The sequence below is a fragment of the Buteo buteo genome, chromosome 15 (genome assembly GCF_964188355.1).
Source record: "Buteo buteo chromosome 15, bButBut1.hap1.1, whole genome shotgun sequence".
NCBI classification, from domain to species: domain Eukaryota; kingdom Metazoa; phylum Chordata; class Aves; order Accipitriformes; family Accipitridae; genus Buteo; species Buteo buteo.
Genome location: NC_134185.1, coordinates 8,224,073 through 8,296,161, shown reverse-complemented (window position 1 = coordinate 8,296,161; position 72,089 = coordinate 8,224,073). Strand labels below are relative to the sequence as shown.

The following is a 72,089-nucleotide window of genomic DNA, read 5'->3' as shown; positions in this document are numbered from 1 at the left end:
ACCTTGAAAGTTCTCACTGTTCTTGCTGATAATAATGAGAAAACAACTCAAATGTTAACAACACACAGCGTTTGACATTTGTCTCACACTTAGCATTAGTGGAAGACTCCAGCGACACGAAGCATTCATCTGCTCATTTCAACAGGAGGTTTTCATGTGATAGATGAGCTGTGAGCATGAACAAACCTCAACTATACAACAAATTAATGATCTGCTAACAAAGAAGCCTGTCATTTCAGCCAGGATGGCAGGGACATGAATTCAGAAACCTTTGCTGCCAGGATTAGCAGAGAGATCAGATTCAGACTTTCATATCTTCTTTTTCTTAACAGCCCTGGACAGACTGCATGAAAAGCATCACTGCAGCTTCCAATTACCATATTATCACAAAGTTATTACATTATCACAAAGTTATGTACAAATTGGAAGGAGTTTGGAAAAACACTAAAAAATTCAGGCAGTTGGTAAAAAATGACATGGGGACAAAATTGAATGAATTTTATTTGTGAAGCCAGATAAGAAGTAACAATGTATCGTACTATAATATTCAGTTGTACTGATAATTAAAATTGCACGCAGAAGCAACAGATTCTAGTACCATGCAGATAGGTCAGCTTTGTGTTGTGTCATCTTGATGTTAATGTCTTGAGCACTTTTTGAAGGTACATTGTAATTACTATTCATCAGTATTGTTGAGAAAGTGGGCCCTGTTATTTCTATTCATATAGGAAATAGGGATTAATCAGACCTTGCCAGAGAGAAAGATAGAACCTGAGGTACAAACTGTTTGTTGCAGTCTCAGAAGAATACCTGCTTGTGGATACTGCTTAATCTGAAGTTACGCAAGTCGTTTTTTAATTACCAATACAGCCAAATAATCCCATCAACACTCTCCACAAAATGCACAGAGTGTAGAAACTGTTTTCTTTCATTTTCTCTGCGAAAACTTTGGTCAACTGAAGAATAAGCACTTAAGGGAACTGAATGTTTCTTTGGCTATTTTTTGGATACCTCCCAGTAAATGGAAATAAAGAGCTTTTTTCATTTTCATAATATGAGACCATGTAAACAGTGAAGAATGGTAAGTTTTGAAATATCAGGGATAGTTACCATTGGTGGAATTAAAAAACAGATTTTAAAATTCATCAAAAGAGAAGCAAACTGAAATTTTAGAATGGACATAAAATTGATTGAAATGCTGTTTCTGTAAAGCACTGAGGAAATTAAAATTTAAACTGAAGGAAAAAGTCTGGTCCCCAATATTAAGTTATTAAAAAGGGCTAAAATAATGATACTGGATGATGTTTTCCCACAAAAAGAACTGACTTTTCCAGGTGAAAATGCAATTCAAGATGACACAATGAAGCAAAGAAAGTGGAAGCTGTTACTAGGCAGATTGCCCAGAATGGAGCCTCAGGAGATATTTAGAAGAAAAAATGGATCTAAGCCTGCCAAACATGAGGTGCATTTTAAGATGTTATTACTAGGAATAAATATGTAACTGATTTTTATCACAGCTGTAAATAGTAGCATGAAAGCCAAAAGATCCACCTCAGGACATCCTCGTTAGAGCTCTTAATTTTAGCTCATCTTAAATGAGCTAACCTGGTTATTGAAAGCAGTCCAAGGGCAGCAACAGAGAGCAATGTGGGCTCCCATATGCTGCTGAGAGCTGTTGAGCTGAGAAGCCGTGCACTATTCTGCATGGTTCTCCATGCTGTCACTGTTGCTTCTGGTACCCAAATTGCATTTTTTAAAGAAACCTATAATGTATAGCATGGTACAGACTACTGCCTGATAGAAAGTATTGGCTGTTCCACAAGAATCTGACTGTAACTTGAGAGACGATCATGATTTTGTACTGAGCCAGTTCCTCTGTTGTGTCCTGACTGGTTTGCAAGAAGGTTGATAAGGAAAAATCAGGTTACTTCTTTGGGAATCAGATCTGGCATGCTGAGCTGCACATTTCTCTAATTGATGGGGTATGAAAGCAGCAGAAAATTAGGAAAGGAACCATGGCTTTGGTAGCAATCTCTACTCATGTTAACTCAATGCAGCAACACCTCCTCCCAAGGTTTCCCAAGGAAGGAGGTTACTCAAAGAGGAACTCATAGATTAATGGCACAAAAGGAACCAACGACCAAGAGTCATTTAATCAAAGGTATGAGAGTTGAAATTAGCAATTAGCAAATGTCCAGACACACAATACTGATAAAAAGAGATTAGAAGGCTTTGTCCACCCTGTTTTCCATTGGGTGTGTGAGCAGCATGAATAGACATGCACGAGTTAGCTTTCAGAGGTAACATAGCAGTCAAGACATGGCAGCGCAGTGTGGGCCAGTAACCAATGTATTCTATTTTCATTGTATAGCCCCAGCCACTGCTGATGTTATGATTGTCAATGCTGCAGTTAACTGAGCTAGCCAGATTACAGCCCACACAGTGGTACTTACCCATGCTGCTGCTGTGCATCCCATTTGTAGGTGAACATGTGGAGAGGCCAGTGGAGACGGGGGTTATACTACAAGGAGGGCTAAGCTCGCCAAGGCAATTCCAGGTTCATTGGAAGGGCTGATCTACTTGCTGTAGTCTTGCAGTAACACTTGTTTTCACAGGCAGGTAAAGTTGTTGACATCTTGGCCCTACCTATGCTGGCCGTTTCATACATACTAGGAAAACTTGATTATTGGCTACAGTAATTACTTGGTAGGACATTGGCACTTACCTTCATTGTCAGTGAAGAGGTTTGTTATGCTGATGTAATCAAAGGGTGCTCTAGTGTATGCTTACATAGATTCTGCATGAAAAGTAGTTTGAAAAGCTTGTGCCTGTTTCCAGTAGCAAGAAGGGAATTTAATTATGACCAAATGATATATCTTCATTGTCAAAAAGGAAGATCCTGTATAACCAAGCAAGCATTGCAAGGACTGCCTTCCAAATAGAGAAACCTGTCAGGAACCCTTCAAGCTTAACACTGTTTGAAGAATTTTGTTGGAAACTTTAAGCCATTAGTAACTGAAATCCTGGTGGATGTTTAGAAAGTACTGAATGCTTTGAAGATGGCCTGAGTCTTGAACAAGGTAGCAGCAAAGATCAAGGACTGAGCTAGCGTAAAGGAAAAGTGTGGAGAGGAGATGACTGGGATATGTTTGTATGAGCAATTAATCTGACCTATCAATGAGTGATGTAAAGGAAGACTACCCTACAGGTGTTGAAAGTGTTTCAGCAGATGATCTCTATCATTTCCGTAAAAAGCACAGAGGTAAAGCCTACATCCTAAGTGTTTACAGGTAGTCCTACTTACCCAGCCACTAACCAATACAGGCATGTCTCATGCCTCAGTACCAACTCTTTCATACAAAAATGTAGACTAATACTTTCAAGATGCCTTAGAAAAACAGATTACAAATAAAAGTTGTCTTATTCGCCAGTGTTATTCCTTCCAAAAATAAATGATAACTTAAGATAATAGAAGTTAAATTTAAAAAACTTAACAGAGCAGGAATAGTGAATTATTCACTGTGATGTGCAAATCCAACATTATCTAAGTGGATAAGGAGGAAGATTTTTGTTCTCCATGTTAAACTGAAAGAATCAAGCATTCATGGTTGAACAAATCCAATGCCTTATAGTATTCTGTGAGTGCTCTAAAAAATATTGGGTCCCATTTTGTCTAAGAAAAAGTGCCTGCTGTCCTTCTGAAGTGCATGGCAGCTGAGTGCCTGATTTATTGTGTTTCTTCACAAAAAACAAAAAGCACCTTAGAAAAATCTGCTGAGTTCTCACCCAACATTAGACAGGTGCAGCAAAATTTTCTCACATACCAAACCATTACACTCCACATTGACTGTTTCACTGGAATCTGAATTCCCATCTCTAAAAATCCCACAATGTTTTATGCTACCTGGCCAGAAGACTGGCAGAGCAACCAATAACATCACATCTGGTTTTGCCCTAGTCTTTATATTACATGTCTTCTGAGAAGAAACCACGTGTGGTCTCATATTAATACCGGGAAGGTAAATTGAAGAGATGAATGTATCAGCCAGTTACTGCGGGCTAAGGTAGGGTATGAATTTACAATGCATCAGCTCTCCCATAATTGCCCATGTTACCATGCATTACTGTCTGGTTTAATCTCCAAAGAATGTGGCAAATAGATAACCCCCTGGCGAACTCACTTTTACTAGAAGGTGAGAGCAGGCATATAGGCAGATACCAACGAGTAGCTGACATGTGGGGAGTTCAGATCCCTAGATTACCACCTGGCAGTCTGTCCACTTGCTGTTCTCCTAAGTTTGATTGCTTTTGGGTCAGGGACAGTAATTGCATTGCAGAAGAGTAATTATTTCCATTCAGGAAACCTGCAGTACCTAGCTTGAAACAGGAAGGTGTATTTCAAGAGTCCTCCATGAAGCAAAATCCTTTCCTATTTATTTACAGAGATAGCATATTAACCTGTGATTTTGTGAATGCTGCTACATATTAAAGATTGCAGGATCAGATGACTTTAAATTAAATACTTTCTAATACTATCTATGGAAAGATTTTCAGGTTGATTTTTTATATAAAGTACACCTTTTCTGAGAAAATGTGTTACAGAATACCCTGGAAAAGCCAGCAAAGACATTTTCTTGGAGTGCTTGGATGTTTGAAGAGGTAACGATTCCATTTTCTCTTTTTTTGGCAACGCAAAACTTCTTTAACCCATCAAATCTACCAGACAGCCTATTCTGTAAGTAGTTTTGCAACTTAGAAGCAGGATCAAAATTTTGCCAATTTTTTTCACTGCCAAGCTAGGGACAGAAATGTAAAAAGCAAGAGAATACAGAGTCTTTCTTAAGATTTTTGCCCTGACATGGCCAAGCTATTGGTTTGATCTGGATAAAAATGGAAAACCAAGCCAAGAAATTTAATGACAGTATATGGAGAAAATCCAAAAGGAAGTATTTAAAGCTACTGAAGGTAGTGCTGTACTTAAGAACAGAGAAAATAATTATATTCATGAGGTATTTGCTTCACTAGACCCCAGGGAGCACTGCTTTGCTGCACTGTAGAGAGGCAGCCATGCTAACAGCAGAAGCACTTCGCCCTGGCACCGTTCGTATTCCCCTTTACAATCCAGTTAGAGTGCATCACTTTATTCATTTGCCCACAGCTTCCCACTGGCAAGTCAGGCAAGTCTGAAATAGGTAGGATCTTTCATATTTTTATTTTAAAATTTGGTTGTCTGTGAATTTTAAATATAACCGAGGTATGCAGTTTATAAATAATGTATCATCTGATGCCTCACAGCATTATTGTGAAGCTGCAGTGTCTTACTGAAATGTCAGCAATAATCTGCTGTCCTGAATAAGGCAAAGGACAAGAAGAATGGCTGAAACATCTATACTGGATATGTTTTGTTTCCTACATGATTCAAATTTCTTCAGTTTGTTCAATAAAAAATAAGATTAAATGTACAGTTTCAAAGGCTCCACCTGTAAATGGACCTACAGGATTGTCATCCATTTTTAAATGAGTTTCCCACAATCTCATCACCATAAAGCCATAAAATCTGAATGGAAGGCCTATTAATATTAAACAAAGAAATGGCAACAAGAAAAAGAAATTTACACAGTAACATCAGAATCTTCTCTGCATCATGCATGAAAAGCGCAGTTGCAGGGCTGGGATGTCACTGGGATCACAGAGACATGGTGGGTAGCCCACAGGACTGGGGTGCTGCTGTGGATGGAGACAGGCGCTTGAGGAGGGACAGGGCAGGATGGCAAGAGTGGGACTTCTCCTTTATGTGAGAGCAGCAGGAATGCGTGGAGCTCTGTCTGGGGACAGCTGAGAGCTCGTGGGTGGGTTAAAGGGCAGACCACTGTGGGTGACATTGGAGTGAGTGTCTGATACAGGCTGCCTGATCAGAAAGAATCCCCATCAGCCTTTTCTGAAATATTAATGGTAACCAATCTGTCATTTGAGGGAAGTTTTAAATACCTTTCACAGAACCACAGCATTGCTGAGGTTAGAAGGGACCTCTGGAGATCACCTAGTCCAACCTCCATCCTCAAAGCAAGGTCATCTACAGCAGGTTGCTCAGCGCCATGTCCAGTCAGGTTTTGAGTATCTCCAAAGACAGAGACACTACAACCTCTCTGGGAAACATCATCTAGTTTTCAACCACCCTTACAGTTAAAAAAGGCCTTTTCTTATGTTTAAGTGGAATGGCCTGTATTTCAAAGTGCATCCATTGCCTCCTGTCCTGTCACTGGGCATCACTGAGAAGGCTCTGCCTCCTTTATCTTCATTCCCTGCCATCAGGTGTTTATACCTGTTGATCAGGTCCCCCTGAGCCTTCTCGTCTCAAGGCTAAGCAATTCCAGCTCTCTCAGCCTCTCCTTGTGTCAGGGATGCTCCAATCCATTAATCATCTTTGTGGCCCTTCTCTGGACTTGCTCCAGTATGTCCATATCTCTCCTGTACTGGGAGCCCAGAACTGGACCCAGCACTCCAGATGTGTCACCGTAGGACTGAGTAGAGGATAAGAATCAGCTTCCTTGACGTACAGGCAACGCTTCTGCTCATGCAGGCCAGGATGCTGTTGGCCTTTGTGGCAAGGGCACAGTGCTGGCTCATGGTCAGCTTGTCCACCAGGCCCCCCAGGTCCTTTTCTGCAAAGGTGCTTTCCAGCTGGTTGGTCCTCAGTATGTACTAGTACATGGGGTTATTCCTTCCCAGGGCAGGACTCTGCATTTCCCTGTGTTGAATTTCAAGAGATTCCTGCTGGCCCATTTCTCTAGCCTGTCAAGGTCCCTCTGAATGGCAGCAAAACCATCTGGTGTGTCAACCACTCCTCCCAGTTTTGCACTGTCTGCAGACTTGCTGAGAGTACACCCTGTCCCATCATCCAGATCACTCATGAAGATGTTAAACAGTATTGACCGCAGTATCGACCCCTGGGGTACCACCGGGGACTGGCCTCAGCTGGATTTCATGTCGCTGATCCCAACCCTCTGAGCCCAGTAGTTCAGATCACTTTCAGTCCACCTCACTTCATCGGCTGGTCAATAAGGATATTATGCAAGATGGTGTTGAAAGCCTTACTAAAGTCAAGATAAACAACATCCACTGCTCCCCCTTCATCCACCAAGCCACTCATCTTATTGTAGAAGGCTATCAGGTTGGTCAGGCCTGATTTCACCTTTGTAAAGACATGCTAACTGCTCCCAACACCTTCTTGTCCTTCCTGTGCTTCAAAATAGTATCAAGGAGGATTTTCCCCACCACATTCCCAGGAATCAAGATGAGGCTGACCACCCTGTATTTCCCTGAATCCTCCTTCTTGTCCTTTTTGAAGATTGGACTGACATTTGCTTTCTTCCAGTCCTCAGTTACCTGACCCAGTTGCCATGACCTTCCAAAGATAATTGAGTGTCCTTGCAATGACATTGGCCAGTACCCTCAGCACTTGTGGGTGCATCCCATCAGGTCCAGTGTGTATGTCCAGTTTGTTTAAATAGTCCCTAACATGATCGTCCTCCACCAAGGGAAAGTCTTCCTTGCTCCAGAACCTTGATGTATCTTGGAAAACTCTGAGATATATATGGGTTTTAAGGACAGCAAACTTCAAACTATGATGGTATTGCAAAAGCATATTATTCAATCCTTGTGTATACATATCAGGTGATTAGTGAGTAGGAGCTGAGAGGCGATTTTATTTTCATATATAGTGCTGGTGAGTCTCATACTAGTCAACAGCAAAAAAATCCTCATTTCAAAAAATGAGTCATTAAAATGCCCAAAAGAGCCACAAAAATACCTCAGACCTGAACAAAATGCCTTCTTAGTTATTTAAAGAGGGAAAAAAAAAAAAAAGGTTTGACAAAAAACTTGATTCTGTTTATCTTTGCTGGGAGAAAAAAGTAGATATTACAGTGGTCTCTAGAGGAGAAAAAGTTCAAGGGAACTAACGTCTGGAAGATGAAACTGGACACGTCTGAAATGGAGACAAAGCACAGCACTGAGCATAACCACTGAAAGAAAGCTTCAAGGGGATTTGTGAATAATCATCTTTGAATAAAATTTACTCTTTCTGAAAGAATGTTTTTGTCAAAAATTTATTTGGCTCAGTACAAAGGTAATACAGTGAGTTGTGATGTATCAGCACAGATGTTCATTTCACGGTCTTGTCTGACTTAAAACACTATGAAGTAATTCATTTCCGAGGTCCTGACCGTGACTTTGAAGACCAAAACCAATGTGGGGCTTCAAAAAGTACTGCCTGTGCTGATTGGTACAGTTGATACTGTACCCCTGGAGAATACCAGTCAGGCTGAGGTATCTCTGGTCACTGTCGAGGCATGGACACCAAAATTAGGTGGGAATTAGAAATGTGTAGTGCATGAATGATAGATCAGAAAAAACAATCTAGTAAAACATGAGTTCATTTTATCAAAAGGAGAAGAGATCTCACTAATCACTGAACATTTTGAAACTCCTACTCAACAGCATTTCAATCTAATTTTTGTACTAATGAAGTTACCATGGAATTATGTCCAATTTTTGTCATCATTGGCTAGTTATTTGTGTATGTACGTTACTCTGCATTCTTAACAATGCAGCATTGACTATGGGGTCGATTTTGTTCTAAATAGATTTTCCAGAACTATGAAATGCATTGTCATGTTTATTTTATTAGTTACTTTTTGCTTCCTAAATGATTTGGCATATGCTGAGTGGCTGGGTTGCAGAGCTGTATAGGAGGTGTAATTCATATGACATAAATATTTTGGGGAACTCTTTTTTGCATCACAGTCCTGTTTCTACCACTATGCACCTTAGTCCCATCTCTTCTCTAGTCCATCTGTTAAAATGGTGAATTTGCTAAAAATAACTTTAAAATGAGACTTCTGAGAGGTAGTTTTCTCAGAAGTGTCCATTCTGTTGAACAGTGAATACATAACTGTTGCAAGACTTACACAGCTTTTTGTGGAGTAATGTATTTATCAAAATTTTGTATCATAAGGAGTGAAAAGAAAGAAGAAAGTAAGCTACATTGCAGAATTTCTCAAACAGCTTGAAAAACTCTAGAACAGTTCCAAAGGAATAAACTGAATATTCAGTTACAGTCCCTTTTTAACATACTTCTAAGAAAGGTGGTTGTATTGCACTCGTAAGAGAAGCTACAGTTAGATTTACCTGTGCCCGACCTCTTTGATGACAGCTCAAAAGGGCACAGCACTGGTGACAGGTGAATAATGCTGAAGAGACTCAACGTCAGTGAGACCCTCATATGCAAATGTGTTTGGTTGTTTAATGAGATTCTGAAAGTCATTGTAATGGAAGTGTAATAGCGTACCTTTTTCTTTCCTTCAAGAAAACAAAATGTACATGTCTATAATAATGCTTGTAATCCTGGAGCCTGGTCCAATAACTTCACCCCTAGTGCACCTTTTCTCTTTTTTCCACACTGAATTCACATCAGCTTTCCATGCACAATCCTATCTGATACCTCTATCACTTGGCACTATTTTTGCAATACTATATCCATATGTCTTCTCAAAAATCCCATCCTCTTTGGGAGAATTCCTTCCCAATTCCACATCATAAATTTATGCTCTTATTCTCTCTGTCTTCACATCATTTTTCCCAAACAGAAAGGTCCATACATTTCCTCATCTGCGTCTGTCTTATTTGCATCAAGATGCAGCTCTATTGCCACCTGCTTCACTCCTCTTCCCTTTTCTAATGAATTTGTTAGAGTAGCACCATCCAAAGTCAGGCATTGAACTGACACCTCTGGGTTACAGGACAATTCTTCAAATATCCCTGAGATAGCAGCTGTCTGTAATTGGACTTACCAAGTGTCAGTAAGGTGATCAGTGGTACTCAAATACACATTATTTGCCCATCAAATGAACACGTGGCAAGTGAATTGCCAAAGCTGCTATTCCATCATTGTCAAGTGGCACTCAACATGTGTATGTGTATATATAAGAAATACAGTCAAAGGTATATATTGTCACATTGTTGAAGAGATCCGATGTTTGCCTTTTGGGACAACAGAGACTTTACTCCTTTACTCTCTTCCTGACAAGGTAATCAATAAAGCGTGTGATTTCACTGTTGCTGCAAGGAATCCCAGTGACCTGCTCCTACCACGATGCCTAGCGATTGCAGGACGATGGAAGAATGTGCAGGCTGCAGTGAAAATGTCTCTGTGTAGGGAAACACCTGGATGCGGTCCTGGCCATGTCTTTGCAGTATGCTGCAGCTTACATAGCGAACACTTCCATACTTTCTATGTTATCTTCTCATTATCTGAGAAGGTAATGGCAGGCTCTGGTTACGTAGGTTATCCCAATACACACTCAGCTTGTAAATCTGGCACACACAGACAGAAATCCTACCTCCTCCCTCTGGGGCTAAGGGGAGGCAACCAGGGAAAATAAGGGATGCCTCCTGCTCCCACATCCCTTATTGCAGGGTGACGTGGCTTAGGAATGAAGGAATTCCAGGCGACCGTGGGTCATGTTGTGTGTTGTGCACTGCTGTGGTATGCATATCCACTCTCCTGTTATGGACTGATTTGATGTGCATCAGAGACTTTTGGATTTACAGAATTTTAAAAGACTCTACCTACAATAAAAGTTTTGGGTGCAACATGTTTCTCCATTTTCCAAGCACATAACCCCATTTTTAGGGTACTCAGCCAATATATCAACAAAATCAAATGTACGTGCAAAACCAAAAGTATATGCAGAACAACTGAAAATATTTTTAATAGAAGAGGGAAGAAATGTCCTCCTCTTATCTAGGCAAAAACTAAAGCCCAGTTAGGATTTGTTATCAACATGGCATGCATTTATTCCCATTTGAAATTGTGTGCATTTGGAAATCTTTAAAGCTGAAGCAGTCTGGGCCAAAATAAACAAACAGAAACTATGATGTTAAGGATTTCTTTTTATTTATTAACTAGTAAGAACTTTTAATAACTGGGAAAATTAAAGGAGGATTTGCTAGGGAAAATAATAATATAACATAGTATGGCATCATGATCTTGTTACCAGAAACGGTTTCACTATTGCTTCATACTCAGTAGGTCCTGGAATACATTAGTGTCGGAGACTGAAAATAGGCAAACTATGGAAAAATAAGTGTAATTCCACCTGTTAATGCAAAGGACATTTCTTCATTACCTGGTAACTCAACAGTGTATTATGGACTGTAACATGATAGTTATGGCGGTTGCCATTGAAAATATGCATTCACTAGCATCTTTACACAAAGCCAAATACCATCCACAGCTGTAAACTAGCAATAAATCCAGTGTCTAAAGCTGGATACTGCAGTGAAATTCAGGAGTCTCGTCCTATTCTATTACAACTCACCCATGACAACAGTAAGAAGGATTGTTGAACCTTTTTCTGGCCATAGACCATTCTCTAAGACATGTCCACAGCTTTTACTTAGTCTGGTGCTTGTAGCATTCAGCAGAACACCTTCCAGTGCATCCAATTCCAGAGGCTGACCCTGAGGTCCGTGGTTGTTGTGGTCTCTTCTTCTTCCTCTTTGCCATTAACATGCAACCTCCCAGTTACTTTTACCTGTATTCTCCAGGAAAACGATGAGAGACTCTCTGTTCAAAGTTATGTCATCGCAGGTGATGGTGGCTGAAGGAGTTCACTGTTGGTTGCTCACAGAAGCAGTTAACCCAAACCATACCATAACCCAGACAGCAGCAGGAAAGGTGACTTGGCATTTTGTTGGCTGGCATAACTGAGATGAACGTGTAGCAAATGGAGAGGGCCATCTGGAAATGGAGAGTGAACCATTGTACAAATGTCAACACATCAGGAGGTTATCCAGTACATGGAAGAGTGACAAGGAAAAAGGTAGGGAGAATAAAAACGTGAAGGGAATTGTGTGAATAATGCTTTGAGACTACTTTAGCAGCATTTGAAGTACCCGTGTGTTTGCTGCTTCCATATGGCAAAGCAGGGAGGTAACCTGACCACGCAATTGGTCCTGCAGCTCCGGCGATGCCCACGCTGATGATGGTAGGTTTAGACATGCACATAAGAGGCGTTGGGCAAAAACGGCAGTAGGGGGATGAAGCCAGGAGGGGAGAGGAGTGGTGTGGGGTAAAACATGCAGCAAATCTGTATTGAAGATAACCTCGGAAGCAGTGACATGAAGCCTATTGAAGGTGTGAACAAAACCTGGCATCAGTAGATGCCTACGTCCCTGCTAATAAAATGGTGTCAGGGAATGTTCCACGATCCTGAACTGAAATCATCTACACTAGCAAGCTCCTAAAACACTTCCTGTCCTGCTTTCAGCCTGAACCAACTAGCCTTCTCCCTAGCTATTCCTAAGCCTTGTCCAGGGGGTAGGACCCCAACTCTCTCAGCCTGTCTTCATAGGAGAGCTCTTCCAGCCCTCTGACCATTTTTGTGGCCTCCTCTGGACTCACTCCAACAGGTCCATGTCTTCCCTGTGCCGAGGAGCCCAGAGCTGGATGCAGTACTGCAGGTGGGGTCTCACTGGAGTGGAGTAGAGGGGGAGAATCCCCTCCCTCGACCTGCTGGCCACGCTTCTTTTGATGCAGCCCAGGATATGGTTGGCTTTCTGGGCTGCGAGAGCACATTGCTGGCTCATGTCTAGTTTTTCATCCACCAGTACCCCCGAGTCCTTCTCAGCAGGGCTGCTCTCAAATTGTGTTTCTTTCCTGAAAGGTTGGATTCTGCAGAATCAAAATACGTGAATTGTACAGACACACAAATGTCTCAAGTATGTGGAACAGGTATTTAACCCTTGCCCTGTCATTCTGTCCTTAGTCAGTTTGGCTACATCTGTGCCAAGTTTGATGTTTGACTGATGTGAACACATCAGGAATTACCCTGTGCACACCACACCTCAACCTATTTACTTTGAATAGGGTGGAAGCAAGCACCATATTACACTTTTTGTATTACAGATTTGAGAGCCACACCTTATTATTACCTTATCTTTGGGCTATGATTGTGAGGCATCCTCTGGTATTTACATTTCTGCCACTGGTTTTCTGTGCAACCTGGGACAACTTCTTTAAGCACACTACAGCTGCATTTCTTCATCTCTAAGCTGGGGGCAATTCTTTCCTTATGAGATTGTTATGAAGCCACATTAATTAATGTTTATAAACAGAGGATATCTTGGGGCGAATGAGATAGATACGTGAAATGTATTCTTATTATTCATAATAGGACAGCACATTCTGCTTGTATGTACACAGAGAATACACACACTGTCTCACAAAGGGTGAAGTTTACCTAAATTATATGTAAGGGTGGGATTCATTTTCTTTAGTCATCTAAAGTTAGGTATCTCACCTAGTCACTGTTCTAGGCTGTTTATATTATTGATAGACAGAAAATCTCAGGCAATGGCTTGTTTTATCTAAGGGTGGTAGAATGCATCTTCCTCTGCAAATATTTGTTTCTTCCCACTGGCTATGAAACCTAGAGTAGTTCGTAGAAGATATGCAGGCACACAAAGTAAAGTGAGATTAATCACAGACTTACCATTTTGCTCAATCAACTGCTGCTATGTATTATTTATTCATAAAAATGATATGGCTAAAATATCACCTATATAAGATGATAATATGCATTGTACCCACCGTATCCTTTAATTCAAGTTGGACAGTGTCGTGGTTTAAGCCCAGCCAGTAACAAAGCACCACGAAGCCGCTCGCTCTCTCCTCCCCCACCCCGACCCCAGTGGGATGAGGAGAAAATATAAAGAAAAGCTCATGGGTCAAGACAAGGACAGGGAGGGATCACCAGTTATGGTCACGGGCAAAAACCAGGCTCAACTTGGGGAAGAAAAGAAAATCAATTTAATTTACTACAAACCAAATGAAAACAAGGATATTAGGAAGTAAACCCAAATCTTAGATCACCTTCCCCCCACCCCTCCCTCCTTCCTGGGCTCAACTCCACTCCCAGTTTTCTCCACCTCCTCCCCTCCAGCGGCGCAGGGGGACGGGGAATGGGGGTTGGGGTCAGTTCATCACATGTTGTCTCAGCTGCTCCTTCCTCCTCAGGGGCAGGACTCCTCACACTCTTCCCCTGCTCCAGCGTGGGGTCCTTCCCACGGGAGATAGTCCTCCATGAACTTCTCCAACATGGGTCCTTGCCATGGGCTGCAGTCCTTCAGGCACAGGCTGCTCCAGCGCGGGCTTTCCCACAGAGCCACGGCCATCTTCGGGGGCATTCCCCTGCTCCGGCGTGGGGTCCTCTCTCCCCAGGCTGCAGGTGGAGATCTGCTCCACCGTGGACCTCCCTGGGCTGCAGGGGAGCAGCCTGCCTCATCATGGTCTTCCCCACAGGCTGCAGGGGCATCCCCTCCTCCAGCGCATCTCCTCCCCATCCTTCTTCACTGACATCGGTATCTACAGAGGGGTTCCTCTCACATTCCAATCTCCTGCCCCACTGCAGGTTCCCTTTCTTAAATCTGTTCTCCCAGAGACACTACTACCGTCACTGATGGGCTTGGGCTTGGCCAGAGGTGGGTCCGTCTTGGAGCCGGGGAAGCTTCCAGCAGCTTCTCACAGGAGCCAACCCTGCAGTCCCCCCCCCCACTACCAAAACCCCGCCACGCAAACCCAAAATAGCCACATAACAAAAATTATACAAGCGTGTACCCAGCTCTATTATTGCACATATGGGTTGTTATTACGCTGTGCTGTTAGTGTACAGACACGACACAGGAGCATCACCTGGAAACTCCAAGACCTGCAGGCATGAGCTTAGGTTTCTTCATTGAACGCATGGCAAGCCCTAACCACCGAAACTAAATATGCGGCAAGAATCTATTTAAACTTAACATCAAAGCTGAGCTTATGTTTGGAAAAAGGCAAGGAGGAGTAGGAAGAGGTGAAGGAGGTGGAATCACCTCAGGTACCTATTTAAACAGTGGTAAGATCAGTGAATCATTATTAAAGGTCACTATACCTATATAAGAATATTTTCTTGGTAGTCTCTACCCATAACATGGACAAGATGCCATTTTCCCTAGCCTCCTTTCCCACGGCCCAAGCATTTTTCAGGCAAGCATTTCAGAGTGTTCTTAAACTGCCAATATCTGACCTGCCTATAAGATATTTTTATCCAAGCCTATGTTGCAAAGACTTTATGATAAGGGCTGTGTCCTTACTGTAGATGTGATTTCTAGCATACAGGTTCCAGAGTTTCTCATTGCTATGGCATTACAGATAACTATTATTAATTGAAATTAATAGAATATTTCTTAAACCTCCTATAATCCATAGTTGTTATAGAGTGGATGTATTCCACTCATGGCTGAAATTCCATTCATACATGTACTAAACATACAGAATATTCACATTTTAGGATATACTGAAAGCTATTCTGACATGTTTAATATTATCATGCAAGAAAAAAACCTATACGTTCATAGGGAATCTGAACCCAAGTGGCAATAAATGTTGCTGTATATGCGATATATGGTTTAGCATTTGACTCTCTAAGTAAAGCAGTCTTACAAACTGTCGTGGTTTAACCCCAGCCAGCAACTAAGCACCACGCAGCCGCTCACTCACTTTCTCCCCACCTAGTGGGATGGGGGAGAGAATCAGAAAAAAAAAGGTAAAACTTGTGGGTTAAAATAAAGACAGTTTAATAGGATAGAAAGGAAGAAAATAATAATGATAATAATAACAATAACATGACAATAATAATAAAAGAATTGGGATATACGAAACAAGTGATGCACAATGCAATTGCTCACCACTTGCTGACCGATGCCCAGTTAGTTCCTGAGCAGCGATCCAACCCCCCCAGGCCAACTCCCCCCAGTTTATATACTGGGTGTGACGTCACATGGTATGGAATACCCTTTTGGCCAGTTTGGGTCAGCTGCCCTGGCTGTGTCCCCTCCCAACTCCTTGTGCCCCTCCAGCCTTCTTGCTGGCTGGGCATGAGAAGCTGAAAAATTCTTGACTTGGTATAAACACTACTTGGCAACAACCGAAAACATCCGTGTGTAATCACCATTCTTCTCATGCTGAACCCAAAACATAACACTATACCAGCTAGTAGGAAGAACATTAACTCTAGCCCAGACAAAACTAAGACACAAACACTCCTGTGATGACCATGAGGGATATTCTGGCTATACTGTTACTACTGTTATTATTATACCACAGTATTGCAATTCCTATACAGTAGTATATTTGTGATTATCAGACCTGTACATTCACAAATATTCTCCTGTTGTTACTTTCTATTCTGCTGTTGGTTTCTACCAGACACAGCCTATCTTTGCTTAGATATTTTTGCATTCTTACAATAAGTACAATGTTTAGTCTTGTTCCAGAAGCCACAGATTCCAGTCCCTTTCATTAGTTGTCAACTTAAATGGGACGTTCAGACAGCTTATTCTGAATAGAATAGAATAGAATAGAATAGAATAGAATAGAATAGAATAGAATAGAATATCTTAGTTGGAAGGGACCTACAATGATCATCTAGTCTAGCTACCAAATTTCTGTCCAGCATGAACAGCCCTGTGGTTGCGATCGTTTCAGCTGCTGTCACGTGGAGTGTGGAAACTCAGAAATTTAAAGTGAAATCAATGAGGCATGGACAAAAAGAATAGCATGAAACTGGTACATGCTGGCAAGGGTGTACTTGCATTTACTTCATAGTAATATCAGCACGCATTACCTAGCACTTCCTTAGGCTACGTTCTTAAGAACAAGTTTAAAAGTGTTAACAATATGTACAGAAAATTGTACAAGTTATGCAAGGGAAGATGTGAGAAGTAGTACCAACCTCAGGTCACCATGCCTCTGCTCAGACTGGAATGTTGAAGTTTACTAAAAGTGACAAAAATTAACATCTGAAGTTAAGGGAGGAAAGATTTAACTTCTGGAGTTGAAGGCGAATCACAGAAGAATTTAGGTTGGAAGGGATCTCAAGATCCTCTTCCAGGGTCAGGTTTTGGTTTTAAGCATCCTGCTCCATTAATAGATAAGACCTAAAATTTTGAGACAAGACCTGAGGCAAAATAAAGATTTTGTGCTAGATGCAGGGTTGATAAAATATGCATGGCAGATAAAACATGCATATTTTGTACACCTACTCATATGCAATAGCTGTCTTTTAAAAGCACAACAGTTTAGGGTGTCACCTTCCCTTCTGGGTGTCCATTTAGCTGCCATGTAGAGTTGTGACTCTTACCTTGGGGACAGGTGACTTCACTCCCACCAGAGCATTGTAATCCTGGTAAAATATTCCTGAGTATTAACTGGCTGTTGTGCTAAGAATGGATGGTGCCCAGGCTAACACCAACACCCTGCAACAGGCAGTGCAAACCCCAGCAGACTTTGTGCCTATCCCCAGGCTGGAGAGAGGGACATATGGCAACTTGGGCTGAGTGCAGACAGGAGCTTGTAGAAGACAGTTCCAAGGTCCTTTACCAAGTAATGGCTGTTCTTCTGATTTCAACAACTTAATATTCTTACGTGCTATTATCTTTTTCTGCTGTTGTTTTGTTGTCTTAAAACACCATCATGTTATACACACACACGCAACTACTACAAAATTGTCAGAGAACCCTGCCAACTAAAAAACTTTAGAGCAGCTACTGCATGAAAACATACAAGAAAACTGGTATGTTTTGTGAGAAATTTGGAATTTCACTATTTAGCATAAGAAAATTTATGGTTTATATGTGTCTGTCTTGCCTACAACTACCTAGTGGATCTTCAGGTTCTTTACAAGTAGGGTCCTGAGGCTCATGCCCTAACTGATCATGCCTGGATATGGCGCTGGAAGGACCAGTGAACCACGGGTTTATACCAGTGAGTGGACAAGACTTAGCTAACTCAAGGGAGATCCCAACATTTTTGCTCTATTCCATTCCAAAGAGCTGGAACTGGCATTGCTTTTCTCTAGGCTTGATTTCACCATACAGAAAATGAACTTAATAATATCCGCTTATCTTAGTAGGGTGTTATATGGCTAACCTCCTGTTTATAAAATGTATAACCCTGTGGCTAATACTTCCACGTGATCTTCTGAGGATAAGACAAGGTGAGCCTCTAACGAGGACTGGCATTCAGGCTGTCCATCAAGAGCGTACGGATCTACAGAATATCCCCCTGGCAGAGTGAAAGGCGGAGCGCGCACCAGGTCACACCGGTTCAGAGGCTGGCAGAGCCTTTGTGTAACTCCTTTACCACGATTTTGTCCTCCACACATCACACAGATAAAGGATGTGCCCAGCGCTATCGTGACCACCCGTACTCACAGTTACAGCCGGGACAGCGTAATAGCACACAGCTTGCATCATCATCACGCTTCCACCTAACTATATTGCTATAAGCAGCTTGTGCAGGGGACTATGCCCTACATTTCAGGCCATTACTAGCACAGAAGCAAAGGTGCAAAATCATCCCTACAAACAGCTACACGCCTCCGGGAGGCCGACACACCCAGCGAAGTGGGTGCAGTAGCAGTGACACACACCTATGGAAAAGGCTGGATTTGGTAGTTAGCGACGTGCTGCAGATGTGACTATACATGTTGCTGTCGTTTCAACACAGTGCCCTCAAAACATCAGCTGATAGTTTGGCCCAGCTGTTCTCCAGCATGTACACATATGAAGCCCTCATTGCAAAAGCGTGCTTGCCACACCTCACAAATGATAGATGTTGTGACAGATATCACTGCAGATAAAAATCTTAGCTGTGTAAAAGTATGAGAAACCATGTAAGAAAAGTATCAGTAAGGCAGAATGAGATAGTATGCGTACAGGTTTTTATCATCCTTGTGTCCGTGAAACACTCATTTTTAAAGGGAAGCCGAAACACAGGTTAAGCTATGAATGTGTACCTGCTGGGTATACAACACACCTCATATACTGCGTATACACATTCGCTTCTTGGTTAGGGTGAAATCTCCCACAGAGGAATTAATTATAAATGAATCTCTCAGAATGAGGCTAGGAAGCACTGGATTAATGATTCCTCTTCTGGACCAGCAGCAGTTTAAGTTGGATGCAGCCCAGCACTGCAGGCCAACACTTCCAGTCACTGTCCAGATTTGCAGTAAACAGGGTTAGTTCTACAGTTTAAAACCTGTAAACATAACAATCTGGAGTCAAACCATAGTTATATTTACTTGGGAATAAAACCTGATGCAGCCTGGGAGAAAGCTGTCCACTACTTCCCTGGTCTTCGTCTCGGGACCAGATTTTTGGGTAGAAAGATGGAGAAGAAATGTCCATATGTATATAGAGTCCTGTGGAAACAAAAGTTGTATTTGCTTCACTAGGAATTCTCTCGGTTGGATCTGGCCCTTGAGCATTTAAGCCAGGATATTAAACATATTTTAATTCTGATATTTCAGACAGAGCCACAACAAAAATGGCTGATGTTCAAAACATGAAGTTGGCACAGACCAGAAATCAAATTCAGTGCTGATGCTGGGAGATGCAAGTGAGGTGGAACCTAGTGGGAACTTAAATCAAAGGGAAGTTTTGGCCAAAGCCTGCACTGAGCATTAACATCTCTGGATACTTTCTGATGCATCATGCCAACATATTTGGTTTGGAAAAAAACTGTTTTGATGCAGTTGAATGTATGAAAGGACAGATGGCATCTAGCAGGCAGTTTGGAAGACAAAAGAGCTGGATCTGTTTCAGATCCTGCGGAAGACTCCCTGTGCAAAAGCTGTGTAATCCCTGTGTGCCTGAGTTACCCCACCTCAAATTATGGAGTGAACAACATGTTACGTAATAAACAAAAAAAATTAATTAGTGCTGAAAGACACATTGTTGGTTTTAATGTTATTATTTTAAAAAAATTATGGTTGCTTGAAAACAGCTTCTTTTAAGAATGTATACTATAAAGCTGCCATAAACCAGCCTCTGTATTGAAGCAGATAGCAGTTGTACTATTGCACATGCATACACTTAAGCCTGCACTTGTTGATTCAAAGGACAGACAAGCTTTGTTGGCACTGCTAGCAGTCTTTACAAGGCATATCAGCTATAAAGCTTCAATGCAAGGAGCATATAAATTTGACAGGCTGTGCAAGAAAATCCCGTGCACCTCAAATTGATGCACTAATTTATTTCATCATTTTCCCTCTTACAACATTGATGGAGTCAAATGAAAAAATCTGATTGTTCAATAGTTAATCAAGACACATTTCTAAATTTAATGTGTTCTGAACAATTTAAATTTGGTCATGGTTAATGCATATAATACTTTGTGTGCCTTCTTTACTGGTAAGTGAATTGATTGTCCCTTACTGCATGCTGTAACATTTAGAACTTCTGAAAAATGCATTGCTTCAAGCACTTTTATGGTTTCCCACCAAGTAAGTTCCTGGCTATGGTGATTCTCTTTGTAGCAAGGCAAAGTTCCTTTACTGCTGTTTTTGTCTTTTGGTGAGCTGCCTGGAGGGATCACTGGTGGCAACATACAAAGCTCTGACGGCTTTCTTCCTACTACGCTTCATAAATATTATCCAACATACCAGTGTTTCACCTTCCCCTTACAACAATCTCATTGCTAACCTGAAGCAAAAGCTGAGTGAGTTCAATTAGTGAAGAAGCAACTGCTCATTCATCAAACATTACAGTAGAATATGCTTCACTGAAATTCATGAATAAATGCTTTTTCACGTGCATTACTATATGCACTGATCATCTGGACTTTGTAACATTTCTATTGCCATTAATTTGTGTCATGAACAAGCAGCAAATGGCTTGAAATAGTTCTGAAATGAGGTATCTCGGGTCTTTTACCAAAAAGTTCTGGAAGGAATACAAAAAGTTTGTATCTCGAATGGGAACTGGGAGGAGACCTTCCTTGAGGCAGCCTGTCCCACACCTTCTTGTTACCTTCTGCGCCTTTCCTGAAGAACGCAGACTTGTCTGCTGCCAGCACAAGCACCCTGGAGCACTGGACAAATGGCTGGAGCGCAGCTGGGAATTCATGTGTTCCTCTGGGATCAGCTGCCCCAGGCCTGCCTTTTCTGAACGGAAATTTGCCCACCTGAGATGTCCAGGTTTTCGGAACATGTAGATTACCAAGTAGAAGATGACAACACTGGCTAATTAACGATATTTTAAAAAAATACTCTTTTTCTGACTACCATGCTGCAGATTTCCTTGGAGGCTGCTTTGATGCTACGCCTTTGGTAGCCTTCCTCCTTCTGCTCTCTTTAACTAAAGACATAGGTCTCAGCTTTCTTAGAACCAGCATATCCTGCTGGGTGCACAAACGTAGGAAACTAGTTGGGATGTGTTTGGAAGCCCTCAGACACTGACCTGATTTTAAAAGCATGTCCGTGTGCTTGCAGGCTGAAAGTTAAACTAATGAGAATAGTTTGTCATAAACTTCATCACATTTTTTAAAGCCAATATCAAAGCACAAAAGAAGTTACTCTGGTTAGATTGTTCATCTGCTCCCTGTTCACCAAGCTCTGCAGCTCTGTTGTGGCTCTTCTCAAGGCTTAATTGCTCTGTAAAATTATCTATGTACAATCATATTGCCAATATAAAGGAATTAATTGCAATCCAGAGAAGTTATCTAATCTGAAATAGATGAAACAGTAAACTGGATCATATAAATATTTTATAAACAATAATTATTGGTGTCAATTGTGCAAAAAAGACTTCCATAGAATAAATAAATAAACTTTTTAATAAAGAAGTAAGCATATCTAGGCTATAATATAAATAATGATGATGATTATTACTAATATGTATTAATATTCCTAATAAGTCTTGTTCCTTTTTGTTCTTTGGTAGACTGCGGATCTTTATGCAGTGTTGGTGGCACTCTGCTTAGTCCACATCTTGCCTGACATCAGGGACGGCCAGGGAGTGCAATCCTTTGTCATGTTGATTCATTCAGTAGTCCATTCTGTTCTAAACATGTGGCCAAGGCAAATGGCCGTATACCAATCTGAGGATTATGACTCATTCTTTTGGTTTCCTTTTGATTTAAATGATAATGTTAAAGAAAGTTCTGAAGCCATGCTTTAGACAATACCAACCACGCGTCAGGTTTCTAACTGCCCAACAATACGCCGCAGTGGTTTCACCTGAAGGAGGCACAGGAACCACAGCTAACGCTACAGCTGTCTGTCTGCAACTTGGGAAGAAGGTTGGTGTTCCCCTGGCCCTACCCAGTGACAGATCCATTTCAGAGCTCTCCCTGGACCTCCTGCCATGATCAGTGCCATCAAAATGAAATGAAATTCAAGTCAGTGTAATTCATGCAGAGTTTTGATTGACTCTTCTCGTGCGAGAGAAGTAGCAGCTGTCCGTACATCAGCGTGCGGTAACCTTGCTTCGGCTCCGACTTTCAGGCAGCGTTGGGATAAGCTGGATTTCCCTGTCCATCCAGGCCTCCAGGGGTTGACATAGCTCCTCTTCCTTGTCCCAGTGCAGGTGATCCCTACTCCCAAACACCTGCTAGTTTCCAAGCTCCAGGCGCAGCGGCTCTACAGCGGAGTTAACTAGCGATGGCCGGCGGGCCTCTCCTGTCCATGGGGCTGGGATCGCAGCAGCCAGGGTGGTCCAGGAGCTGAGCGGAGGGTGACTCACCCCGGAGGAGGAATGCGAGCTGTGCTCACCAAGACCAAGTGACAACAAGCGACACAGGTGCTGGTGCCCTGTGGGAGGGAGAGGTAGATACCATCTGATCTGCTGTCTGCCAGGAGGAAAGCTCGCAATTCGGGTGGAGTAGCTCCCCTCCTGTCCCTCGGTGGGGAAACTGACCCCGAGGGTGTCATGCAGCCATCCACACTACGTGGATCGTGGGAGAGGGAGGGCAAGAGACAAGCTGGCAGGAGGAGGTAAGAGGCAAAGGGTGTGAGGAGCAGCTGGTGCATCCACACCAGGCAGAGGGTTCGTTGGGGCTGAAACGCAGGGTGCAGAACGGATGAACCGCGACTGCACCCGCAGCCCCGCCGGCCTTTGTCATGGAGGATCCCTCTCCTGCAGCCCCCAGCAACGGCCTGGGTCTGGGTCTGGGCGAACCTCTCTGTGCCATGAAGCCACCGTCAAGGCTTTTGGTCCAGGAGATGGAGGGGAGAGCGTACGAAAGGCCCCTCGGTGGCGCCTGGAGGAGGCTGGGCAAGCTGCTGGTCAGGGAAACGCCACCAACCACCGGCGGCGGGGCAGGGAGATGGCGAGATCCCGTTGCGATCGCTGGTTTTACCAGTGCTGGGAGGGGAAGGGATTTTAGCGGAGGCTTCTCGGGGCAGTCAGCTGAAAAGCCGACACCTCCGTACCAACAGCCTGAGGTAAAGCGAGCGCCGCTCACGCCAATGCCTTGGCCTGCCCGTCAAATGGGGAGTGAGAGGGGAAGGAGAAAAGAATCAAAACCCAAACTGCGAAGAAGAGAAAAGGAAGAAAGGCAATAAAAGCTGACTGAAACATTTATTCCCCCGTCTGGTAAAACCCTACCTATTTGAAAATAAAAGGCAAATTAAGCTAATAAGCACCTCTTTCCCCCCCCCCCGGACGCCCACTGAGGGAGAAGCGGGGTCCCCGAAGCGGCGGTTCCCGCCTCGCTCTCCCCTCAGCCGGCGGCCGCCCGCACTGCGCCTGCGCGGCCGGCCCGGTCCGCCGCGCACCCCGCGGCCAGCCGCCGGCGGGCAGCGAGCCGGCGGTCACGTGACGCGAGCGCAGCGCAGCGCGGAGGGTGCTGCGGAGCCGCGGCCGCCTCGCCGCTCCCCCCCTCACACACCCACACACACACACACCCCCCTCTCACACACACACACACGCTTCGCCCGCCTCCGCCTCCTCGCCCTCCTCCCTGCCCGCGGGGCACGGGAGCCGGTGACGGGAGCGAGGCGGAGTCTGGAGGGAAGATACCGAGAGATAGAGATTTAAATCACATCCCCGGCTGTAGAAGGGCAGCAGCAGCAGCAGCCCGGGCGCAGAGGCACGGACGCACGCGCCGAGACAGGTCTGCCGGCTCCGCCGTCGCTGCTGCTGCTGCTGCTCACCATGGGTGCCGCCGCCGCCGAGCCCCCCCGCGCCATGGGCCTGGTGTCCAGCGTGGTGAACGACACCCTCGAGTTCTACCGCTGGACCTGGAGCATCCGAGGTAACGCGCCCAGCGGCGGCCCCGCCGGCAAGCCCGGTGCCGCCATCGCCGTCCCCGGCGCCCCCCCCCCCCCCCCTTCCCCGCTGTCACTGAGGCGCAGCGCTTCAAAATGGCTCCGTCTCCCGGGAGACGCGGCGCGCGCGCCCGGCGGGCTGAGGCGGCGGGCGGGCCCGGGGCCCCGGCGGGGTCCGCACCCCCCCCCCCCTTCCTCCTCATCCTCCTCATCCTCCTCCTCGCCCTTCGGGGTGTGCTCGGGTGCTCCGCTTGTTTATCTGTCTCAATCCCGTCTAACGGCCCCGGGGCGCGCGGGGCATCTCTGCGTGGCAAGGTGAGGGTGTCCCCGCCACGGGCGCCCGCGGGCCGGAGGGAGCGAACTTCGCCTCGCAGAGGCCTCTCTGGTTCCCTCCGACGGCAGCGTGCCGTGGGGTGGGCGTTCGGGAACCTGGCGTCGGAGGTCAGCCAGGGCCTCCGGTAATTCGTGGCGGAGCGGAGCTCGGGCGGCCTTCGGCTTCTGCGGCAGGTGGGAGTCCTGTGACAGCGTCGCGTTGGAGTTCAGCAAACTGACTGAGGACATGGTTGCGACCGGCAGTGCGGAAGCTTTTCGGTTTACGTTGAGCGCGTTTGGGTCGGTCCTGCTGTTGGCCGTTTCCAGTGCGCTCCATTTTTGTATCGGCGCCCCATGACTGCAACGTGGAAGATGCTGGAGGAAGAGAAAATGTCTCGGAATACGGAGAAATGTGGAAAAAAGCAGCTCTCGGTGCCGGGACGGCAAACGCGATGGTAACTTGCGACAGCGACCGGTAGCTCTGGAAGTATTGGTCAGCATGAATGGCTCTTTCTCGCTGGTCAAATGAAATGAGTCGGGTAGAGTGGCAGCTTTCGTAGTTGCTCTTGTCAGTAGCCTTGGGCAGTTAACAGAAGAATCACTTCTCTGGATGTTTTCTTCGTTTTTCAGTTGTCCACACAGTGATGAGGTCTAGGCTATTTTGATCTAAACCTAGAAATACATGGAGCAAAACTCTGGACTGAATGCAACTATGGACGTATTTTGTGGTGGTGTGATAAGTGAGAATGTGAGGCCTTCATTACAGACAGGAAGCTCACTGCATCAGCAGTCTTTTCTTTTCCGCCCCCCTCCTATCTGCCATCTGTCAGATAATAAATTAATTTTATGATATAGATGGAGGGAGCTCACTTTTTTTTTTTCATAATTTGCCTTCCCAGCCTGTCTTCTGGTTTTTGCCATATTTTAAAAATTAAGCCTGCATGCATTTTTTTTCTTCTGTATTTAAAACCTGCCAGAATATGAGATCAAATAAAAATGCTTGCAGCAGCACTGCATTGTAATCTATCAGTGTTTGCTCTATTTCTCTGCCTTTTGCAACATACAATTGTTCGTAGACTGCCAGGTAATGCATGAAAGAGATGCTATTCTAGCCAATCAGTAGCATTTTCAGATGGATATAAAAATAGATGTGGGTACAAAGTTGATGTCCTTATGGATTACTTGATTTGTTTTGAAAAAGACCTCAAGTTTTGATATATTTCCAGAACTTCAAACATGTTATTTAAGTCTGTATATTGACCGTGTTTGTTGTAAGCAAAAACGATTGGAGGAAAAAACAAAAGAAGGTCGAAAAGGCAAGTTTATGTAAGGAGTGTAAAGATAAGTAACTTACATTAATACTACATACAGAGCAAACTTTTATCTCTTCCTCCTGCTTCTTTGGAGAATGTTAAGCAGTAGGAGGATGACATTGTGATGGCATCTAAAATATGCTTAAGTCTTTAATTTACTAATGCAAAATTTTAAATTTTTGCTCTAAGTTCGGTAATGTTGCTGTTAACACAGGATTCCACTGTAATCAAGTCATCAGTTGCACTTTGTGTAAGAGGTGGAGAGTTTCTTGTTCAGGTTGTGGATTTCAGCGTGTCCTTGCAAGAATAGCTTTGGATAGAGCCTCAGTCGCATCGAAAGCATGTTACTGTTCTTGTTTATACCCGGTAGTATGTAAAGCAAGGTCCTCATGTAGTTTTTACAGTCAGGTATGGATACGCAAACCATGTAGTATCACACAATGTAGTCACAAGGTAGCTCCGGATAAGAAAGTGTCATTTATGAGGCAATGCTGCGTTGCTATTTAATGAAATCATATCTTAATGCCCTAAGTTCTGCTTAAATACCTGTTACCTGTTCAGTTTGCTGCTTTTCTGCATGTGTCTTCATTCAGAAAAAAAAAAAAATTGTCTCCATTTGCCATCTCTGAGTGAATATATGTTAAAATAATGAATTCAGCACTGTTATGTGAATTCATGCAATTCACCTTTGTGTCAAGAACTATGGAGGTGACATTGCTCAACAGAAAACACAAATTATGGCATGCAAGACCATTGCCTAACGTTCAATATCATTAAATAAAAAACTATACCACGCAGCAAAGTTGCTCAACAAATGATGCCATGCAATAGCATTACACAATAAATCATACTGAAACACTACTACACAGCAAAATTACACAATAAAAATGTGAAGAAATTTTATTCCCACTACTACTCCTACACAAAAACTTCTCATTCATATAAAACCAAATTTACTTATTCTCTTCAGTTCTCACTTCTATTTTTTATTGGACACCCAAGTCTGTCTTTAGCCCTGTTCTCAGTATTCAGCAGGATTGTCCTGCTAGCAGGTGTTTTCTAATGCTGACCCGGACTCCTGTGATGAGACTTGTGTAGAACTGTGCCAGAACATCCCACTGAGTCTCGTGCTGCTTTATTTTTGTGCTGTAAAGATTTGGTCTTTTTCTTCCCCTGCTTTGTGCTATTTAAAAAGCAACCAACCTTTTCTAAGACCAAAAAGAACCCCGAAAGACTGAGTATATGATGAGCCTAACTGGCTCATCAACTGGATTTTTTTTAAATGGTGTCACAATTTTTTTAGCATTAAGTGCGCTATCTAAAGCTGGTTTGTTTGTGGTTTTGTTTTTTTAAATCTTGCCTTTAGGAATAATAACAGTATTCTGTGACTTTTTCCTCATATATATTATCAAATACATTTTCAGCCTTAGCTTAATGTTTTTGCTGTTAATTTGTTGAAAAAACTACTTTTTTTCTCTCCTTCCTTGACTATCTTTTCAGACCCCTGTCATGAAAGCCTAAAATCCATTGTAACCGTATATTCACCTGAAAAGGCTGAAGGAGATCATTTAGGAAACCATAAACTTCAAGGAGAGGTAGAAAGGACAAAAAATGGTCTTAACGGTCATTAGGAGAAAAAAAGGTGGTCGGTGGAACAGTTACTATCAGGAAAGATGATCTAGGAATTCCATGCCATTATTTCTGTAAGGACATGGGACTAGTTACATGTAATAGGTAGGGCAGGGCTTCCTTCTTTCTCTCGGCTCAGGTAGCTGGTTGAGGTTAGATCTGCCAGGGAGGATTAAGGGTATGATTAGATGACTGAGCAAGTGACTTAAAGGGAGGTTCCAGGCTGAGTCCAGGGGAGCTATGAAGATGAATAACTTGGGACACGATCCAGGAAAAGAAGAATGTGGAAATCTCAAAACATGGGTGAAGAGACCATTGGCAGTTGGGGAGGGGGAGTAGGAGACTGCAGCTCGAAAAGGAGATTTGTGAAACCCTGTATCAGAAAGATTTCTTTTAGAGGGACTAGTTAGTTTGAATGTATTGAGCTAAAGAACAGAAGGCTTTATCAACTTTGGGTGAGAATGATTGTTCTTGGAGCTCAAAGTTAAAAGGCGGCAGGGCCATCCCAGGCCACGTGGGACTGCTTTGGAACAGCAACTATTTACAGCTGTTGCAGTTAATAAGATTACAGACTTTTTCCATCAGGAGGAAAGGAGAGAGGAGAAAGATGCAAACTTTCACTTCAGTGGTAGGATCGTCTTCTAAGTAGCATCTTGTTCAGGAGCAATATGAATTGTAGCTTTTATCAGTTGGGTCAGAAGTGTAAGGCAATGAGGATGGGAAACATGGGAAACTTACAGCTGCTTGCCTTAAAAGTGAACCAGTGGAGTAGCTTCCATGGGAACTCAAATGGCCATAAAAACTTTTGCCAGAAAGATCTTGGGACTAAGTTAAGAATGCTCAGGAAGTTCACGTTCTGTTTCTTTTTCAGGCCAGGGAACAGAACTGGAAGAAAATGCATTTCTTCTTCCTCTTCCCTTGTTCTTTTCCCCATGTCGAAATCAAGTGTGGCCAAAGGATCCTGAATGTTTATGCTTGAGGAAGGTTCATTGGGGTTAGCAGAACAGTCTGAGTGCAAGTAGTACCTTGTTGCATTTGAGGAGTTGTGCCAAAGGTGGAGGCAAGTAGAATTGCAATGAAAGGTCTTCAGAGGGTGATGATGGGGAGGGAGAGCGAAGGGTGAGATGAAGGTTCATGAAGCCTGTTTCACAGAAACAAAGCAGAATGCGTTCCTAAGCTCTCAGAGGGCTGGCTGAGCATCAGACTTGGTGATTTGGCATGATACTTGTCTTGCAGATACAATTTTCTTCTCAAGGGAACAGTTTTTTTCGATCTGTGACCGTGACTGGGTAAAACACGAGGATTAGACAGGAAGAAACACACCAGAAACTGGAGAAGCTAGTGTAATTGGGTTTGGCTGTCTTGTGGCAGAAGCAGCACTTGGAGAAATTGATTACAGAAGTAAAGAATGTTAAAGGCTAGGTTATGTGAGTCTACTGTCAACCAAACTGAGCAATAGGAGTATCCCAGTTTACATGATTCGTTTCATTAAGCATCACATTTCACTGCCTGTCAGTGGAGGGAGGGACTTTATTAGTGAAGAAAAAACAGCTGTCGGTATTGAAGACAATTTGCTGGGTGTTTGAAGGAAATTCCACCCTCATTTCATCACCAGGAGATTTTTATCAGATTATGGAACTCAAAAGATGGATAATAAGAACAAAAGAGATACCAAGCACCTTTGGAAATGGAAACATCATTCAGAAAAGTACATTACTGAAGTGGAAATATCTGCTTAGAGACTTTGGATCACCAAGCTTCAAGAATTCGAGCCTGAGGGAGTAGCCTGAAGCAAAGGTAACACTATGGACGAGGAGCTGAGTTGTGAGTGGAAGACTCCTCTTTCCTAAAATGAAGGAGGAGTTGTACGTGATGACCTGCAACTCTCAGGTCCAGCAAAGAGACGAAACAGAAAAAAAGCCTTCAAAGAGCACCAGCAAGAATGTGATATGAACTTCTGTTTGAATACTCATCAGCATATTCCAGAAGCAGAAGCAAATGTTTGGAGAAAATGGCAAGAACATAACTGAACTTCTGAAAATTCCTTTTAAGGCTGTGTAGATAGCATGTCTTGAAATCTTTGGAGGAAATAAGATATTGTGAATACTCTTAAAGCAGATTCAGTGGAAAAAGGCTGGGAAACTGCTTTATACAGAACTTAACCAAGCTGGTTGCATGACCTTAGTACCTACTGCAGAAGGCCAAATGAATAGATTTGCAGCACACCATAAATTACTGTTGTGGAGTTCTTGCAGATCATGTGTCTCGGCTAAGGCTGTATGCCATTAGTGAGGTGCAAATTGGCACATGGTCCTGGAGCCGCATACTACAACGAGAGGTGAAGAATTCTTGAACAATTGAAATACCTGTGGCATGAAGCAGATGCAGTCATCCTGGGGACTGCGCTGGTTCCATAAATTGATTGAGCATAGTGGTTGGACTGTTGTTCATAGGTAGCTGTCTCTAGTTGGAGAAGCTTGACTAGAAGTTGATCATGGTAGTCATTCTGTATTTATATGCTGTGCTCTGAGTGAAGAGGGATGTAGCAGGGCTATGGTTATAGCTATGAAAGACCAGAAGCGGTTGTATTCAAGGCAGCTATGCTATACTATCCTGTGCAACCAGGAAAGATTGTCAAAGGCTGTGTAAGGACAATTAGTAGAGGAAGGTGTAGGAAGCGTAGGATGTAGTTCCTTTTAAGGTCTTGTAGATCAGGAGCCATGAGGAGTGGGTGAGGCAAGATTCCACTTTTTCCTCTGCCAGTTCAGACAGGTTTTTGGAGTTACTCGATTCACATGGAAAGGATTAAGGGAGCGCTTAGATGAAAGGTGAGTGAATGAAAGGCTTCAAGTGGACATGGAGAGAACTTTGGGAGGAAGAATTTGCTAGGATGCAGGACTGGGCGGGGAAGAGGCTGTGGTGTGTACTGAAGAGTCTTTTGAGGTAAGGAAAATGGGGCTAAACATTAATGGCCTGAAAAACTGGATCTAAATGAGAGTTCATTTAGCTGAAAAGAATTGGCCATAAAAAGAATGAGAGCTTTGTTTTTTAAAGAGTGTTGGTATGAGTGGAGTGTGCCTGGAGCCCAGAAGCTGGGACAGTGTGCTTTTAAGGGCAGATCTGATCTGTGAGGTAAGACTTCTCTGACTAGTAAACTGTTATATGACTGGGCTTTGCTTTCTCAGGCTGTGTTTGAAAACAAAGTTGAAACTACCATTGCATTTCATAAGGAACTCTTGTGTGTGGGACTATCTGACTGACATCTCCTTTAGGAAGGTGTAGATGCAGGATACATAGTTTCTGGATCTTGTTTAGGTGGCAGGTGGCTACAACGGTGCTCAGTTTTGTCAAGACTCAAGTGCTTCTGAGCATATGGACTTCAAGGTCTTGTGGCATTTTAAGGACATAAATGAAGGCAGCTCTGAAATTCCGGCCTGCTGAGACTAAGTGTCAGCTCTGTGGGGATTTTCAGGACTGCACCTTAGACTGTAGGTAAAGCAGTAAGTAGCTCCAAGGCAAGCCTAGGGGTGAATTGAGTGCAACGTGTTTTGTATTAACTCCCATTGTGTGTGCTTGGATCTCAAGATAAACATGAGCTAGTTTACCTTTCTCTCCTGGAAGGTGAGGGGGGAATAAGCTACCTCAATGTGGCTTGCATTTGATGCAAGATAATCGCGTGCCTGCGGGCATTAACTGCTCTTGGTTATGTCAGGTTAACTCACTTAACGCGCCTGCAACTCAACTCCTTTCTTTATGTACTTGAATAATTTCAGTGGTTTGATCCTTCACTTCTGCCCCGGAGTGTTCTCTCTCTCCAGGGTATTGTGTCTGCTTGTACCTTGAGACTCTTGCCTAGTTTCACTCCATCCATTCACCTCCCACATGTACTCCTCTGTTTCAGCATAGTCATGGACTCTTGACTATTTGGTTTGTTTCCATCATGTTTTCCTATTCCTCTTTTCTCTTTCTGCAGTATCTCAAAAGTGTCTTCTTCCAATTCTTGTATATGTTATGCTTCAGTTTGCATGCTTGACCATGGTGTTTTTCTATTTTCTTTTTTAATCTGCTTATAGATACCTCCTTGTTTCCCTCTCCCAGTTATAACAAATATGAGAGAGTGGTTTATTGCTTTCTAAATGGTCACAGAATGTTGCTGGAAGAAGGGATTTTATAACACATGCCTTTCACTTTTTCTGTTGAGCCAGTAAATCTTATCTCTGGAGAAGATTTTATGTCCTTCTATTTGTAGAGCATCATTGTAACACCTTGTTTTTAAATGGTTTAAGATACTCTAAAGGAAAAAAAATAGGAAATACGGGTACTAAATTGAATAGCTGGGCTTTAAATAGGAGACTTCATAACCATATTTTCTGGGTTTGCATTTAATATTTAGTGGTTTACCAGAAACAGATGTGCCCAATAGAAATACTTACACATAGAGTGCCCCCAAATGCTTTCATATTTAGGTCAGATTTTCTTCTACTCTTTCTAATCTCAGTTTCAGTGATCCATGAATTTTTGATCAAGAGTAAGAAACTGTTTTGCAGAAACCATTATAGAAGCTTAGATTTGAGGGCCATATGTTAGCATGAAAGGTAACATGACTGTAGATGTGAAGAGACTTAGCTGTAGCAGTCATTTGGGCATGGCATTATCTAGCTGCCAAACTGATGATTTTGCTACTGTATACTTTGTGAGTGAAAGATTCAGGCACTGATCATTCTTATGGTCATCTTTGGGTATAAGAACTTTTTCTCATTCAGTTCATGTTTTGAAAATCAACACTTAAAAAATCAGTCTCTTTTTTGGTGTTGGGTCCTGCCACCCCCCCCCCCCCCCCCGCCCCGCCCCGGATTTGTCATTTTTGCTGATGTTGAAGGCGTGTTGAGGAATTAAGTTCTAAATGTTTTGCAGTGTTACTTTTCTTTGGAGGCTTTGACTGATGTACTTGTGTTAGGCTAACAGATGACCCAATGTACCTCACAACTGTAAATTTTACTTCTGCCCCTGAGCTTTGGAGATAAGAACTAATATATTTCAGTAACTCCTTTTGTAGTTTTTACTCAAAACAGAATTCCCACCTCATTCATCCTTCTGTAAAACCAAATTGATGAGCAGCATCCTCGTGCTGATGCAAACAAAAAATTGGTAATTTATCAGAGAGATTTCTGTGCAGCTTCTCACAAATGTTTGGTAGCTTTCTGGTGTTATTTTTAGGTAGATTTCACTTGCCATTGCTGGTTTTCATACACGTTCAGTCACTGCATCTAGGAGTCTAAATGTTCATCTGCAACCCCAAATCATTCTGTGTTATGAGAGCAATGATTTAAGTTGTTTACATTTGCTGTGTAGTTAAGTATCAATATCCTTCCGCTGTGTTAGCATGTTAGCAAGACATGTATCAGTGCTGAACTTACTGTCCCATGTATGCTGAGTATGTAACACATGTCTCTGTACAGTGGATAAGGCCTTGCAGAGTTGTTATGAAACTGTTATTAATAATCCTTCACATTTTTCAAGGAGGTTAGTTTCTAACTGAGGGAATCTAATAAAAAAAATATCTCTCTACAGAGATTTATTCTGTGATCATCCCCTTTGGCATTATAAAACCCTGAATCATACGAGATGGGCCAATAGTCTAATCTGTTATTGCAACATTGAATGTGCATAAATCCTGTGTTTGCATTACTGTGTACTGGTACCCCTACAAGTGTTTTCATAGTACTAAAATCCACCACTTGTGTGTGAAGTAATGACATCTCCAGTCTGAGCTCTCAGAAATACAATTTTGGCTAAGACCAGAGAAGCGTGAATAAAAGTTTCAATAAAGAAAACACTGTAGAAGGAAAGCTTGTTGAAGTGTGTTTTATGCAGCACTTATATATCTTTAGAAATACAGAGGCATGGGCTGGATCATAGAGTTCTGCAACTAGTTCATAAAATTGCATCCCTTGGATCAGTTGGGGGTTTTGTTTGTTTGGGGTTTTTTTAATCTGTTTTCTTCATCTGTTTACCCTGTAAGTTGTAACCTGTAAGAAAAGGCATGCAGGTATCGCTGCACTGGGAACACGTCTTGCTTTTGTGATGTTTGGAAAAGTAAGATATGACAAACGGAAGAATGCTACATGCCTCAAGGGCTTACTATCTTGCAAATCTTGTGTAAGCTTCAGTGAGGATTATATTTTTATTATTCCTTGAAGCAGAGTATTTGCGCTGTCCTCACGATCACAATCAATGGAGGAGGTAAATAAAAAAATAATCTGAACAAGGCAATTGCTTAGACTTGAAAATCCTAAGATTTGATGGTGAATTGATATGGCTCCTGAACTTCATAATAATTCCATTATTATCCTTGCCTTGAAACAGGTGTATCCTGGAATTGCTGCGTACAGACACAAAGACGATATGGTATTAGTGATTGAATGATGGGAATCCTAAGAAGACTAGAATGCTAGTTAGAATAACGGGAATACTAGTTAAAATACATGTGACCTTTTAACAACAAATTGGGATTAAGCATTCCTGTGACTTTAATGGGAGTTTATGAAACATGCATATTACACAGATGTTCATTAGCTGGAGGAGATGTTCTTAGCTGTGTGGTATTTTGATTTTATGTTGCTGTATATAGCTTTAAAGAAGACTAAACAGTCAATTACAAAGCCCTGAAATTTAAAACAAAGCCACAGCTGGTTATAGGCAGTAGCTGTTAGTCTCATCTTTAGTCCTTTTGGATTCAGGGAAAGCAGCTCTCATTTCTGAGTGCAGCAGGATTTGTACGGCATCATCTGCAAACTTTTAAAATCTGTGGGGTTTGTTGTTTTGTTTTTCAGACTATATGCTTTCATTATTCGTTGTGCTTAAGACCGAATATTTTTATTCTTGCATCTTAGCTTGATGTTTCATAGCTTGTTAAAATGACAATGCTTTGCTATAAAATTTTGATGTCTCTTGTTTTCGCCCAAATTAGTTTGTTCTTGGCTAGTTAAAGCTTTAGAATAGACAAAATACTTAGATATTTTCATTCATTCTTGAAGATCAAAGTAAACATCTTTTCTCTGTACTGTTCTGTATTTAAAAAAAATACTTAAATTAGGCCAGCTGTTGTGCTTTTTTGTGCCAGGTTTTGCGAACTTTTGTCCATAAAGCATCGTGTGCATGTCATCCTTAGCTTTACCGGTAACATACTCACCTTTTTGTTTTCCTGCCAATCATAACCACCACTGATGCTATGACATTATTGTGATAATACATAATTCTTCTGTGAGGGAAAGCAGCAGGGACTTGATTGGTATAATTAATTTTCCCTGTGAAACAGGTGCAAGGCTGATTTAAATGTTTATAGAGTATCCAGAGAAGAGCCATGAAAATGATTAAAGGATTGGAAAATACACCTTCAGGTGAATGAAATAAGGTGCTTCTTTAAATAAAATTTAAAAAGGAGCCAGTGAGTGACCCTATAGCTGCTTATAACTACCCAAGTGAGGTGTCTTTGACCCTGTCAGACTCCTTCGCAATACCCATAGTGCCAGAAGACTGCAGACACTGCCAAGTATGATAGGTGAGATAAAGGTGAGAGAGAAGCATAAAATGGACATTCCTTGTGTCCCAATCCTTTTGCTTTCCTGCAGCAATCTGTCTGCACAAGTCCCTCCTAGGAGAGCATACACCTTTTTCTGATTGAAACGGGAGTGAGGCTGTAGGCATGTTATTTTAGTTCATGCACTAGCTTCAATTCCCTGTCACAGAATTTCTCATAAAGAAGCTTGATAAACTGAGATAGTTGAGGATTAGAGTGCAATATGTGCAATGAGTAATCAATATCAAAGCAGACAAGTTAATTCAAGCACCGGAAACCTTTAAAAGAATCATTTGGTTTGGGTCTTATAAACGGCTCTATTAAAATTGTAATGAATAAGTGAATAGAAAATTTTAGCTTCAGTAGATGTTCAACCCAAAGATATATGGCCTCTCAATTTTGACTCTGCAGTGGTACTTCTCTAACAGTCTTCAGTCTCAAGTTGTGCAGCTCATTTAGTTAGTCATGTACTGTTTTAAAGGCTAAGTTTATAGCTTCAGCTGTTGTTCTATTCGTACATTCTGAGGTTTTAGTTAGTCAAAGACTGAGGTTTTTTCTCGGAATCTATGCAAACTGGTAACAGTAAATGTACTTTTAAGTGATTCTGATGCATTACTCCATTTAGTTTAAAAGCCTAGGGTCTAATTGTGTAGATGCTTATTCAAGTTTACTCTCAACTGAGCCAGTCTGCAGTGGTTGTATAGCCACAATGAACTTTATATTTGCTTGTAAATATTTACAGGACTGAGCCAGTATTTCTAATACAAATGCAGAAGGAGAAGTATGTTGTGTAGAATATTAATCTGTAACCAGAAAGAAAAGGGGGAGAGGGGGGCACTAAAATAGTCCAAAGGAATTCAATGTGAAAGCTTTGTGAACATTTTCAGGGGTATAAAGTTATGTTTCTCACATGTTTTCTTACATGATGTGTTTTTATTTTGTAATATCCTTCAGTTATAGTGCTAGTGGAGCTAACAAGACATGTGAAATTCTTAGATAATTAAAACAATGTAGTTCATAGAACAATACTCCAATTAGATAATACTGGTTTGCCTTCCTTATATTGTGCAATTAATATTTCACTCATTTAAGGAAATCTTTCTTAAACTTGAAAGTGGGCTTTGAGAGGACTTCTTAAAATAAACAGCATGATCTGCAGAGAGCTCTCACTGTTAAGAACCACTTTTAAACAGTCACCATCATTTCTGCAGTGTCTTTAGAAATGTAATTGGACAGATGGATGTGCTGGATTGGCACTGTAAGTGTCTTTGCGCTGAGAATAGTATCAATAGCTATTAATAACTTTGAAAGGCTCTCCAGATAAATTACTGAGTAGCGACCTTATAGCTAAGGAATACATATGTTGTTAAAGTAAAAATAAAGACTTGCTAAGTGTTGATTTTCAATCTGATATGAATGCAGGGAATTTCAAAAGTAATGTATTTTAGTTATGTAATGTTTTCTCTAAAACTAATATTAAATGCAGAGATGGTCACCATTGTACTATTTCAGGATTTCTCCTGATGAATGTAGGAGCAACTGTACTATGCATTTGCTTATTTTATAGTTTATACTTCTTGAGGAAGGAAAAAACTGTTGATCATAGGCTCAGTAATATGCAGGAAATTTAACCATCTAAAATCCTCCCTGTTGGAAAGGAAATGCTGAACCACTTTTAACAGAAGCATTTGCATATTAAAACACTTACAGTATGTTTCATAGAAGTTTCTTGTGATTTTTAACTCTAGATCACCACCAATGCAGCCTTACTTACTGAAATTCATCTTCATTTGCCTTCCATATTTCAATATAGGTTAATTACGTCCTCTTTGGACATTACCAGGTAGGATATTCAGTCCTTTTCACTGGTCCTGCTGTTGTTCTTGCTTTGGAGGAAGAAATCAGAGGGGTCTATGTATGTATTTCCTGTTAATTGCCCCACGTAAAGAATTAAATCCTGCAAGGGTAGGTGCCTCAGGGCAATTTCAATTATTTTATATATGTGTATAATAAATATATGTATGGTTTTCTATTTCTTGTCTCGTCTTTGCAATGTGAAACTTTAAAATGTATGTACACAAAATGACAGGAGAACCTTGTGTATAGAAATATTCTTATTCTTCCCTTACATAACAGTAATTTTCTATCAGGAACATATTAGCAGATGCCTTATTCTGCTCTGGATTCACCTTTACAACTGAGTGCAACTTTAAATGTTTTTTTCTAAAACTTCTCCCACCTTACAAAAAAGCACTGTACTACAGGCTGTGCCATCAAAACAGACATTTTATTTGTGATAGAATTAGAATCTGGGTCTTAGGATTTGAAAGACAAACGCATTAATCCCCTGAAAGATTCAGTCAGTCTCTGTCAATTCTAATCAGGTAAAGGCATTGGTCATTTTGCTGCAAAGCAGTTGGAGGGAGTTTTAATTCAGGGAGTTGGCCTTTTTTATTTCAAGCTTATTTCATCTTTCAGGTAATAACATACCTACTGCGTGTGAAGTACTGCAGGATTTAGTACACTCATATGTCCCCTTAAGCTATCACAGTTCTCTAATTTGCAGAAATCATTTGTGGTCATCAGTACCAGCTAGTAAGTAGGACACAAAATTATGCTGGTTTTGCTAAAACAGGGTGGGAGGGAGGAGGGTGTTGGAGTAGCTTGGGAGGTTTAAATTCACTCTCTTAAGTCATCTGCTTATCTTGGTTTGAAAGAGGGTATCTGAAAAGAAGCTTGGAACAAGGGTCTGCATGTAACTTTGTTTTCCATGTAGAACATGGACAAGCAGGCCTGCTTGGTAAACTGAAATGAAATTGGTTTTGTAATACCTTCTGTGCAACAAGAATGGTGCGTGGAGCTGATTTAAAATGAAACAAGTTACTCTGCATTATCCAGGCGAGATCTTGTGATGAACAAGTTTCTAAATCTAGCAAGTTCTGGAATGAATATAGTAGCATGTTTTCTGATGCCACAGTATTAGTAAAAAATAATCATATGCAGTGTCTCCTAAATGCCCTTAAAATAAATGCAAGGTGTTGTTCTTAGCACAGTAGGAATTAGAATAAACTTCTTGGCTATTGATGTGCTTCTGTTTTGCCCAGGATGTACTCCAGAATTGAATTGCCTACTGTATTCCCTCTCATACAGGCATTTTTTGTTCAAAGTGTGATTAATTGTCATAGGAGAGGTCAGGCCCCCAAAATCCCAATCAGATAGATTCCGTGGGCACTGTGCTATGCAGTCTGTATCGGTAAGCTATGCTGTTCTTGCAAATACTTTAAGACTTGTCTCTGAGATGTGGTGGCTCACTGTCCGAAAACCCTGTGCAGAAGGAAAGTAACACACTGAAACCATGATGCAGGTATGGAAGCGTAATGACAGCTCTTATGTTGTTGTCCGAGTTAAGTAAGTATATCTCTTGGTTTTCTCCAGTTAAGTTCTTCAATTTGTAGTATTTGTGGAAAGCAGGTGAAAGAATTTTTACAGTGCTGATGAAGCATGAGGCAAAGCCCACTTGAAGCTGGGCTTTCGTAAAAGTTGCCTGTTTGTCTTTCCTTTCACCCTCTAGTGAATCCTCATTCTTCCCTCCAGAAATCTTTGTCTCCTGCCACAAAAAGAAATCTGGAATACATCATGGTTTCCAATTTTCAGCAAGGGGTGGTAATGTTCAACTCCTGAGTAAAATTCAAATCATCTTCCTTTTTCACGTTTTTCGTATTGTCACTCCAGTGTTCAGGATACCATGAAACACTGGATTAGAGAATCTGTCTTCTATTTTCTAATATGTCCTTGCCTCTTTATATTGCTTAGTGCAAGAAGGCTGGAAAAGCAACTGGTTCTCTTGTCTTACCTGCTCTTAACTCTTTGCACACTATAGTGTCTGAAGTGACATGCAGATTTGATTAAAGCATGTCACACATTGGCTATTCCCAGAGCTGTCTCTTAATTAAGAAGTGACATCTTTCTTCTTGCTTAGTGGAGGGAAGTCTTTCCCCATTACTTCTCATCAAGTGGATGATGAAATTCTCCATTTCTCTTGTCTTTTAAACAATGTTTTATTTTTAAATTCAGATTGGTAGAGCAGTTGCTAAAAGCAAGCAGGAACTAAAGTGTAAGGGAGATGGCGGTGTGATTTCAGCTTCAATAGGTAGCACTCTGTGAGGTCTAGAAAATGGAGCTGTTCCTTTACATCCCAAAACACTATACTGTACTATAAAGCAATCATTCTCATGTTTTACAGGGAGTACATTATATTTTAATAGAAGTGTCTGTTCCAGGGACTTGCTGAAAAGTAAGAGGTAACTGTCTTCTCTCACTATCTTCAGTTCTGTTTCATTCCCTGTGTTTCTACAGCCAATCTGTCTGAACTTTTTGCCACTCCTCCCTGTACTCCTTGCCTTATCTCACTGTTGGCTTCTGTTGGTGGCTGCAGTCGCAAGGCTGACTCCTGTCATTCTGGCAGCGTCAGCATTGTTGGAGGTTTCCATGCATTAGGATGAGTTCTCTCTTCTGGTATTACCAGCCATAATAGAAGCAGCTAGGCTGCTCTTTCTTCTTTTCCACTTCTTTTTAGGCCTCCTAACATCTTACTTGCAATGTGCAGATCAAGTATTGCTAAATGAACTGGAAGCAAGAAGAGTCATGCCATGCACACTGTCTTTCTGTAGATCACAATATGTGTTATTTATTAGAAATAGAGGGTCTCGTGAAATCTGCTTCTAAAATGAGGTTCTAATTTGTGATCTTAAGGGCAACCAAGGAAACGAGAAAGAAGTGGAGGAAGGGGTAATGGCAGTGCTGTTCTGTAGTTTCCTCATTGCATCAGAGTTCCTCATTTTGTAGATAAAAAGGGTTTTCTAACTTACCTGTTAGTATGCCTGGGATCAGGAACTAGTATATGGTATAGGGTTTTTTTCACTGTCTTTGGGCAACCGTGAAGAAAAAGTTCTCTAAAAGAAACTTGTCCTCTAGGTAAGTTTGTGGGCAGCCGCATTGCTATTTGCATTTGCCCACAAATGACTGAAGGCAGGTGGTTTAGATGTCTGAGCTTCCCAAGGAGCCCTGTGGTGTGATTTCCATCTGAACTCCCAACTGGCCTAAGCATCTGGAATACAATCCAGTTAATATTGTAGATTTGTGCAGTTATCTGAAGTATTGATAGTTACAGAATAGTTACCTTTTATCTCTTGCTATAACTAGAGATTAGCCTTCATATGGGGGGGTGGGGGAGGGCAGGGGGAGGAACACTGAGTAAGGAGGTATCACTGTAGTCTCTCCCTTCCCTCCTCTGTAGCAGACCCATCTTCTAATCCTAGATGTCACTGATTCATCAGACTAAGGGTGCTTTTTTGATACAGATCCAGAACTTAATATAGCATATTCTGGGCCCTAGAACATGTGTAACTCTGGATCCCGTGAGTGACTGAAGGAGACTATAAATAAAACCTTTGTCTCCCATATGGCAGCACAGATTAATCTACCTAGAACCATCCCTTTAAACTCTTTTATTTAGTTGTTTTCCAGTAACTTTGTTAGTATACTGTCTGAAACATATGAGACTGACCTACATCAAATAGCAAAGGTACTTGGTTAGCATCATACAACCTGTATAAAATTAATAGGAGGCTTTCTAGTGCCTAATGTTAGACTAATAAAAGCTATTAATTTTATCAGTATTTTGCCAAATTTGTGTATCTTTCATTTGCAGTGGTGTTGAATATTTGGTTACGTTGCCACTGAAGTCACTATTCGTCATAAGCAAAATTGGTTTTTGTGGGATTAGTGGGTTGGGTTGGGTTTGGGCTCATGTGATTGCTTTATTGTTTTGGATTGTAGAACTGGACAATAGAACTTGCATGACATAATGAATCTCTGTGTGAGGTAATGTGATATAGTGGGGTTTTTTTAAAGCTATTTTCTTTAACCTTCCTAGAAAGAATGAGTGTTTTATGTTTCTACTATCTGATGCAGCTATTCCAGGAGAAAAAAATACTTAATAAATACAATGCTTAAAATGATGATGAACTATATTTTGTTCGGACCTTGTTGACTCCTTCTGTTTGCTTCACCCCCCCCAGACAAACGTGTTGATGATTGGCCCTTGATGCAGTCTCCATTTCCAACACTGACTATAAGCACTATTTATCTCCTCACTGTCTGGCTGGGCCCCAAATGGATGAAGACAAGAGAGCCCTTCCAGTTACGTTTCCTGTTGGTTGTTTACAACTTTGGAATGGTTCTACTCAACTTCTTCATTTTCAAAGAGGTGTGTATGTCCTCTCGCAGGAGGGAATTCCTATTTAAGTCTGAGGGTGTCTACAGATTGCAAAATTAAAATGATCTTACATATTCATGGTGTCTATTGAGGGTGAATGTTTTGCACAGACTTTTAAAGCTGAGTTTGCCTTTGATGTGAGTATTTCTTTAGCTAGGTATGTTCTGTTTGAGAATAAATGCACTAAATGAGTCTACAGAGAGAATTTGTGTACTAGCTATTCCAAGTTCTTAGATTTACGTTAGTGTAAATACTGGACAGATTAACTAAAATCTGTAGAGATTTAAGACTTGTAACTGATTTTTTTTTTCTTTTTAATAATCCTAAAGGGTGTCAGAATGTATCTTGTTAGAAATTGAGCTGTTTGCTGGTGCCTTCAATGTGTTTATCATTTTTAGAAATTCAGATGTCCATTGTCTGTAGTGAGGAAAAGTATCTTGTCTGTAAGTTATCTCTTAGAATAAGAATAAGAATGAACTGTGTCTTTAGATAAAAATAAAAGGATATAGTCTTCTAATATTTGGTTTGCAACGTTCTGAGTGTGTTAATTTTAAGAAATGTCAGTGTTGCTGCATTTCTCCTTTGTTAGGTTTTCTGTACAGAGGAAATGACTAGTAACAATGCAGTGGATCAGCTCTTTAGCAGTGGCTAAGTGGGATTACTTAACAGTTTGGTAATCATTATTCAAGGATAGCTGTCCGGAATACAGCTGATGCTAAGGAGCAGTTTATGCTGCTGTGACTTTGCTCATATGGATTGAGAGTCTTCTTCCTGGAAGACCTTGGATCATAAATTTGCAAAATCCGTTTCCAGAATTAAGCAAATGAACAGAGCAGTTAAAATTACAGCATTGCAGAATTCTTTTTCTGGCTGGTTTGTTCTGTACTTTTGCCAGGAAAGCATGGCATATCTGAAGATGATCTGCATATTGACTCTTCCCCAGAGCTTCTATAATAAAACCCTTAACTGATTTCAGCCTTTTTTAAAGACATGGTTCAGTAAAATTTTAGCCATCGCACCTCAGTCACCATTTTGTCTAAATTGTTTCCTTGCACTGTTCAACTAAGTAGTAAAATACTACATACAACGGAATTTAATGCTGACATCCAAGGATAGTTGTGGGAATGGATGAAATCCAGTCATCTTGGCAAGTTAAAATCAAAACTCCTCTGAAATGAATTCTGCAGTGGTTTCTCCATGTCTGTCTTTTTCACTTACTCTCTTAAAATGGTTTGTTTTATCCATAAGCTGAATTACAGGAGACTCATGGTCAATTAATTTTCAAACCTATGTTGCTCATAGGATAATGCATGTGTTTGTATGGCATTTCCAAATCACTATATTAAAATAAAAATGAATGGGACTGCAAATACACATTTGCTGCTGATAGGCTGAAAGCTCGTCATTTTAGACACAAACAGAGATTCTAGTTTCCTGCTCTTTCAAATGTTAGGTTGTTATTCAATGGATGTTAAGGCTACAGATAGAACATTTACAGGAAGTGTCTTTTCTTGGTCTTAGAGACTGATAGGAGGAAGGTGTTCCAAGTTTCAGTTGTTCACTTTAACCAGGCAACTTCTGCTTTAATCTGTGTGAGGTTACAATACCAGTGTGCCACTGCTGTAATTCACATGAGTAATGTAATTGTTACAAGTAAAATGATACACAGTTTGTATGTTGCAAATGACTGTGAAGTTTCTAAGTGTTGCTGAGAACAGAACTTGAATGGGAAATGCCTTTAAATGTTGTTTAAATAATCATCCTGATGGCAAGCTGTATTGTTCGTCTGTGATAACTTATGTTAAAATGGTAAGTCCATAAAGCACTGCTAGGTTGTCTAGTCCAAGACTGCCATACATCGGACTCAAATTCAGATTCAAATTGGGAGCAAATTTGGCTTAGAACATGCAGAAGTCCCAGATGCATAGCCCCTATTTTGCCACAAAATCTTGCATTTCTTATTCTACTGTGAGGCAGTGTGGTGAATACAGTTTACTGCCTTTTGCCAAGTGAACCTTGGTCAAATTACCCAGTAGGTTGCAGTAGAGATTGGTTAGTTTCTGTAACAGTGTGGACTAAACTGTTACCTGCTTTTCTCTGATATTATTAGATGTGCTTGTGCCTGTGTGGGACCATGTTGGAAAGTAGTGGTGTTCCAGCAGTTTGTAAATGGACTTGGATGATGCAGAAGTAGTTAAATGTCTGTCTTAGGATCATTTCTGTGGACAGTTCTTTCACTTCCCTACTTTAACAAACATGCAGCAAATAAGTCCAGAGCTTCACAAGGTTTTGTGTGTTGGTTTTATCTGGATAACACCTGTCTCTGCATCTGGATACACTCCTAGTGCTGTGTGCAAGATGAGATACTGAAGTAAACTTGAGTTCAGTCTAAATAAGATGGAAGTCAGGTTAGCAGCAAGAATAGTCAGTGCCTACCCATGCTTATTTTGGAGATCTTTTTGTATCACCCTTCTTTACTTTTACAGCTCACAATTTACAGGTTATATTTGCTCCACTGCTGTCTTTTTTTGATCCTTAACAGGGTGGGATTACCTGGCTTTAAACAATCTTGGATCATAACATTTATGAATGTCAAGATTAGAAGTATTACTTGAACCTTATTCAGCTCTAGGCAAGTGTTCTTCTTTCCAATGGGAACTTGCTCAAACGTCAAGTTTATCTTCTCCTGTTCGGGTTATTGCAACATGCTTTATTTGGAGTGGCCCTACAGGAGCACTTCATGTGCTTTAGGCCATTTCTGTTGGCATGAAATGGGGAACTTTTCTTCATCCAGTTTCTCTCAATATGTTTTATGGGTGCTCAGCATTGGCTGTTCAGGATTGGGTTTTTTCTGGATTTTGATTGGCATACTGTTTTTAAGAATAGTAGATCCAAATTATCTAATCCCTGTCTCTTGGAGAGAGTTCTCTCTAATCCATCACGGGAACAGCGTTTTTGTCATTCATAGTGAAAGCAGTTAGGTATTTTCTGTCTCTGAAGTTAGAGCCATCAGAGAGAATACTCATGTTTGAATAGCTTAAGGTCATACTGGAATTACTACTAATTTGTACCGGGCTTTAATTATCTGGACAGATACACGCAGGGAAAAATGAGTGCTTTCTTTTTAATTTACAAGAAAAAAAATAGGTACTGTGTAACAACAGGTTGTTAGAACTATATAGTGGCTTTCTTCAATGGTATTCTCAGGACTGATAAGGATACTTTAAATATTTCTGTTCAGGTAAGTCTGAGGTAGCAAGAAATTTGCTGATAATTGTAATGAATATGTTTTATGTAGCATCTTTCGCCTCATATATGACTTTAATATTTTCAGCTGTTTTTGTCATCAAGAGCTCGAGGGTACAGCTATGTCTGCCAGACTGTGGATTATTCAGATAATGTTTATGAAGTTAGGGTGAGTATTTCTTTTTTTGTATTTGTATATGAATGCGTGTAATATATAGCACTACATGACGGTTTAAGTCTTGCCTGAAAATAGTGTTTCCAAAGTTCTGCTGTCAGCCATGTCTGTATCCCGTTATATTCTCACAGACCACTTCAGGTTTGACTACATTGCACATAGCAGGTTTAACCAAAGTGCATCAGTGTATTTGCATTAACTTTCATCTGACTGCTACAAGTAGGGGTAGTCTTAAAGATAACATCCTTGGCTTCATCTGCGGTTGTACAATCCAGGATAAACTTTGTATGCATACTTTGGTTCCTAGGCCTTGCTGAGGTTTATGGTACCAGGGTAACCACAGTAAAGGTGTAGCGTTCTGGCTAGCAAGTAAGATTTGTCAGCATATACTGTGGTTGCATTTCACTCATACTGATAAGGCAACTTTTTGTCTCCTTTATACATGTTTGGCTTCATGAGGTCTTGCTGGCTTCTGGCAAATGTGTTATCAGTACATTTCATTGTAGAAGCTTAGATTTCAAATGTGTGGTTTTTGGAAAGCATTCAAATTAAAATCAAAGTGCAGATGCTTGTTAATTTCCGTACCGCTGTTGATTAGCTCATTTACTAAACCTTATCTTCTAGCAGAGCTGACACTTGAGAATCTCCCAGCTGTTCTTGCAAGTTTCACCTACAGATTAGAACATGTTCCTGAAAATGTAACGAAAGTGTGTTATAATCTAAATACATTTAATATTTATAACACAATTCGAAAAATGTCTGTCTACAAGGTGGGTGTTCATGGGTAGTATTACTCAAAAGTTTGTGCCCGTGGCAGGGGTGGTAGTGAGAAGGATAGACTGGAGTCTTACACCTCATGTACAATAGCTGATATTGCAGAACAACCCTGTGTGTAGATTTTTATTGGCCTTATGGTAGTCAACTATCTTTCACCTTTGCCAATACTGTGCACTCGCTATTTCAGTCACTAGAATACTTCTGTTAATAATTTTGTTTAAAAACAAAATCTAGCCAAATATAACAATTACTTGACAGGTGGTTTTTTTTCAATAGATAAGCAAAATAGAATGCCCTTGTACTTAGCTGGATGACATTGAGGACTGGTATGGCATGTATTGAAGGAATTTTTACATTAGCTAAGTACAAGAGATAATAACTTCTAGTATGCAAAAATTGTGTTTCATAGCCTCACTTTTAGGTGCATTTGTTTGTGGGAGGCTGTGGAGGGGTCAGACCTGCTCAAAAGAATTATCTTCTGTTTTATTCATTATGACAAAGTTGTGAATTTGCGCAAACTTTATTTCTAAAGTTTTAACTTGTAACATGTTCAGTTTGCAACTGAGAAAGTTGAGGAAGCAGGGAAAATTGAGTTCTCTCAAGTTGTTGCAGCAGCTGTGTAGTATGTTCAGTCAAGACCCTTATCTTGATCATTATCTGGTAGTTCTATTGAATGAATTCTCAATTTAGGTAAATAAGTCGCAAGTAGAAAACTATACTATCCACAAGTGCACTGTCTAACTAAAGAGTCTGGGATACATTTCTGGCCTGCTTTACAGTGTATCATGCTCTGCATTTAGAAGGTATCTTGGTGGTTTTTGACACTGTAGGACAAAAAATACCCTCAAAGCTCCTCAAGATTCCTTTCACTATTATTTTTCATAACATAAACCCATAAAAGCAATTTTTAAATGTAAGTAAATGTGGGCTTCTTTGCAGTTTTGAGTTTAGAATTGATACACCTTGTAGCACACCTCTCACACCCTTTTAATAGATCTAGATACTAAACGTCTAGTATCTGTTGGCACTGGGTTATCTCTGAAGAGGAATGCTGTAATGCAACAGTAGAATTAATTACATATGCAATACCTTTATTTGTAAAAGAACAAGTAAATAAGTCCTGTATTAGTCATATAAGGCAGACTGGGACTAACTCAAATGGAAACAGCACTGAGCCCAGAAAGCATTATGGAATATGCTCTGGAAAGCAATAGCTTCATATATGATTTTATTGTGGGGCTTAGAAAGCTGGAACAAATACTGAGAAATGTGAAACTAATTGCATATGGTGGTCTAAATGGCAACATAGAAGCCCTGGTATGACCTCTTCCTATCTTTTTGGGAATGCGCCACTATGATGTTGCCATGTAGTGGCCCCTTTTGACCAAAGCTCTTGCTCAAAATGAGGGGTCAAGAAACCATCCTTTATTCTTCAAGGGAGCACAGAGGGCTGGTAAACAGTTCCACAAAAAAAAAAGTTTGGCTCTCCTGGGTGCCAGAGAATGTCTTTCCTCTCCTCTCCAACTCACATTGTGTGTCAAGACAGTAAGCCAATGGTGATTTCAAGGCAACAGTGTACGGCCATGTGGTGGCACTTCCCCTGCATAGTCTAGCAACACCAGCAATCTGTAGCTCATAGACCTCTTAAGTTAGACACAGCCTCTTTGTTTTGCCAGTTTTTAAGGGGTTATTCTTCCATGAATTTGTACATTTTCTTCAACTTTATCAAGCTTCTGGCTCTCAACTGACAATTAATTCTGTAGGTAGTTGGCACATAGTATGAAGAAGTTGGTCCTCCTACTTACTGTTTTGAACCTAGCCGCACCTGTTAATCTCATCCAGGCTCCTGTGGCTGTTGTTCTACAAGAAGAATGGACGACTGAAGCAAGCAGGGATGGGAATTCGATTCCACAGTTGGAGAAATATTCACAGAAATAAACTCCTTTCTAAAGTATTTATCTTCAGGGTGTAGTAGGTAGCCACCTTACGGACTGCTGGCAGGAAGTTGAGGAGGGTGTTTTGTATCTGGTTATGTAAAAAACCAAAATATTCATAGTAGACAAGAAAGAAAAGAGGGAAGAAATACCCAAGAAGGGATTCTGAAGGAGCTGCAGCTGCATCTTGGAAGAACTTTTTTGGTTATAGCTTAGGAGTCAAAATAATAAATGCAAAGGGCTGAGGTGTTAAATCCATGCTTTGTAGTATTCCTTTGGAAGCTCCAGTATTTGGAGTGAACAATTTCCTAACACTGTCTAACTTAAGGCATGTTAGTGTCTGTGAGTAGTCAATTCCCCCTCTGCTTAAATTTGTGTGTCCTTGTTTCCCAGGTCAAGGTTCATCTATTCTGTTAGCATTTCTGAAGAGCTGAGAATTAGGAATCTGGGGCTGTGCAAATTAGTTAGTTCGTAGTTTTAAGGGTGCTGATTGTAATCATAAAGCTGAGCTATTGTTGTCTTCTGTATTGTAATTGTAATCTGTGGTGTTTGTAATAAGGTCTAGAGCTTGAGTACTTTTCTCTTATAAAATAAATATGATAATAATTATCTTTAAACTTCTGTGAAAAGGGAACTTGACTTAACAAAATAGACTTCATGGTCCTGTAAACAAAATTCTATAACTGAAGCAAGGAGAAGAGTTCTCTTGAAAAGCCACTTTAATTTTTCATGACCTTCTAAGAAGTACCTGTCCCTTCAAACCCCTTAGTGGATAACTCTCTCCAGCCTGAAACAAGGAAGGAAGGTGCAGGAACAGAGTCCCATATTGAAACAGCCCTCTGCTCAAAAACCCTGCAGCAGGCAGAGGTCATGGGATTGAACCTCTTGTTGACCCCCTTAATCCTAGGCTGTAATGTAATCTTTCTGTGCCATCTGGTGTTTTAACAGACTTAGATTACCACCTATGAAAATTACCAGAAAAGGTATGGTTGTGACTAGTAGTATTAATTTCAGGAATACACCTTTTTAATGCATATTTTCTTTTAAGGTAAATATTTCATTCTGTGTCCAAAGAAAGGCTACAGGATAGGTCCTAACTTCTGATGCTTTGCAGAAGAAGTTTAATAGTAGCCGTCCACTCCTGACATAGCTTGCATATCGGTGTATTGTTCTACTTTATTTCTGCCCTCTGTCACTGATTGCATGCATGTCTTTGGGTAAATGCCTTAACATCTGTTTCATTTTTTTCTACATCTATAAGCTAATGATCAAAACATCTGCATAAGTCATTAGAAGCACTGAAATAGATCAACAGTACACGAAACCTATCAGGTTTGAGAATAAATGGTACTAAAATTTGATGATAGGAAGAGAGCAAAAGAGCTGTCAGGCAAAAAAATGTACAGGAACACAAAAATCAGCAGCTATAATCCTGCAAAGAAGTGGAGGCTATTTTTGTTCTTAAGTGATGGGAAGCATTTTGATCAAAAGTTGTAATTCCTTTCTGTGCAAGGCAGGTGGAATTCAAAAGAGGAGGAATGAGGTGTGTTAAATGACTTGTCCAGGAGCATATAGTGAACCTGTGGCATCTTGGGTGTAAAACATAAGATTTTTTTGTTGGATTTTTCTCCACTTACCATATGACATGGAGCAAAATGTAAATTGGCTGTTTGTTTATTGGCTATTTGGCTTATTGTTCCACCATTTCTTTAACAAAATGCGCATTGGCTTTGTAAGAGATTTTATGGCAGTTTGCTTGTAACTGACCTGTTGATTCCTTAAAAGTTTCTGGGAAGGAGAGACCTCCAAAGAGCTTGAGTATTGTAGTGCTGGCTTGTCATTTTATGGATACAGTCCCAAGTGTTTATTGTTAACTCATGAGATGAAAAGATGCTTATCTTAAGTTATTTAAGAGATGCAGCTTTAGCAAAGATGTGTAAAAGATGCTGGACTTTATGCTAATCCATGGGTGTGAGACAAAGCCTTGATGTGGGTGTTTAATAAACACCTGACTACCTGTCCCAGAGGCAGAACTGTACTGGATATTGAGCAACATGTATATATCGATGGTTCTTGCAGCTTGCCTGTGTATCTGGGAACTCCAAGATCAGTGGGAGTCACTTTTCTCTCACTAAGACTCTCTCCAGCTTTGGCAGAAATTAGTATCTTTTCGTATAAAATTGACAAAATCTGCCTTCTATTCCTGAGACCTGAAGTAGGCTAAATCACATCCAGAGAGTGAGAAGGGTTTTCATTAATGGATACATAGCAGCCTGCAGTTTGGCAACAGGAAGTTGTGCAGTCCCTTTGGGAAACGGCAGAGTCTGCAATGCAGATCTGCAGCACTCTTCTGCTCCTGTGCTGCTTTTTTGCTTCTGCTGTAGTGTCTCCTAAAATGTTCACCAGTTCAATTATGGCTGTGACAAACTTGCTTTGAGGAGAGATGTGTTCCTTTCCTGCTAGTTTAGAGAGGTGGAGGAAAACACCATGCAGGGCTGTAGCATTGCTCTGTATTGCTCGTTCTCCTGATTTCCCTTTCTCTCACTTGCCTAACACTACGTATGTATTTGGGAAGGGAACCTACTGCTGTCTTAATTTTTTCTCTTCTGTCTCCTCTGGGGACTGAGGGGGTGGCAGGGTTATTTCACACCATGGTAAGGTAAGAAAGTCTTATTTGCCATCAGATGAGTCCTGAAAGACCAGGTGAACTTCTTACAAATAGGTGTGTTGTGACATTGCCTGCTCTTCTTTCTGATGGTGCCATTTCCAACTCTTTTTTTTTTTTTTTTTTCTTCCTTCTTCTCTGTGAGTCACCATCTGGGATATGTTCTGGTCCCACCCTTGCATAACAAGCTAGATGACTTAACAATGCCAGGAACTAGACTTGTTGCTATGCTTTGGAATCTGGAAAGGAGTCCCTACCACCACCATAGCCCCATATAATAGTATTAGCAAATTGCTACACAGAGCTTCTGGGCTTTACCTGGTACAACAGTATCCTGATTTCAGCAGGAAGCCATGTTTATGTTGCATCTTGGGCAAGATTCACTCTGATGGGTGGATTAGAAAAAGAATTTTGGGTGTGTAGCACTGCCCTGTTGGGTAGATGGGTTATATCTCTGCAGCTTGTAGCTAGCTCCTGTGGTCTCATTTCTTCTGTTCCCTGAATGGCACAGAGCTACTGGGGGAATGCTGCTTTCTGGAGAGGGTTACTGAGCAGGCCAGAGGAAGCTGAGGGGAATACTGCTCTAAGGGATGTGAAATCTGTACTGCACCTAGCTTGCAAGAGTGATTTGGTATCTTCCCACCTATATGCCTGTGATACTGAAAGAATTTTATATAAGGTTTCAACCTTTGCAACTTCATTTTATCATAATGTTTCTGCCTCATTGTTCTGACCACATCAAAGTGTTGCCTCATTAGTATGGGAAGCCCTGTGGTAGTCTTCTCCCGCAAAGCTTAGGATGGACAATGAGAACACAGACTCCCTATGTTTAACTGGTAAACTATTCAGAGATGGCAAAGCTTTTAGTTATGTTAGCTCTTTTTTACAATTGTGATTTGTGAGCAGTAGACTCAGAATAATACTTCCATGTCCAGAATAGATGGAGTATTGTTTTTGTTGTTCTTATACCATCAGTTGTTTGATGACTCCACCTCAACATTTACTGGGATTGGGGGAAGGAAGAGGTATCTTTCTCTTGCAGCAGATCAGTGGAGAGAACTTTATTCCATTCAGCTTGGAATCACTAAAACTTCTGTGTTGTCTTTTTCTTATTGCAGATAGCTGCTGCTTTATGGTGGTATTATGTCTCTAAAGGAATTGAATATTTGGATACAGTATTCTTCATCCTGAGGAAGAAATTTAACCAAATTAGTTTCCTTCATGTCTATCACCATTTCACCATGTTCACCTTGTGGTGGATTGGTATTAAGTGGGTTGCAGGTGGACAAGGTGAGTTCCTTTCCTCCCCATACCCTTTTGACTGGACACAAGGGGGAATTATTATTGTTTGGGAGCAATGGAAAAATGTTTCCTTAGACTTAAAGTTATAATATGCAAGACTGTTTAAATGGCACTGAAGCAGTGCCATAGCTTTAATGCATACAGTCTTCCTCTGTGGGAAACATGGGGGAGGAAAAGATAACAGGGCAATAATCTAATGAATTGCAAAACTTTTTTTTTTTTTCCTCATGGCACCAATTGCAAGCCTGAAATTCTGTCTTCAAAATTATCCTGGTTCTGTATGAAATAGAAAGATGAACGTGTCTTGCCTAACTTAATTTTTGCAGATACAGAGAACTGCAAATCTAATTATGGGCCACAATCTGTGCAAATGTAATGAAGTTAATGGAGATATTATTTTGGCATTGTATCTGAGTTTGGTGTTTGCTTTCTTTTTTATTAAGAGGCATGTATAAAATTCTGAAACCTTCCCTTGAAGGTGAGCCAATAAACCTATTCATAATTACACAAGTCTATAATTCATTATCAGGCTTTTTTTTCCCCTGGCTTCCTTTCTAGAGCCCCAATCAAAGAATGTCATTCCATTGTACTTGCCACATCCTCCTTTGCCTGCATTGTACCCTTGTTGCTGTTGTTTTGCTTTGTCCCTCTCAAATTATAAGCTCTACAGAGCTGGGGCTTCAGGGAGAGCACCCTGTTTTGTTTGTAATGTAGCTTTGTAGGCTTAAGACACTGAAAATAACATATAGTAAACACCACACCAAACTAATATTTGGGGTGGGTTTTTTTTTTTCAAACCACACTAATATGTAATGCCCAGGCGTTTTATGGTCTCATTTACTATAGATATTTTGTACTGAGGGATTACTCTATATTCAAAAGAAGAAATATTTAAAATTAGTATTTGTGACTATCCTTGAATTTCGCCCAAGTAATCTGCAGGATGCAGGTATTCAACCAGACATTTTGTGATCTTTGTTGGCTACTGCACCCATAAAATGAGTTTATTGGAGACTGGATGCTTACTTGTAGTCTTACTTAGAAATACCCTGGATATCTCAAAATGCCCTCTCCATTGTTGCCTTTTCAGACTTTTCATGCTGAATATCAGCAGTTTTCAATACAACAGTTGCAACTATTTCCAAATTTATTTCAAGTTTTGGTGTTCTTGCACTGCCTCTTAGTTTCTAGCCCCTGCAAAAGGAAAAGCAACAGTTGCTCTTCTGCATTTATGTAGTGCTACTGCATAAATGTGGATAGATCTATGTTCTTCTGTTTTCTAGTTGATAGCACATTGCTTACATAGACAGAGCTATTATAAACTAGACCCTATTATAACTAACTGGGTCTAGACCACATGGGCATCTGAGCTGTTTGATGTCAGCAGTTATTGTCTGTATTGTCCTAATTTTATACATTAGAGCCTTTTTGAGCCTCTCTGGCAGTGTAAGAATACCTTAACAAGGTATAATTTGTTTCTGTTAAATGGCTGCTAATCTTGACAGAGCTAAGAGATCTTAATACAAATGAGAACTGTCATCTTCATTTCCAGCATGGATCATTCTGGAAAAAGTTATACAATGTGTTTATACATTTAAGAATGCTGGATATTTTAAGTCATAAACAAGGAAACTAAAGTGGAGCAATTTAGACAAACTCGCTTGGCAATGCCCAATTGCTTTGTATGACTTTTTGGCCTATTTATTCAGGCTTCCACATGAGTTTCTTGACTTCTTGCTGAGAAGTGAACCTTCTACATTTAAATACAGTTTAGAAGATTTAAGTTCAGAACCTGATAGTTTATATTTTACATTGTCAAATACAGCTTTTAATAATCCTTTAGCAAAAGAATTGCAGTTATACTACAATAACTAATGTGGAATCCATGTGATTTATGTCTGTTCAACAAAAATCTTAGGAAAAGTTTTTGCATAAGTAGTTCCATGAAAGATGCGACATGCTACTTGCATGAACAGCTATCTGTGTCAGCACATGTTGGCGGTCAGGTCTATACTGTACTATCGAATATTTCAGAGACGGAATCCTGGCATGTCCTGTGCTTTATAATTTTTACTACCACGTGAATAATACTAGAAAAGACTTCTCTCTCATTTTCAAAATTACATTACAGTCTTCCCTTCTGTTCCTGCACAGCTTTTTTCGGAGCTCAGATGAATGCATTTATTCATGTCATTATGTACATGTATTATGGATTAGCTGCCTGTGGCCCTAAATTTCAGAAATACCTGTGGTGGAAACGATACTTGACCATACTGCAACTGGTAAGTAAAATTTCTCCCTTTATCTCAGAAGGTATTGTCTCTGAGTGGATTTGCATTTGCAGAGCTTTGGAACAGATGCTGCTCCTTCCAAAAGTTCTTCACTGTCTGATACTCACAGCTCAAGTTAGAATGCTTCCTGGAGGTGGAAGTATTTATTTCATTTCTCAAAATAAAAGCAGCATAGATAAGAGATATGTGAGTAAGGTCTAATACTACTTTACTGGTTGTTTCAACTGAATTGCAAAAACCTGTAAAGTCCAGATCTCTTAATGTCTTCTCATTTTCCTATTTCTGAAAACTGGTGCCAGGTACTGCAATAGATTTGATGTTCCTGGTCAAGCCTATGTGTTCATGCATGATGTGACAGCCAAATACAGCTTCCCTACCACCTCCCAATTTAGCAGTTTTCGTAAATGCATCGGTATACATTGGTGCAGTCAGACCTACAGAATATATCCAGACCTTTTTGATTCTGTATTTTCTGTCTTTCAGGTGCAGTTCCATGTGACTATTGGCCACACAGCCTTGTCTATTTATATTGATTGTCCTTTCCCTAAATGGATGCACTGGGGTGTAATTTTCTATGCTGTCACCTTCATTTTCCTGTTTGGTAACTTCTACTATCGGACATATAAGCTGCCCAAGGAATCCATAAAGAATGGCAAAATAGCAAATGGTGCTGTTGCAAATGGAGTAAGCAAACCAGAAAATAATGCAGTGGTGGAAAATGGAAAAAAGCAGAAAAAGGGAAAAGCAAAAGGAGAGTAACTTGATCCAGGCCTTAACCATTGTTGGCAGTGAGGAACCTCCAGTTTGGTTTATAAAAGGAAGAAAAAACCACTATCTGTACCAATTAACCTTAGGTTACTGAAGAGCTAGAACACAGATATTTTCATTATTTATGAGGATTGTTTTAAGAACAACACTAAAGTTGAATTTCTATTGTAATTATGTAATTACCATGCATACGATCTCTGTGTAAACTTGTAGACTGCTGGTGTTGGTGAATGTATGGAAGAATTGCAGTTGATTCCATGTTTAGCAGTCCAAAAGTTAATACTACCATTGATACAGGCAGTTTTGTTGGCACCCACATTTCTTTGGGGGAGGGAGGGGAAGGAAGTAGCATTTGGATACTTGTGTTTTCTTTCCAGAAAATTATTAAATTTCAAATTATGACGTATTATCTAATCAGAATGCGCAACTTTTCTTGTCCTCCTTGGAGACTATCTTCAGACACTTTACATTTATGTGCTGTCAGAACAGTGTTTGACTTTTCAGACATTACTTGATTTAATTGAGTGTCTGTTACAGTTTGTTTGGTTTTTTTCTTGTGTGGAAATATACCTACCTCTTCATCTGCTGAAAAGAATATTGAGCATTAAATAACTGGTTTCTGAAACATGGAGTCCTCTAATATAAATATCCGTTAACACTAATTCAGGAGAAAATATGATTTCCTGTGGGAGTAAAAGGGATTTGGGGCAGTACTTTTTGGTCAAGTCATCAATAACCTTTTTCATTGTAAACTTAAATTTTGGAGTGGTACTTTTAATATAACTAAGTGAAGAAAACATTTTTAAGAATGTATAAATATGAAACAATGCATTGTTTGAAGCAAGCAGTAAAAGTAGGCCTGCTGCTTGTTATCCGTGACCTGCATTAAACCTGTGGTACTGACTGATAACTGAAAATGGTACGGTAATATGGTGGAGAGAAAACAACAATATGTAATTCCATTGAGAAATGCTGTGTGTATGGGTAGTCATGCTAACCACAAGACAGTCACTTTATTGGGAGAGAGAATTTGGTTAAAAAGTACTAAATACAGAAAACAAAATGTTGAAAATGCTGCTACTGCTTGATACCCATCAAAACTCTATTTGGTTTTTTTTGGTTTCATATTTAGACACTAGCAGCCAAAGTATTGCTAGTAGTCAGGCCACCATTTTAATGTGAAAGTCAGAGATGGGCTTCTGGAACTCTATTCCCAAAATATTCTCTGCACTTTTCAACCTAATTGACAAAGCGATTCTGCTAATCTTTTTTTATTCAAAACTGCTAAAATAAGTAGAAACCTTTTAGATGGCTTTTCATCTTACGTGATAAATCAATGGACTTCTTATTGCTCCTTTTGTGAAGAAAATATGGAAAGAGTTATTCTCCTTCCAAATAATGTGATTGCTAAGAGAGATGTTTTGAGCTCCTCGGCATGCAATGAGTGTAAGACAGGAGTAGAATTAGAAACCATATCCCGAACTCCCGTGTTCCTTGCTTATCAGTGCAAGAGCTGCATTGTTGCTGTCTAAATGCATTCCTCCCAGCTCTTGTCAAAAACATATTCATAGTCAGTGACAAACTTGCATCTGGCAAGTGACACCATTGTTGCAGGAAAAAAGTACGTGGAGCTGTAGGTGTAAAGTATGTGACACGTTTAATAGTTTTTGCATCTTGATTATCCATTTGTCTGTTTATAATATGCAAACAGGTCACATCATCTGTGTCTCAGGTTTGTCTCTTGTCTATACTAAAAACCGTCTTAACCCAAAAAACAGGTCCTAGGGAAAAAAAGGTTGGATTTAGTCTGTTATATTAAGAAATAATTCCTAATGCTGGCGTTGATTCAGCTGGAAGTTAGATAGTTCATCCATAATCTCCACCACTGTGGATTTTACAGCAGAATATAGGATTGTGAAAGAATGTCTCTGCTGAACTGTAATGCATGTGACCATTAAGTTTCCTATATGCTGTGTCTTGTGATTCTTCCAGCCTTTGTACTGATGCTTTTTGCATTTGCATCAATCTGTATTTATGTAGTGTGGCATGGGGAGGAGCGATAGTGGTCTACCCTTCTTTCTTGGAGAGATGCCACTGCTGTTAACCAAGCCAAAATGCTGGCTGACTGGGTAACTTGGAATGGCTAAAGGAGCAAATAACTACAAAGCAAGCTAGCAGATTTACAGCACGCCTGCTACTCCAAGGTGATGGCTTGTGTGAATACACTTACCCTACTGTAAATTCAAGGTAGCTTATCCCACTTTGATTAAAGGGTAGCTTCTTTCTATTTGCCATGGGATGCGGGCAGCTAACTTGCAAATCTGTATCATTCCTTGTATTGTGTTAAATTGGTTGTTTGCTCTGTCTTTCTTTAGGTAAGCCAGATCAGATAAACTGATACTCTTAATGTGATCTAGCTCTGAAAGGGCATACTGAGAAGTATTCCAATACAGGTTCAATTATGCCTTTGCTACACTTTGTAAAGTAAGAATTACGCCTTGCATGTTGGCGGATATTTAAATAACTGAAAGTCAAATCTTCTCTCCCCTTGTCATGCATGGAAGCTGCTTAAAGTTGATAACCACTCAAACCTTATTGGCAAAACTTGAGTAGAATCCTACCCTCGAACTTTTGGTAACTTTTAAGAAAAAATGAAACAATGCATTGTGAGAATGCATGCATACCTACGCATCATGTTGTCTGGCCCTGTGGGTAAAACCAGTTTGAGAGATTGGCATTTCATGGGGGGAAAAAAAAAATCAGTTATTAAATTGCTGGAACACTGCTGTTTTGAGTTTTGTTTTGAGTCCATCTTCTGCAATATGGCTTTACTAGGTCTATTTATGATATATTTGATTGTTCATGTGACTTGAGTCCCATTATGATCTTGAGTATAATGGCCTTATTAAATGTGCATTTTTGTAGGCGTGGTCTTGAGTGCAATACTTCTGGTTCTGACTATGCAGCCAGACTCACAGAATACAGGGCTGAACTTGTACGGCTTTTTCTTTTTCAAAATTTGAGGCAATGATGCACATGTGAGATACTGCCAGATTTATTAAAGTCATCAAGTCCAAGGCACCTCCAGAATTTTGCCATGAAAGTAATAGAATATAGGTACAAATGTCTGTGTTTGCTTTATGCGGAACTGAAATTTAAATTATATCTACTTTGCATGGTTTGGTTTGGGTTTTTTTTTTCTAAATGCTTCCAATTTATTTAAAAGTGGAATTGAAACCATTTAGAACTTTTCTTTTTTGCCAATGAAAGATACTTTTTTGCTAACAGTTCTGAAGCTCTTGAACCAGAGTCTCATAATTATTTGATGCCATATAAGTAATACCATTTCATTTAGCCTCATCTCTAGCAGTGACAGTTGTTGGATTCTTTTAGTACTTTGTCAGTGTAAAATAAACACAAATTATCTATATGTGTGTGTCTGTATGTGTACACATACATAGTGTATGTGTGTGTATATATATATGGGTTCTTAGCAGGTTCTTTCCATAGCTGAAGTAAATTACATTTCTTTAATGTGAAGTTGGCAGGAGCTAATAGAACAGTTCTTACAGCTTGAGCAGTACAATGAAGCAGTTTTCATTGATCCATAGATCCGATATCGGTCTTGCAGTCATAAATAGTATTTGTCAGTCATTTTAGACATAGGATGGCAGACAAGCCAGAGCCATTTCTCCCAGTGTAATACATATTTTGAGGCATCAATTATAGATTCTAAGGGGAGGGACCTCAACTCAGAGGAGCTGAGGAATTATGCTGTTTTATAGTAGGGATTATTTTAAGAAACAATAGGAGTAACTTGCTCCAGGTAAGTCTTTGAAGTCATTATGATCAAATTCTCTGTTTAACAAAATGCTTTTTTAATAAATAAATAAGTAAATGTTTCTCTGTAGGTTCAAAAGCATGGCCTATTTGATTATATGACCATTAACTACTTCCAGCTCCAGATCAGGAGAAAAAGATGAAGGCAAAATAAAAATGCTGCACATTTTTTTTTTTTTTTTTTTTTAGGTTAACCTTAGGGCACGTTTCTTCAGAGTAAGCACTTGACCTTCATGTGCTGGGGAGGCAGGTAAGAAAGGAGTAAATAGCTATTGTGCTGAAAGGTCTCACTCCTTAAATAGCTTATGAGCACACTTGCTATTTCATAAAAACTTGAGTAAAACTGTTCATGGTGCATAAAGTTAAACCTTGCATGAAGTTAGTGTGGGATGAGAGTCATAATGTTTAAACAGGTATTTAAAATTAGATCTGTTTCAGTTAAAATTGAAGAGAATGGGGAGCTTATTAAGTATCTGGATAGTGTATTTATCTTGGTTAGAAGCACAGACTAATCCAATTCGGCACCTAAAGCAAGTCACCCATATGACATCTCATTGTGTCGTGGTTTTATGAGTTGGCCTCTTTGCTAACGTAAGCAGTCGGAGCTCCGTGGAGATCAGTGGCATGGCTCCCATTTACCTCAGAAGAGTGTGTTTAACCCTAAAGAACAGAGAAAATACTTGCTTTCTGCCAATGCCCCAGGAGGATGAGGGAAATGTATGGTTCAGAATGCTGCTTTTGCATAAGGTGTTCATGCTTTTGTAAACAATAAAAATAAACATTACTTTTTTCATGCTGTTTGAGTTTGGTTTTATACGTTCCGTAGAATATTCTGTGTCCCATCTTGCTTCAGGATGCTTGCTGATTTTACTGTGTTGCACAGGTTGTGTTGATGTAATCTGTTATAGTGCCCAAAAGTTTGAGAAAAACATTTTTGTGGCACATCCTCCCATTTTAAGTTTATGAGGACTTTCTAATTTTGGATATTGCCTCAAAATGGTAGTCTAGTGGCTTTGAAGTCACCCTCAGGGAGTTGACTGAAAATAGGATGTCCACTTAAAAAACGAGTCTCCTGGGATATATTCTGACTGTACAGCACATGTAACAGCATCAGATTTGGTCCAATAATGGTTCTAGCTAATAAACTGTCTCAATCAATCATCTGTTTTGAGAAGGTGGTGGTAAGAGACTCTGCACGCCGTACACAAGGCTCCAGATTGTTTGGTCTTGGAAGTATTAACAAATACAACTGGCCACGTGGTTTAGTTTTTGCTGGGTACCACATTGTGTTAATGTGATGTCTCATCCCAGAGAATCTGGAGCACTTCTGGCAGTAGGTGTAATTCACGGTTACATGTTGCTGTGTACAGTAAGTTCCTTCCTAGCCAGTGCACCAGGTATGATCACTGTAATCAACCTCATAATACCGCTCCTAGCACCTAAGTGCGAATAGCTACTGCGGATGTCAGCTAGTAGAGAATCAAGTCTGCCATCATAGCAAAATATGGTGTGGTCAATTATCTCTTGCATAATTTGCAGCTGTTGCTTCAATCCATTGCTTACACCCTCCCTGGAATCAGAAAATACACCAAGTGTTCAGAGCAGGATTTGTCCCTAGATGATTAACCCATGCTGGTGGTAGGCACTCTGTCCGGACATCTTTTCCATAATACTTAATCCCCACCAGTAATTAAAAATAAGCACATGTGATCAAGTTAGATTCATCAGATGATTGGATGGAATAGACTGGATCCTCTGTTTTGCATGTTGGGTTTTCTTTATTATATCTCTTGCTGCTTAATGTCCAGGAAATTGGGGTTGGGGGAAAGGTTTTATGACCTGTTCGCTTGCTTGGCTCAAAGCACTGGAGTTCCCACAAGAGAGTGGGTGAACGCAGGCTGTAGTCTTGGACGCAAATAAATGAAGCATGTACTCAAAATCAGTTTTGAAGGCAATACTTTCTATGGACTAGTGCCTTTCAGTGTCTTTTTATGCTTGGGACTTCTAGATAGCCTAACAAATGCACACACACTTTTCTATTGATTGCCTGATGTGGCAGTGACATCGCATTTGACTTAATTACAAAGATGTTTATTGATGGGCAAGATTATGGCTCTTTTGATCATCGCGGTGCCAGTTGTCCAGGGCCTGATTAGTGCACGCTGGTCTGATAGCATTAAACGGTGCTGGCAGTTCCTGCCAGAGCACCATACAGTCAGTACAGCTTTGAGGGGAAAAAGCTATTTGCCTTTTGATTCAATGTGTGGGAATATATACGAGCTCGTAAGGCATCACTGCTATCTGTCAAATCAATATCAGGTAGGTTTTAGTCTGCTAAATGGGAAGAAATCTTTGATTCTTGAAATGATTCAAAGATAAATGTCTGTTCTTATCTTTAGATTGAGAACTGTTATTCTTGCAGTGGTATCATCTTAAATGTATTTCACGAGAAAACCACCTTTATGCTGGTATCTTCTGGAATATGTTTATGGGAGAAAACTAGAGAAATGTGAGAAATAACTTGGGCCAAAAGCTGGAGAACATGGCGTAGTTGCTTCTCTAGTTTTGCCCTTGCCTCTAGATGTTGTAGGAGTTAGATGACTACTCTATAACTGTTACTTCTGTGTATTTATTATTTATAGATGCTGTAACAGTATACAAGTAGTGTACTTGTGCATAAGTACATTCTGGAGTATATAAAAATTGCTTTGTCTTAAATTACAATAGAGTGAGCTATTTATCTAAGCACAAATGCTTGTAGTGGAAGTAATGACAAACATTGTAGTCCTGTGTTGGCAGGACTCACAAATAATTAATATTTACTCTGTATTTTCTGATTAATAATCTTCAGAGCTTCTGAGGAGCTCCTTGCAACAACACAAAGCTCTGTGAAGATGAGAATTACTATATAACTGCTAAAAATTTAATAACTGCTAAAAATGTACTTTGCAGAGCTCCTGTTATTGCTTTGTTTCTTTTTTGTAAATGTGTCTTCTGGTCAGGTACTTGCTTACTAAATTATTCCAGAGTGGGATGTACTTCATAGAAAGATCTTGCAGTAGTTGCAAGTGAGTAAAATGCTAAAATGGACGCTGGGGTGTTGTGCAGTCAAGGGTTTCAAGCCCATGGCATCGCTTGGTACGCTGGCTTCGCCTCAAATGCTGCTCATGGCACAGGGAACAGCAATCTGGATCCATCCAGCCCACTGTGAATTTTCTTTACTGGACAGCAGATTCTCACCTGGGATTTGGTGTCTGACCTAGTTTCCACACGTTTGGCAGAAGGGGCAGGAGAAGTCCTTGGGCCAAAAAGGAATTTTTTTTGCAGTTTTGCCTACTCTCAAAATAACAAACTTGGCACAGGGTGCTTGAATGTTTGCTGACAGCTTGAGGTATGGAGTTTGAAGAAAATATGGCTCTGGATTCAGTACTTGTAGAGAGCCTAGCATGCTTTTTGGTTCTTAGTTGCTTGACATAAACCAAATGTGCTGGAAATACTCCACTTAAATAGGAAAAAAAATTAAAAGCTGCCACCACCTTTTAGGATTTATTCAGAAAATAAGGCTTTATGTAGTAGCTAGCTTTTTACTGAAAACTTCCCCTTTTTTCCCCTTTGCTCTCTCTAACTGCTGTGCATGCCTTTCTGCTCTGCTGGGGTGGCTCCTTGGATGAAGATTGCCATGTGTGTTCAGGAAATAATTTACTGCTGTGATTTGTCACTGGGGCTTTTGACATGACTTCTCATATGGTCTGAAATCCTGAATAGCAGCCGCACAGCCTGAGCAGGTTGAGTAGTAACAGTATTTCGCACATAATGGTCTCAAGGCATCGCTGCAAAACTGGGTGTTCTGGATGCGATAAGCTAGAAAAAGGAACAGCTGTTATTAATTTTTGTCTTCCTGCTTAACAAATATGGGCCTACAAGGACAAAGTCCAGTTTTGTATTCTATGATACGAAGGTGTATTGTACACTCATAACCAGAGCTTATGGCTGCAAGAGATGGAGAGTTTACTGCGCTATAAAATCACTTTGTTAGAAATTTTATACTGAGCTATTCTCTTCTGTGATCAGAGTTTAATAAAAAAATGGATTTTTATATAAATCTGACTTTTGGTTTTTATTTCAAAATCAGGTCACTAGTACAAATATTTTCTTGCATGGGTAAAAATTCTCATCCTGACTTTTTGATGCTCTCCAGGTGAAGTTTCACTTAGAATTTTCATTAGCTAAGGACGCTCTGTGGTGCTAACAGAATTTATAAGAGCTCGCTTACTGTGTAGACCTCACATTTCACACTAAGATATTCAGAGAATAATAGAAAAATAAGTACCAAAACCTTCATTCTCCATTTAGATTTTTTTTAAAAAAGACTTTACAAGGAAGGTATAACTACTTTAGTAAAACACTAGGAGAAGTGGCAATGTGTTTTGAACTTACACAGCATTGGCTGTGGCAGATTCCTTATGAGAAAAACCTGCTTTATGCTGCGGACTGGTGCATGGGCAGGGATTTTTTCTTGCTTTCTGACAGTTTATCAAATCTGCTTTTGATAAGGATCAGATATGAGAGTGTACGTGCAACGCTTGTAGCTCAAACTCTCCTGAACGCCTGTGGTTGCACCAGCACTACGGAATACACCTGCAGTACCGTAATGGTAAGCAGTCGGCATAAGTTGTCTGTCTCACAGGTCTATAAATCTCTTGGACCTGGAAGGTGTTGTCTAAAGCCTGTTGAAAGCTACAGAGGTACTGATTTACTAAAATCCTTGAACTGAACCCTTAGGACGACAGTTTGAATTCTAAATTAAGCAAGCCTGTATTTTTTTTTCATACTTAGACTCACATGTTGCCTCGCAAAAATAGGGTTCAGCTCAGTTTTGGCACCTGTTTGAGGCAATTTCTCATTCTTTCAACACCTTGAGTCTTTGACCTTATGAGCCTCTGGTCCTGCCGCTGGCTACCAGGGAGCAGCACTGGGCTCTCAGCGGTTCCTTGCAAGTGTTAGAAGATGGCTGCTCGGCATCTAGTAAGTGATGCGTTAAGTAGAAGGAATTAATTTACTTTGTCTGCAGTGTGTTTTGTTTGGAGTTTTAACAACTTGAATGGGGCCTATGTGGGTATTTTAATCTGGCCAAAATATTCTTGGTATTTTCTTCACATCATGTCTTGGTGCATGTTTTTCAGGGAGGGTAGGAGCATGCGCTGGGTTACAAACATGCACAGAGCTTTAGTGGTTTGCTTGCTGTTGAATTGCGAAGATGCTGAAAATAACATGTTGTTTTAGCCGGACAAGTGGTCTTGGGGTTCTATTCTCAATTAAAATTTTGGTGTAGCAATTTTGGCAGCATAACATCTTGAGGTAATGCAGGGGGGTTTTTTTTGTTTGTTAGACCAGGCACAGAACGCTGTACAGTAGCTCCTTCACTGAGCAAAACTCCCTTTGTAAGCATAATGCTAGACACCAAGATTAGCCATCAACATTGTTATGACCTGGTGAGCAGCGTATTCTGGATCTGAATTATTAATTTTAACAAAATTCCATAATCTGTCAGAAAGTAGATATAGTCAACAGCGTTTTTTCCAGCACTGTGGCTAGGCCAGGACATAGAAATACGTGCCATTGTTAGCTGCAAAAGCTATGTTTAGGAACCAGGAATAATTTTTAAAAGTCATTACATTTAACACAACTTTGTGATCTCTTTCTTCAGCATTGAGGAGCAAGGTAAAGAAAAAAATCCCTGTGCTCACTGAGGTTATTACTTACTGTTCTTTTTGTGCCCTCTGCTATTTTAGTAGCAGAAGCAACCAAATTAAGAAATGCCCTCACTATTGCTTACTAATGCTACTTATTTTAAGAAAATCAGTATCAGGTTTTAAAGTCCCAGCTGGAACCTGTTTCTCTTTGTTGCTTAGATAAAATAGCCTTTACAGTCGTGAAGAATGCTTTAGAAAAGAGATTAATGATCCACTCGGTCAGAGATGGGAGGTGGGCTAATTGTATTTCTTGGTTTCTTTTTTCAGCTGTTATAATGCAGTCTGAATGTTTGAGCCAGAATTTCAGTTCCTGAAGCTGGAATTTCTGGAGCAGAAGAAGCATTTTATGTTGGCAAGGAGGACTCCATACATGCCCAGTGGGATGGCCCTAGCATCCCGTGGACGGTGAAAGAATTAGAAATCATAGGAAAATTTGGCCCTGACCCCCTTTTAAAATTAAAATATTCTCATCCCTGGTAATTCCTATTTCTTGGGATTGGTTTACCTTTCAGGACTTACTGGACTGACTGAACAGCAATTTAAATAAGTAAATAAATAAAAATAGCAGGTGTTGAATTTCTGCTCCAGGTAGTTTAGTGGGGAAGGTGAAAATTCCCGTAGCTGGCAACTGCATCCACTTACAAAACATTTTCTAGGTGGCACTTGGATTTAGCAGGTTTTGCACAACCCGCGAGCTGTTACCAGATTACACTGCACAGGGACGGGTACAGGTGAGTGGTGGGGAAGGCAGAGCCAGCTGGGTGACGCATTTCACTACAGTGTTTCCTTAGGAAAACTTGGAGCCTTTCCTAACTGCTGATGTTCTCTAAGGAAGAGCTAAATAATGTTCTGGCATCAATAAGTAGGGCGTTTCTGCAGCTCCACCTCCTTGGCTTTAAAACTTTAACTGATGGGCAATCTTAAAGTGGCTTTTCTGGTGTCCACCTACCGCCAAAAGCAAAAGCTGCTCTTTCAGGAGCTTCTCAACATCAGTAAAAGACCACTCTCAGGTGTTTAGCTTTGGGGTATTTTTTTCCCTTAGCAGGGAAAGGAGACCAAAAGAGAAGACCTAGACTTTACCTGGAATGGCTACCGTGCTGTTTAACTGCAGGTGGTTTGTATGTTTTCCAGTGGCTACAGGCAAGGATGAGAGAGGACTGAACAAGTTTTGAGCAGACACCCTTTCTGCAGTGTGGTGTCATGCCTTAACAATAGCGTTATCCCTCCTGGCAGCGCTATAAAGTCAGGAGATTATTCAATAATAAAAAGCGGGATAGGTAATTTGTATTAGTGCTAGCGCTTTCTTAATATTTTTTTTCTAATAAAAAAAAAAAAAAGACATTTATGAAGAGGTTGGAATACTTGGTAAAGAACCAGAAACAAGACTTGCAAGAACTTGGGTAAGGATGACTCTCTCCTTTGATCCTGTTCCTTCCGCAGCCGTGGCAGGCCAACACACGGCTGCTGCTGCGTCTGCAAGCTCTGCGCAGGATTTACCGTGCCGAGGGGCTGGAAATGAGGTCCCCAGGTCACTGCTGCCTCCCGGGGCACAGTGGTACGGAGAAACACCGAAAACTGGCAGAATTTTTGCTCTCCTGCCTGTCCCCAGAGCAGCCAGGATCTTCACGTGCGATGGATATCCTGCAATGCGCGATTTGTACTGTCACAACTCTTACAGTTTCTGGGCTGCGATAAAAAACCAAATTAGTTTGCGCAGCATTAAATAGGAATTTCGCTGAATGCTGAAAGCGAACGCCAAATCCCCGGTACCTTGTTCACGAATAATAAAATCTTTTTAATTTGGGATGTAATTAGCTTACATCATAAAAGTTTTTACATAAGCATTTTCTAACAAACAGCTGAAAAGCAGTCATATAGAAATATTTGTAATTGCTTGAAATTGCTTAAAAAGCCTCTAACACAGCAGCAGTTGTGTTAACCATAAAATCAGAGTGTTTACTTTTGCTAGGTGTGTCTAGATATACACACCCAGACACCCATGTTATTGAAATTATCATGTTGCGCTTTTCACTTTTGTTTTGAAGGTGCATGTATTTTATCTTATGTTGAGTCTATACAGGCTATTTTCTCTATTTCTAATGTAAAAATCAAACTAATCTGCTGCTGCTGTATTTTCCTGCAGCTCTTGCAAAGTAAATTGTAAAACCCCCAATCTCTTCCTGGTGTTACTCGTGAGCAGTCCCAGATACATCAGTGGATTGGGTTTGCATGGCAAGGTTTTGGTAATGGGGGGGCTACAGGGGCAGATTCTGTGAGAAGCTGCTGGAAGCTTCCCCCATGTCCGACAGAGCCAACGCCAGCTGGCTCCAGGACGGACCCACCGCTGGCCAAGGCCGAGCCCATCAGTGACGGTGGTAGTGCCTCTGGGAGAACAGGTTTAGAGAGGGGGAAAAAAAAACCTGCACAATTGCATCCAGAGAAGAGAGGAGTGAGATGTGAGAGCCCTAGCCCTGCAGCCCCCCGGGTCAGTGCAGAAGGAGGGCAGGAGGTGCTCCAGGCGCCGGAGCAGAGATTCCCCTGCAGCCCGTGGTGATGAAGACCACGGTGAGGCAGGCTGTCCCCCTGCAGCCCAGGGAGGTCCACGGGGGAGCAGATCTCCACGGGGAGAGAGGAGCCCACGCCGGAGCAGGGGGATGCCCGAAGGAGGCTGTGACCCCGTGGGCTGGAGCAGGCTCCTGGCAGGACCTGTGGCCCCGTGGAGAGAGGAGCCCACGGTGGAGCAGGTTTTCTGGCAGGACTTGTGACCCCACGGGGGACCCACACGGGAGCAGTCTGTGCCTGAAGGACTGCAGCCCGGGGAAGGGACCCACGCTGGAGCAGTTCGTGGAGGACTGTCTCCCGTGGGAGGGACCCCACGCTGGAGCAGGGGACGAGTGAGGAGTCCTGCCCCTGAGGAGGAAGGAGCGGCAGAGACAACGTGTGATGAACTGACCCCAACCCCCATTCCCCGTCCCCCTGCGCCACTGGTGGGGAGGAGGGAGAGAAAACCAGGAGTGAAGCTGTGCCTGGGAAGAAGGGAGGAGTGCGGGGAAGGTGTTTTTAAGATTTGGTTTTATTTCTCATTATCATATTAATGGGCAATAAATTAATTTCCCCAAGTCGAGTCTGCTTTGCCTGTGATGGTAATTAGTGAGTGATCTCCCTGTCCTTATCTCAACCCACGAGAGCCTTTCGTTATATTTTCTCTCCCCTGTCCAGCTGAGGAGGGGAGTGATAGAGCGGCTTTGGTGGGCACCGGGTGTCCAGCCAGGGTCAACCCACCACACAGGGATGTGCCAGCTCAAGCACCGAAGAGACAGCCTGTTTTACAGAGCAAGCAGAAGTGTTTGTTTCCACGTGATTTCAAGCGCAAGCAACAAACACACATCGCAAAAAATAAATTGGCATAGCCAGCGCTTCAAAGGGTGTGAGCTGCCACCCGTGGTAATTTCGGTGTGATACCTGCCGCCTTCTCCTTTGCAAAAGGCCGCTCGAATGATTCATGCGCTTGTCTACCGATGTTCCCGGCTTCTTAAACCACGCCGCTTAGTCTTTGCCTTGGACCCAAAATTTTCACATGGTTTTTAAAAGGCTTTTTTGCATGTGTGTGTGTATTCACAGAGCCTTCTTTTGAAAGAGAGGCGTTCCCAGCCTGCGCCCCAAGAGACAGGGCTGGCAGCGGGCAGTCACCCTCCTCCCCTGCCTTACTCACCTCGCTCTCGCTTTTCCCCGCGACTGCTCCCCGCGAAGGGATGGAGCCGTGTCCTCCTTCCCCACGGGCGACAGCAGAGACACCGACCTGCCGGGAACTCTCCCGGGCAAGGGGTGCCTTGCCCTTTTCTGATTAGGCTGCAAAGTTTCGGATGCTGACCCAAACAGAAAGCCAGGAGGTGTGGGCACCTCCTCCCCTTGCTTTACTAGTGGGCAGAGGAAGGAATCACCGCGCTTCCATAACCTTCCTCTTCTTTTTTTTGCTGGACCCCCCCCCCCCCCGCCAGCCCAGCTGCTCACCATTCCAAAGAACCTTCAAAATCTTTCCTAAAAAGCATTACAATTTATTTTTTTTTTTAATTAGCACAGATGGCAATGCCTACTTTTCAAGAGGAACAAGGAGCTCCGCAGCTCTCCAGCCCTGCCAGGGGAACGGTAGTGTGCCGGCGTGGTGGGTGGGCAGCGATTCCCACGGCGGCAGGGCTGTGCGGCCACGCTTTCCCAATGCCTCCAGTGACTGATCCACTTGGCAAAGCAGCTCTTCTGGTTACGTTTAGCTCCTTAATCCCTTTCTTTTCCTTTCCAGAAGTGACAACTTTTCTGTTTGCACCTCCATTGCATCACACCCCCCCCTTAACAGCTGCCCTGCATTTTTTTGCCTAACAGCATGTAATTAGTCAGCTCAGGTTTGTAATAAAATATGACGCCCATTTAATAGACTGAGTCACCGGTAGAGCCAAGCAAAATGAGCCGATGGGAAGGATGGCAGGGGAGATAACGCAGGGCTGTCAGCAGGCGAGGGGCAGGCCTGCCTTGCGCAGCCAACGCTCTTCAGAGGCAGCCTGGGCGACACCAAGACCCAACCTGCTCGTCTTTCCGTGTTGCTTTGTGAGGGTTTTGGCATCTTTTCCCACCTTAGCCAGCACTTCTGCGGCGGGAGCCGGATTGGTCAATCCTTTCCATAAGTGATGGGCATGAGGGGAGGGTTAGGCTGGGAACTGGGGAATAAAAAGAGTGGGTAGAGCCGAGAGGGACCGCTGCCCCTGCCGGGATGCCCACCCTTGGGAGCAGGGGAAGGGGTCAGACCCCAGCGAGGGGGTGAGTCTTTCGGGGGGAGCCGCCAGCCTCATCCCCAAGCCGTTGCTGGCATTTCAAACATTGGGACGATTTCTATTTGTAGCATTTTTTGTTGCCGGTTGTGGTACAGTCACATCATTAGTCTTCATTAGAGGGTGATAAAATACGTGTGTAAAACCTCCATAAAACCAGCTGATCGCCAGCATTGTACTTTATGTGCTCTGGAGTGGCAAGATGCAGCAGTTCTGTGACATTATAAAAATCTCCCTCTTGTGGCTCAGAGATAATCAAAGCTAATGAAGAGTTGTTCTCCTGCAGCTGATAAGGGCTTTAGGGCTTTGCATACAAACAGCTTTAAACTGATTGTGGTGGGTTGACCCTGGGGGTCTGCAGGGCTGGTGCTCTCACATCTTCTCACTCCTCTCTTCTCCGGCTGCAATGGTGCGGGTTTTTTTCCCCTTCTGAAATTTGTTCTCCCAGAGGCACTACCACCGTCGCTGATGGGTTTAGCCTTGGGCCAGCGGCGGGTCCGTCCTGGAGCCGGCTGGCGTTGGCTCTGTCGGACATGGGGGAAGCTTCCAGCAGCTTCTCACAGAAGCCATGCCTGTAATCCCCCCACTACCAAAACTTTGCCACGCAAACCCAATACCCCCTGTTTTCCAGTGCCATAGCAAACTCTCTGAGGCCTGCTAAGTGAAAGGGGAAAAAAAAAAAAATTCTCTCTTACCCGCCCCTAAACTCTCAAAGCCAAACCCATGGACTCACTAGCTCTGGAGAGGCTGCTGAAGCCTCCTGTGTGGTGGATGCATACTCACAGAGCGTGTCTGCAAAGCCAAGACTGTGTGCGGTGTGGGGGCCAGTTCGTTAAAAAAACACTTTTAGAGTTTGCTGATGCTAGTTACCTTCTTCCTGCAGTCCCACGCTGTCTTGTAGGTGTCTCAGAGCCCTGGCTAAAACACAGCCAGGAATGATACAGATTTTGAATGTATTATTAGTAAACCGAGGTGACTCACGGCTTTCAAAACAGCAGTGTTATCACTGCCTCATTCAGCGGAGAGTGCGGGTTTTTCGTAACAGAGGAGCCAACAGGGAAAATGTACATCAGCAGGCTGTTGGGTACGGCCCTGGGCGGTAGCACTGCAGCCTGGCTTCAATGGAAAAGCTTCAAAGCAATTAGAAAATCATTGGATTAGGGAGTATAAAACTAAAAAATGCTTACAAACTTGCTGGAGATTTTTACTTCAGGAAATAAAATTTTTAAATACTTCTGGAGGGTTTTTTTCAATAATGTAGTTGAGTTACATCTTGTATCTCCTCCTGTACCCCACTCTTGCCTCTTTTTAATACTTTCACCTATCTTACTATGTGATATACCATATTTTTACATAAAATTATAGAACAATTTAGCCTGGGAGGTCTCTCTGAGGACCTTCTGGTCCAAACACCTGCTCAGGTCAGGGCCAACTTCCAACGAGTGAGAAGCTCCTCAGATAACCCCAGCCCATTACTGAAAATATGTTCTCAAGGAACACTCATCCTTTGGAAACCTCGACCAACCCAGGGACAGGGCAGAGGGAGGCTGGAGGTGTCTCAGCTGTTAGTGGAGAGGGTGGACTGCGGAGGATCTGAAATAAGAGGTTAGAGAGAGGGTTCGAGGCTCAACTGGGCCATCATTTACCTCTCAGAGAAAGTCTGGTTTTCTCTTAAATCACAACAAAAGGACAGCCAGCTACTTGCTGGAAATAATGGTAATTGCCAGCAAAAAGCAAAACTCCACCCTGCTGGCTGGTTCAGAAATTGAACGTTCAACAGTGACCAACATTTGGCATAAGAACGGTGCATGAGGTCCAGCTTCAGGAGCCACGGCCAAAAGCTCCACAAGAAAAGCTGACGTTAAAAAAAGGAGGTGATCTTACAACGTACCACCAGGAAAGGTCCAGAAGCCTTTTAAGCTGGCAGAGGTACTGTATTTTTTATGAAATATCCAGCAGACCAGCGTGGAGCTTGTGCTCTTGGAGAGAAACAAGATGTGCCTGATGGATGTCCCTGAAAAACAGCAGGCAGCAGCTGCAGCAACTCCCTACTAAGGAGATGGGGGAGAAGAGGTAAAGACAGATAAATATTTCTGTTATGCATTTAGAAAGAAGCAGGATGGTATATTGAAGCAAAATGAGAGAAGTCATATTTTTTAGCTGCTAAGTTATACGTGAGGACATTAAAAATCTATATTAGACATAAATAGGTTTAAGTCTTGCTACGTACCCAGGAGGCCTGGAAGATCTGCCTAGGAGATAATTGGCCCACTCATCTTCATTTTCAATACATCCTAGTGTACCAGGGAAATTCCCGAAGCCTTACAGAGTATTAACATTAAGCCACTGTTAAAAAAGAAATAAAGATGAGCCTGGTAATTCTAAGACATTTAGCCTGACATCAACCCAAGGCAAACTGATGAGCCTGCTGACAGAGGGACTGGACTGATAGATGACAGGAACAGAAACTAACACTGCTTGGTGCGATGACGAGGAGAAAGGCATGGAAGTTTTTTTTTCTGCACGGAGACTGTTTGTCTGCACTCTGTGTAGGCAGATATTTGGGTTTCTGTGAGTCTTTTGGTGCAGTACCATGCAACACTAGTGAAAACATGGGTAAGTTGTATCAGAAAGGGCAGGAAACGCTGGACGGCCAGAGGGGAAGGGAAAAAGTGAGGAACAGCAGAGGGGACACCAAGGTCAGGGCTGGAGAAGGAAGGGGACAGGGGAGGAGGTGCTCCAGGAGCGGGACCAGATATCCACCACGCTGCGGAGGACCCACGCCGGAGCAGGTTTATCCTGAAGGACTGCAGCCCACGGAGGACCCCACGCCGGAGCAGGTTTATCCTGAAGGACTGCAGCCCATGGAGGACCCACGCCGGAGCAGGTTTATCCTGAAGGACTGCAGCCCACGGAGGACCCCACGCCCGAGCAGGTTTACCGTGAAGGACTGCAGCCCACGGAGGACCCCACGCCGGAGCAGGGGAAATGTGGGAGGAGGAAGCTGGGAACGAAGCTCTGGGAAAAGGGGGAGAAGACAGGTATCATTTTAATGTTTGTCTTTGTTTCTCACTACCTGAATCCATTTTAATTGGCAACAAATGAATGCATTTCCCCCCCAGTCAAGTCTTGTTTGCTTGTGATGGTAATTGGCAAGTGAGCTCCCTGTCCTTACCTTGACGCAAGACCTTTCTCACACTATTTTCTGAGGAGGGGGACTGAGTGGGCAGCTGGGTGGGAGTTTGGCTGTTTGTGA

General features: G+C 41.5%; 1 protein-coding gene across 1 annotated transcript; it reads left to right on the top strand.

Annotated features, from left to right (window-relative positions):
• Positions 1–23,791: 23,791 nt before the first annotated feature.
• ELOVL4 (ELOVL fatty acid elongase 4) lies at positions 23,792–58,715 on the top strand. The gene is made up of 6 exons (XM_075046492.1): positions 23,792–24,139; positions 41,066–41,253; positions 44,597–44,677; positions 51,178–51,349; positions 53,516–53,643; positions 54,136–58,715. Exons 1-6 carry the CDS (start codon positions 24,040–24,042, stop codon positions 54,409–54,411), a joined length of 945 nt encoding a protein of 314 aa, XP_074902593.1. The 5' UTR covers positions 23,792–24,039; the 3' UTR covers positions 54,412–58,715.
• The last annotated feature ends 13,374 nt before the right edge of the window (positions 58,716–72,089 follow it).

Coding starts and splice junctions, on each gene's coding strand:
- ELOVL4 (XM_075046492.1), top strand. CDS start 24,040: ATGGGTGCCGCCGCCGCCGAGCCCCCCCGCGCCATGGGCCTGGTGTCC. Junction 24,140..41,065: donor CTGGACCTGGAGCATCCGAG/GTAACGCGCCCA, acceptor CACCCCCCCCAG/ACAAACGTGTTGATGATTGG. Junction 51,350..53,515: donor GTGGGTTGCAGGTGGACAAG/GTGAGTTCCTTT, acceptor GTTCCTGCACAG/CTTTTTTCGGAGCTCAGATG.